Source organism: Zea mays, chromosome 2 (assembly GCF_902167145.1).
Source record: "Zea mays cultivar B73 chromosome 2, Zm-B73-REFERENCE-NAM-5.0, whole genome shotgun sequence".
In the NCBI taxonomy this organism is placed as follows: domain Eukaryota; kingdom Viridiplantae; phylum Streptophyta; class Magnoliopsida; order Poales; family Poaceae; genus Zea; species Zea mays.
The window spans coordinates 108,633,317-108,705,405 of NC_050097.1; the positions used below are offsets into that span (position 1 = coordinate 108,633,317).

Sequence of the window (72,089 nt, forward strand, 5' to 3'; positions counted from 1 at the left end):
TGAAGAGGAACCTTCGGCCATCTTATACAAACAGCTTCAGCCGAAAGCCGCTTCTTCCTAGAAGACCTTCGGCGACGAAGCATAGACCCAACAGTTTGAACAGAGAAATTCAGGATATACTTGATTATAAGGATTATTTTGATATAACCACATTGTTTGAATATGCTTGCAAAGCTGAACGTGAAGTGCAGGGACGACGATCAAAGACATATACTAACTTCTTTGCAGGTCGGGGTTTGACACACATCTCAACTCCTTCCAGCCCTGCACCTTCTACGCCTAGCACTACACCGCGCACAGGGACGACCAAGCCAGCGGCGTCCCTTGCCAAAGGTGTCGCTTCTTCCACAGGACGTACACGGGATATTCAGTGCCATCGTTGCAGAGGGTTTAGGCACATGATTCAGGACTGCCCAAACAAGCGTACCTTGCTTATACGTGACAATGGTGAGTACTCTTCAGCCAGTGATTCCGAGGAAACTAGTCATGCTATGATTGCCACTAACCATGCAGAAAATGAGGAAGTCCACGTTGATCCCATCGACGCCGATAGGTATGAGAGTCTTGTTGTGCAGCGTGTTCTCAGCACACAGGTTGCCCAGGCCGAAAAAAATCAGCGACACACTTTATTCCATACCAAGGGCGTTGTGCACGAACGGTCGATTCGCATCATCACCGATAGTGGCAGCTGCAACAATTTGGCAAGTACAGCGTTGGTAGAGAAATTATCCTTGCCCACTCGCACACACCCACATCCGTATCACATTCAATGGCTTAATGATGGTGGTAAAATAAAGGTAACACGTTCGGTATGTGTCCCCTTTTCGCTGGGTTCTTATTCTGATTATGCTGATTGCGATGTTATTCCTATGGAAGAATGCTCTTTGTTATTGGGTCGACCTTGGCAATATGACACTGATAGTTTACATCATGGTCGTTCAAATCATTATTCTTTCATGTTTAAAGGCCAGAAAATAATTATACATCCAATGACCCCTGACCAAATTTTGAAAGATGATCTTACTAGGGCTGCTAAAACTGCACAACAAGTCAAATCGACATCAGTCGCACCTATTAAATCCAAAATCAAGTTGCACTCTCCTATTTTACTTGCTACACGTGCTGATTTTGATGATCTCCATGAAGCTCATATGCACTTGTATGCTCGTGCATGCTTGTTCCGCTTGATGATGCACCGTCTTTGGATATACCCCTTGCTGTTGTTAACCTTTTGCAGGAGTATGCTGATGTTTTTCCTACGGACTTACCACCGGGTCTTCCTCCGCTCCGTGGCATTGAGCATCAGATCGATCTCATCCCCGGCGCTTCTCTTCCGAACCGCGCCCCGTACCGTACAAATCCAGATGAGACGTAGGAGATCCAGTGCCAGGTGTAGACGCTGCTTGATAAAGGTTACATTCGTGAGTCTCTTAGCCCTTGCTCGGTTCCTGTTTTACTCGTTCCAAAGAAAGATGGGTCATGGCGTATGTGCGTAGATTGTCTTGCTATTAATAACATCATAGTTCGTTATCGATATCCTATTCCACGCCTTGATGATATGTTAGATGAGCTTAGTGGTGTCGTTATTTTCTCTAAGGTTGATTTGCGTAGCGGTTACCATCAGATTAGAATGAAACTCGGTGATGAATGGAAAACGGCTTTTAAAATGAAATTTGGTTTATATGAATGGTTGGTTATGCCATTTGGATTGACTAATGCTCCTAGCACCTTTATGCGTTTAATGAACGAAGTTCTACGTGCCTTCATAGGTTTGTTTGTTGTTGTTTATTTCGATGATATCCTTATTTACAACAAGTCTATAGAGGAGCATTTAGAACATTTGCGTACTATTTTTGATGCTTTGCGTGCTGCTCGCTTGTTTGGTAACATGGAAAAGTGCACATTTTGCACGCAACATGTCTCGTTTCTTGGTTATGTGGTTACTCTGCATGGCATTGAGGTGGATAGCAGCAAGATTGCTGCCATTCGGGAGTGGCCTACACCGACGACGGTCACACAAATTTGGAGCTTTCTTGGACTTGCCGGTTTACACCGCAGATTTGTTCATGATTTTAGCTCCATTGCAGCGCCTCTACATGAGCTTACAAAGAAAGATGTGTTGTTTGCTTGGAGTGATTCGCAGGAGGTAGCGTTCAGCACTTTGAAAGATAAGTTAACCCAAGCTCACCTCTTGCAATTGTCTGATTTTAATAAAGTTTTTGAGCTTGAATGCGATGCTAGCGGTATTGGGCTAGGTGTTGTTTTGTTACAAGAAGGAAAACCAGTTGCTTATTTTAGTAAAAAATTAAGCGGTGCTAGTCTGAAATATTCTACTTATGATAAGGAGCTTTACGCTTTAGTGCGCACTTTGCATACATGGCAGCACTATCTTTGGCATCGTGAGTTCATAATTCATTCTGATCATGAGGCTTTAAAACATATTCGTACCCAAACAAATCTGAACCGTCGTCATGCTAAATGGGTCAAATTCATTGAGTCCTTTTCTTACATTATTAAACACAAGAACGGGAAGGACAATGTTATTGCTGATGCTTTGTCTCGTCGCTATACCATGCTGTCATAGTTAGATTTTAAAATCTTTGGTTTGCACACTGTGAAGGATCAATATGTTGACGATGCTGATTTTAAAGATGCTTTCGGCCATTGTATTAATGGGATACCATGGGGCAAATTTCACATACAGGATGGGTTCCTGTTTCGCGCTAACAAGCTGTGTGTTCCAGCTAGCTCGGTTCGTCTTTTGTAGTTACAGGAAGCGCATGGAGGCGGTCTCATGGGGCATTTTAGCGTCTACAAGACGCATGAGGTGTTGCCTGCCCACTTCTTTTGGCCTCGGATGTGCGCTGATGTTGAGCGCCTTGTTGCATGCTGCACTACTTGTCAGAAAGCTAAGTCACGGTTGAACAACCATGGTTTGTATATGCCTTTGTCTATCCCTTCTTCTCCTTGGCTTGATATTTCTATGGACTTTGTTTTGGGCTTACCTAGAACTAAGAAGGGGAGGGATAGTATTTTTGTGGTTGTTGATAGATTCTCTAAAATGGCTCACTTTATACCTTGTCATAAAACTGATGATGCTAGCATTGTTGCTGAATTGTTCTTTAGAGAAATTATTCGTTTACATGGTATTCCAAAAACAATAGTCTCTGATCACGATGCAAAGTTTCTAAGCCATTTTTGAAGATCTCTTTGGAATAAATTGGGAACTAAATTGTTGTTTAGCACTACTTGTCACCCTCAGACTGATGGACAAACTGAGGTAGTAAATAGAACTTTATCTACCATGCTTAGGGATGTTTTAGACAAGAATTTGAGACGTTGGGAGGATTGCTTGCCTCATATTGAATTTGCTTACAATCATGCCACACATTCTTCTACAAAGATGCGCCCTTTACAGATTGTTTATGGTCACATCCCTAGGGCACCTATTGATTTGATTTCACTTAATGCTGCGAACGCCCCACATGTAGATGCTGCTGCACATGTTGAACAAATGATTACCATACATGAACAAACGAAACAGAACATTGCCGCTACTAATGCAAAAAATCAGGTTGCTGGTAGTAAAGGAAGAAAACTTGTTACTTTTGAGCCAGGTGATATGGTTTGGTTGCACTTGAGAAAGGATCGGTTTCCTACTTTGCGCCGTTCTAAATTAATGCCTCGTGCTGCTGGTCCTTTTAAGGTGCTAACAAAGATTAATGATAATGCTTATAACCTTGACCTGTCTGCGGAATTTGGTGTTTCCACTAGTTTTAATGTTGCAGATTTGAAACCATATATGGCCGAGGATGAGGAGTTGCCGTCGAGGACGACTTCACTTCAAGAAGGGGAGGATGATGAGGACATCACTATGAGTACGACTACACCAGCAGCACCTCCACATCAAGCGCCACTTCCTTCATTAGCTGGGCCAATCACTCGGGCCCGTGCCAGAGATCTTAACTTCGTCATGCTACTGAAGAATGAGGGCCCAGAAGAATAGACGACCAGCCCAACTGTAGCCCATAGTGGACGACCTAGGGTTGGCCGCCCCTAGGGGCTGCGCCCCCTCTCTATTTATCCAGGAGTTGCGCCTCCTTTGTTCTTCGAGTTTTATTTTACGTTAGCTTTAGCTACTCTCGAACACGCGCAAATCAGCGCTGTCTTCATGTATTCAGAACTCCACCCTCGAGTAATAGATTAGATTGCTCACATCTTTTTCTTGTTCGTTCTTCGATTGCGCATAGGAAACGATCTTTGTGATCAGGCCGATCTCGCATCAGCAAGGTCGGTAACCATAGGGAGTTGGTTCAGCGATTGCATTGGCGCCTCGGGCTTGCTCGTCATAGTCGGATCGCAAGGGTCATCTTCCGCCAAATCGGAATTATCTCTACTCGTCGAAAGATCGGGCACCTAAGCTATATCAGTAAGGTAAACCTAAACACATGACATGTAGGGACACTCGTACCCAGACATGTCAATCGTCCCCATCAATCCCCAGTACATGGAACGGGCCCCACTCCCTTGGAATACAAAGCCCCGCTGCCCGAGACCCAGTCATGCAGTGACTGCTCTTGTACCCACCATTGCTAGCATGGGAAACCTCATTTCACACGAGTGGGTACAAAGTCCATGGGCATATTCAATCAGGTACTAGGCTTGCCGATTACCATATTTCTCAGCATGTGTTTAGTACATTTAAATGATTGATACAAAGTATGCACAAGTTAACCCTTATTCCAATTCCATTCCACAAATAGGGCATCCCTTGGGATCCATGTCCACAGACAATTCATAATCCCGTTCTCAAAATTAATACATTCAATTCCTGATCTCGCGCGAGTGCTAGAAAAGTCACTTGACTTCTACCACAGTTCTTAATTAATATTGCGACTACGGGACTTATCATACTAGTGATTCAACACCTAGGGGACTATTGTCATGCATCTAGGGTTTCAAGCAACTCCTATTACTTAAATGCACAGTACATCCTACAAATAGGGTTGCAATAAAATAATATAACAGTGTATGCATAAATTCGGGGCTTTCCTTCTGGAGTAGGGTCGGAGGAAGGATCTTCTGCAGTTGGCTCCTTAGTGAGAGTGTGGGCTTCGTCTTGTGGTCCCTCAGACTCTGGGATCAGAACGTACTCTCCGTCAACGAGGTTACAATCTATACGAGTGCATTCATGAGTCACTTGTTTATGTTATTTAAACATTTACACTAAGATGCAAAACCCTTAAAGTAAGTGCATGACCAAAGTGGCATGGATTGGTATTTTGGGCATAAGTGAGGATGTGCTTTATTTTGGGTTGTGCCTTTATCCTTGGTATTTCTTAGTTATACTTAGGGAAATTACTTATAAGGAAAAGTTTCTATTACTACCTTTTACCCATAGCAGGAAGAACTTTTACCCTTAATTGTTTTAAAGTTCTTTTAGGGTTAAGGGTTTTAGCCTAATTCTTACATTTCCCTTTCTTTTATCTCTTAGAGTTGAATTACAACTAGCAGCTAAAGATCTCCAAAATTTCTATAAAAATTAGAGGAGCTATCCCTCATCTACTAGGGCCTACCACATAAATATGAGTTTATTAGGACTTAAGGTTTTTGCTATGTAAAAATAATAATTAGTAGGACAGAATGGCACTTACAGCTACTTTGTATTATGAGATTTGTCAAACAACAGATTTGGCATTTTTTCTTCAAACTTCTTAGCACAAGAGCAATCTATAAGAAGTGTTGTAGGTAGATTCATCATCTTTATTTTCTATGATTTTCTAAAGAAAAAGGTCGATAAATCACCTACAGCTAACTTGCTCTTTGCAAATTGTCAAACAATAGATATCCAATTTTTCTTGTGTTCCCCTTAGCACAGGAGAAATCGTTCCAAACTTTGGGGTTTTATCCTACCAAGTTTCATTTTCTATTCATTTTCAAAGAAAACCTAAGTTTTAGTTTTTATTTTGTAACTCTCGATCCTCCTACTGGACCAGTGCCTAACTAAATTTTCTCATGTAGCCAATCCCTTAAGTTTATTGGCAAAAATAAATTTCACACCTTTCTGATTCATATTGTATTTATTTTGTTTTTCTAAAAGAATCAGCAGTTTTGGTATTCCACAACAACGGTAACAAATATATTTTTCATTAGTGAAAAAATAACCAAGGATTCTATACCAAACTTTCTAGACATTTCCTAGGTGTTCTCCTATTTTTTTTATTTCTAAAAAATGGGCAGTTTCCTATTTAAATACAACCCTATGTAAGAATGTTCCTAAATGAAGTTTATCATTTTTATCCTATAGATCGGCTACTAAGGGTTGCTACAAAATTTTTTTGGTTATTTTTGGACTAGTGGAGCCTTTTTTATTCATTAATAACTATTTCTGCCATTTTTGGAAAAGGAAAAATATCGGTTTACACTAGGACCCGTAAGTTATTTTCTAACTAACTCGTTTAAAACCCACCCCTCGAACACTATTCCTCTGTGTCTCATCCTTCAAGGAAAACCCCCTAGCTTTTCCCACATTTCAACCCACGGTCCCGTCTTCACAGAAACAGAGGAAGTGAGGGAAAGAAGTGGCAGCCCGGCTTACTAGTGGCGATTGGGGTCTTGGTGAGGGGTCGGGGAGGTACGGGGTAAACTAACGATCACGTCGAGGTGCTTGACACATGCGGAGGTGGCCGGAGTAGCTCTGGCCATGTGTGCAGGCGGAGGGAGTTCGCTGGAGTTGGTCGGTCGGGCGTCCTAGCATGGTACTGGTTCAAGGGAGTGGCACGAGAGCTTCACTGGGTCTTGGCGAAGATGGTGGCATGCTTAGATTGGGCGAAGAACGGTTGAATTGTCCTGTCCACGTGGACCGAGCACTGGTGACGATAGCGGCTCACGGCGAGCTCATCGGAGGGCGGTAGAGCTCTAGGGCTGGAGCGTGCTGGCTGCAATGAGGTGTGGCGAGGGTGATGGGGTGCTTGAATGCGGTGTAGAGCAGCCAAAGGTGCGTGTCCATGGAAAGGAACCTCGACAGCCATCGCGCTCACGGTGGCTTGGCTCGGGCACGGCTGGCCGACAGTGAGGGTGAACGGGAAGGGCAGTGTGAGGCAGGGTGGAGTGGATGCTAGCCTAGACATGCCGTAAATAGGCACGGGCACGACGCAGGCAAGCGGGCGAGGCCGACCGCGGCAAGGCAGGCGTGGGCATGCGGCCAATACACGTGGTCCAATAATAAAAGTATACTGTCTGATAAAAATAATGTTTTTAAGGTGTAAATAATTTTATTATGAAGCTAATGCAATTTGAACGGAGCAAAACGAGTTAAAACATAAAATATATGGTTTTTGCAAGTTTCTACATTTAATTTTACATTAGTAATCATTTTTCAGATTCATTCATAAACTTTTTGGCCTGCTGCTTCGGTTCCTAGGAAGGTCGAGGTCTATTTTATAAACTAGTGCATAACGCGCGCCTTGCGCGCGTCGTCTTCTTCCTACTATTCTTAGTAGGTGTTTTATTCTTATTAAATGGCAATGCCATAAAAGTAAACATGATGACATAATATGCAATTTAATTAAAAGAGATACGAGAGAGTTTTATAAAATATGAGAGAGTTTCATGGGGATTAAATTCTAGATTACACTACAGTACAAACATGATTTTTTGTTAGGAAATTAAGTGGCCCAAAATATAATAGATGGCATCAAATTTGCCATGTTAGGGTTATAGCATAAGTAGAGAAGGCATAACACAAATAGTGGCATTTTTTGACACTTTAATCAAAACACCGGAAACATATATCTGTACGAACTTGGAACATAATCAAATAACTTGAGGCAAATTGACTAAACACTATTTTTCCTCAAGGACGCTGAGATTGAGGTGCATGTGGATTGACAAATACTTTAACATTCAATCAAATTAACATTATTAAGACATTGAAGATGGCACACGGATCGGAGGAAAGCATTCGGTTTTCTTCATTCGTGATAATAGTTGTTGCTGGATCTCGTCATGTGCTCCTATGATCCACTCAAAACTCTAGGAAAATATAGGCCAAATAACGCATGAGCTTTAAGGTCCACAAGCCAATCATATTTTATGCAGAGGTGAGCAACAGTGATTGCTTGTTTGGTTGGGAAACTTCAGTAGTCTCATACTCTGTTCCGTTCATTCTGAATATGCTATCTATGGGTCTAAAAAAAAGATGCAATCTTAGGATGGATGGATGGATGTGTGGATATTGTTCCAAGTACCAGCCTTGGGCAAGCTTGTCGACCTCGACGATGAACACATCGACGGCCCTAGAGTGGCCTTTAACGTCGGTCATTTCCTCTAGCACGCCACGGATAGAGGAAGAAGAGGTCACGTCGTGCCTATTAACCGCATCTTCGCGTCACGTCGTATGGTTCAATGGGTGTGTGGGTACTGTGCCAAATACCAACCTTAGGGGCGAGCTTGTTGACCTAACGCGACGACGATACTAGATAGATCTTTGATGCCGACCATGTCCTCCAGCATGCCACGAAAAGAGGAGAAAGAGAATGTCACACCGCGTGCCAACCGCTCCTTTTGCATCGTGTCTCGAGGGTGTCTGGAATGCTCTCGACGTTGGAGGAGACCGCTTGATTGGCTTATCTAGAGAGACTGGTTGAGACACGTTTATGACCGTCAAAGGCACATCATGCGACTGAAGGAAAAATAATGACGTGGACGCACAGATGCGAAGCTTTGCCCCCGATTTAATATATAGGAATATAGCAACAATTATGTATCATATACATGATATATACTAAACAAATCTTAGTATATTTGTGGCAGTTGGATGAGGATCTTGCAACTGAACTCAAAGCGCTGACGCGCTGCTCGAAGTAGAGCACCTACACCGCCATCTGAGAGTCACTCGTTCTATGCCATGTGGCTGCATCGACTTGCACAACTGGTACCGCTCCACCCTCTGATGTTGGGATGCACCTTAAATGCACGCAGACAGATCGATTAGCAAGCACGTTAAGCTACCTTGCTTCTGTCTAGCCAAGCAAATTATAGAAATTTGTTTCTGTCTAATAGCTTGGCGGCCTTCACCAGAAGGCTCTACTACAGTGATCGTGGGCTCTCGTAGTTGAACCCATCATCCTCCTCGATCCTCGTTGTGATCGTCGTCTAGGTTGATTATGAAAAATTGATTTTAAGTATTGTCAGGCTATGTTTTTACTCTACAACTTATAACACGTTCTTCGTCTCGCTCCCCTATGGTAGAAATGAAGCACATAAATCTCTCTCATACATGGTCAACTATAGTATACAAATATATTCCACATAAAATCATATTAGATTAATTGATTTGCTAAATTGTGATTCTTATAACAGAATTCAATTCAAAGATCTAAACGGGCATTAGTGCATTCTTCATAGAGAGCTCCTTCCCTAAACCATGAACATCACAATAAGCATGAAAATATCATCCCAAGTCAAGTGCTCCCATTTGGGCACATGAAGACATAACAGTAGCAATCGTCCCATCATGAGCCTCCGTTCCAGTAATTTGCATGACCCTAAAAAGGTTGACAATATCTATAAACTTAACCTACTGTGTGTACCCAGAAATCATTGATGTCTAGCAAACAACATTTATCACATGCATTCCATCAAATACCTTGTGGGCGTCCTCAACCAATCCACAGTTCACGTACATACCTGCGCACGTCCCTGGCCATGAGCCCGTGCAGTGAGTTATGCGCGTAGTTGATGAGGATCCGGGTCACCGTCTCTTGCTTGAGCCCCTTGGCCTTGACCGCGGAGAGCAGCCACTGGAAGAAGTCGAGCCCGAGCGCGGCTGCGCGGCCACCGACTTGCCAACCAGCCGCTCGACGGGTCGAGGTCGGCAAACGCCGCTGCGGGCTTCAGCTGCGCGCGGTGGTGTAGATTGGACAACCTCAAGGTGAGGCGCGGCACGAGGCTGACGTCCTCGGCGACTGGGAACAGCGTGTCACAGGTTCACAAATGCAGAGCACAACGACGGAGTTGGTGATGCTGAGGAGCACTGCGTCGTGGAGGAAGGCCTTCGGGCGGAGCTAAAAGCTCTTTTTGGAGAAGTCATCGGTGGTCTACAGGTAGTATGCGGCGCAGCGCAACATGGCGATGTTGCCAATGTGGACGCGGTAGCGGCTTCGCGAACACTCGCGGCCTGTCTCGCTGAGAAACCAACCGCTGTGCAAGGGGAGGAAGATGATTTGTATCCATCGAAACGTGATCCTATGGTTGAGAAATAGAGAGATGACGTGGATGCTCCAGAGGCGAGATTTGCTCCCTCCTTTAATATATAGAAATAGCTGGGCCTCTATGTTATGATTTCTCTGAGAGGGAGGATGGCGGGTTTATTCGTGAAATGCATAAGGTCGTTTTTAAAACATTACCATGACTGAAAGGGTTTGCTTGAATCTCGGCCGTTGGATCAGAAGCCCATGGCCCGGATTAGATTGTATCCATCCTGAATCGGTATGCTACGCGGGCCCTTAGATCCATTTCCAATGCCCCTGTTTTAAATACCTACGCACCCGCCCCAGCCATTGATTAGTTGATCGATGGTTCAGCCCAAACCGTTCCTAGCTTCTAATCTTATCCGTTAGATATGAATCCATCGGCATAGACATCATCTCCTTCCCTCGACTACCCATCTCCCTATCGCGCGCGTACCGCAGCGGCGTGGCACTGGCAACCACCCATTTTGGCGCCCGGTGAACCATTCCTTATGCCCCCCTAGCGCAACACAACGTAGAGGTTCTTGTGAATAGGTTAGGGACAACTCACCGGTGTTTAATGTAACAAAGAATCCTGACCACGACAAAGGGCGATCCCACGGCGGTGCTTGTATGAAAGGGAAATAGGCTTACACCTTTTCCTAATTGATTTTGGTGGTTGAATTGCCCAACACAAATAATTGGACTAACTAGTTTGCTCTAGATTATGAGTTCTACAGGTGCCAAAGGTTCACAACAAACCAATAAAAAGACCGAGAAAGGATTCAAATATAGAGAACTAAAGTCAGCCGAAGTGTCCCCTGGTCTGGCGCACCGGACTGTCCGGTGTGCCACCGGACAGTGTCCGGTGCACCAGGGACTCCAACTCTAAACTGCTCACCTTCGGGAATTCTGGGAGCCGCTCCGCTATAATTCACCGGACTGTCCGGTGTGCCAGCGGAGCAACGGCTACTTCCGCGCCAACGGTCGCCTACAACAGCATTTAATGCGCTACAGTGCGTGCAGAAGTCAGGCACACGCCAGAAGGTGCACCGGACAGTCTACAGGACCTGTCCGGTGCACCACCAGACTGTCCGGTGGCCCAGAAGACAGAAGCTCTAACGGTCAGAATCCAACGGCTGGGTGACGTGGCAGGCACACCGGACAGTGTACGGTGACGCACCAGACTGTCCGGTGCGCCATGCGACAGCAGCCTTCACCAAACGGCTAGTTTGGTGGTTGGGGCTATAAATACCCCCAACCACCCACCATTCATGGCATCCAAGTTTTCAGACTTCCTACACCTTAAAAGAGCTATAGCATTCAATACAAGACACACCAAAGAGATCAAATCCTCTCCCAAGTCCAAAGATCATTCCCAATCAAATAGTGACTAGTGAGAGAGTGACTTGTGTTCATTTAAGCTCTTGCGCTTAGATTGCTTCTTTTTCTTCATTCTTTCTTGTGATCAACTCAATTGTAACCGAGGCAAGAGACACCAATTGTGCGTTGGTCCTTGCGGGGACTTAGTGTCCCGTTTGATTGAGAAGAGAAGCTCACTCGGTCTAAGTGACCGTTTGAGAGAGGAAAAGGGTTGAAAGAGACCCGGTCTTTGTGACCACCTCAACGGGGAGTAGGTTTTCAATAACCGAACCTCGGTAAAACAAATCCTTATGTCTCACTCTTTATTTGCTTGCGATTTGTTTCTCGCCCTCTCTCTCGGACTCGTTCATACTTCAAACGCTAACCCGGCTTGTAGTTGTGCTTAAGTTTGTAAATTTCATATTCGCCCTATTCACCCCCCCTCTAGGCGACTTTCAATTGGTATCAGAGGTCGGTGCTTCATTAGAGCCTAACCGCTCGAAGTGATGTCGGGAGCATCCGCCAAGAGGGAGCTCGGGACCGGCGACAAGTCCGCAATCTCGGGGAGAACGCAGTCAAGGGAGTCCGCCCACAAGCACAAGGAGGAATCCTCTTCCTCCATCAAGTCCCAACGAAAGGGTGACAAGAAGAAGAATATGAAGAAGGTGGTCTACTACGAGACCGACTCCTCGTCACCCTCCACCTCCGGCTCGGAATCGGCATCCGTCACTTCTAAGCGACATGAGCGCAAGAAGTATAGTAAGATGCCCCTTCGCTACCCTCGTATTTCAAAACGCACTCCATTACTTTCTGTTCCATTAGGCAAACCACCTATGCTAGAAGGTGAAGATTATTCTATGTGGAGTGATAAAATGAGACATCACCTAACCTCACTCCACAAAAGCATATGGGATACTGTTGAGTATGGAGCGCAGGTACCAAAGAAGGGAGACAAGGATTACGACTCGGAAGAGGTCGAACAAATCCAACACTTCAACTCCCAAGCCACAACTATACTCCTCGCCTCTCTAAGTCGAGAAGAGTATAATAAGGTGAAAGGGTTGAAGAGCGCAAAGGAAATTTGGGACGTGCTCAAGACCGCGCATGAAGGAGACGAGGTGACCAAGATCACCAAGCGAGAGACGATCGAGGGGGAGCTCGGTCGTTTCATGCTTCACCAAGGGGAGGAGCCACAAGCAATGTACAACCGGCTCAAGATCTTGGTGAACCAAGTGCGCAACCTCGGGAGCACAAAATGGGATGACCATGAAATGGTCAAGGTTATTCTAAGATCACTAGTATTTCTTAATCCTACGCAAGTACAATTAATTCGTGGAGATCCTAGATACACACTAATGTCTCCCGAGGAAGTAATAGGCAAATTTGTGAGCTTTGAACTAATGATCAAAGGCTCCAAGAAAATCATCGAGCAAGGCGCCTCCTCCACACCCGAAGCACAACCGGTCGCATTCAAAGCGACAGAGGAGAAGAAGGAAGAGTCTACATCAAGTAGACTACCCATCGATGCCTCCAAGCTCGACAATGAGGAGATGGCGCTCATCATCAAGAGCTTTCGCCAAATCCTCAAGCAAAGGAGGGGGAAGGACTACAAGTCTCGCTCCAAGAAGGTTTGCTATAAGTGTGGTAAGCCTGGTCACTTTATTGCAAAATGTCCATTATCAAGTGATAGTGACAGGGGCGACGACAAGAAGGGAAAGAGGAGAGAAAAGAAGAGGTACTACAAGAAGAAGGGCGGCGATGCTCATGTGTGCTGCGAGTGGAACTCCGACAAGAGCTCCACCGACTCCTCCTCCGACGAGGACGCCGCCAACATCGTCGTCACCAAAGGGCTCCTCTTCCCCAACGTCGGCCACAAGTGCCTCATGGCAAAGGACGACAAAAGGAAGAAGGTAAAATCAAAATCCTCCACTAAATATGCAACCTCTAGTGATGAGGATAATTCTAGTGATGAGGAGGATAATTTGCTCACCCTTTTTGCCAACCTAAACATGCAACAAAAAGAAAAGTTAAATGAATTAATTAGTGCTATTCAAGAGAAGGATGAACTCTTGGACACCTAAGAGGACTTCCTAATTAAGGAAAACAAGAAACATGTTAGGGTCAAAAATGCTTATACTCTAGAAGTGAAAAAATGTGAAAACTATCTAGTGAGCTAAGCACTTGCCATGATGTCATTGCCAACCTTAGAAATGATAATGCTAGATTAATTGCTAAGGTTGATTCAAATGTATGTGATGATTCAATTTCCAATCTTAGAGATGATAATGCTAGTTTACTTGCTAAGATTGAAAAATTGAATACTTCTCTTGCTAGCCTTAGGATTGAAAATGAAAAAATTGATTGCTAAGGCTAAAGACTTAGATGTTTGCAATGCTTCCATTTCCAATCTTAGAAGTGAAAATGACATTTTACATGCTAAGATTGTTGAAATAAAATCTTGCAAACCCTCTACATCTACCGTTGAGCATGTTACAATTTGCACTAGATATAGAGATGTTAACATTGATGCTATTCATGATCACATGGCCCTAATTAAACAACAAAATGATCATATAGCAAAATTAGATGCTAAAATTGCCGAGCATGAGCTAGATAATGAAAATTTAAATTTGCTCGTAGTATGCTTTATAGTGGGAGACGCCCTGGCATCAAGGATGGCATTGGCTTCCAAAAGGGAGACAATGTCAAACTTAATGCCCCTCCTAAAAGATTGTCTAACTTTGTTAAGGGCAAGGCTCCCATGCCTCAGGATAACGAGGGTTACATTTTGTACCCTGCCGGTTATCCCGAGCAAAAATTAGGAGAATTCACTCTAGGAAGTCTCACTCTGGCCCTAATCATGCTTTTATGTATAAGAGTGAGACATCTAGTTCTAGGCAATCCACTCATGCAAAATTGCCTAAGAAGAAAACTCCTATTGCATCAAATGATCATAACATTTCATTTAAAACTTTTGATGCATCTTATGTTTTGACTAACAAATCCGGCAAAGTAGTTGCCAAGTATGTTGGGGGCAAACACAAGGGGTCAAAGACTTGTGTTTGGGTACCCAAAGTTCTTGTATCTAATGTCAAAGGACCCAAAACCATTTGGGTACCTAAAATCAAGAACTAAATTTGTTTTGTAGGTTTATGCATCCGGGGGCTCAAGTTGGATCATTGATAGCGGGTGCACAAACCACATGACAGGGGAGAAGAAGATGTTCTCCTCCTATGAGAAAAACCAAGATCCCCAACGAGCTATCACATTCGGGGATGGAAATCAAGGGTTGGTCAAAGGCTTGTGTAAAATTGCTATATCACCTGACCACTCTATTTCCAATGTTTTTCTTGTAGATTCTTTAGATTATAACTTGCTTTCAGTTTCGCAATTATGTAAAATGGGTTACAACTGTCTTTTTACGGATATAGGTGTTACTGTCTTTAGAAGAAGTGATGATTCAGTAGCATTTAAGGGAGTGTTAGAGGGTCAGCTATACTTAGTAGATTTTGATAGAGCTGAACTCGACACTTGCTTAATTGCTAGGACTAACATGGGCTGGCTCTGGCATCGCCGACTAGCACATGTTGGAATGAAGAACCTTCACAAGCTTCTAAAGGGAGAACACATTTTGGGACTAACAAATGTTCATTTTGAGAAAGACAGGGTTTGTAGCACATGTCAGGCAGGGAAGCAAGTTGGTGTTCATCATCCACACAAGAACATCATGACGACTGACAGGCCACTTGAGCTACTACACATGGATCTATTCGGCCCGATAGCTTACATAAGCATCGGCAGAAGTAAGTACTGTCTAGTTATTGTGGATGATTATTCTCGCTTAACTTGGGTATTCTTTTTGCAGGAAAAATCTCACACCCAAGAAACTTTGAAAGGATTTTTGAGACGGGCTCAAAATGAGTTCGGCTTGAGGATCAAGAAGATAAGAAGCGACAACGGGACGGAGTTCAAGAACTCTCAAATTGAAGGCTTTCTTGAGGAGGAGGGCATCAAGCATGAGTTCTCTTCTCCCTACACGCCACAACAAAATGGTGTAGTGGAGAGGAAGAATCGAACTCTATTGGACATGGCAAGGACCATGCTTGATGAATATAAGACTTTAGATCGGTTTTGGGCCAAGGCGGTCAACACTGCCTGCTACGCCATCAACCTATTATATCTACACTGAATCCTCAAGAAGACATCATACGAACTCCTAACCAGTAAAAAGCCCAATGTTTCATATTTTAGAGTCTTTGGTAGCAAATGCTTTATTCTTGTTAAAAGAGGTAGAAAATCCAAATTTGCTCCTAAGGCTGAATAAGGTTTTTTACTAGGATATGATTCAAACACAAGGGCACATAGAGTCTTTAACAAGTCTTCTGGACTAGTTGAAGTTTCTTGTGACATTGTGTTTGATGAGACTAACGGCTCTCAAGTAGAGCAAGTTGATCTTGATGAGCTAGATGATGAAGAGGCTCCGTGCGTCGCGCTAAGGAACATGTCCATTGGGGATGTGTGTCCTAAGGAATCCGAAGAACCTCCACAAGCACAAGATCAACCATCTTCCTCCATACAAGCATCTCCACCAACTCAAGATGAGGATGAGGCTCAAGATGATGAAGGAGAAAATCATAAAGATAAGCCACCTCAAGAGGAGAGCAATGATCAAGGGGGAGATGCCCATGATCAAGATGAGGAAGATGAACAAGTTCCAAGACCACCACACCCAAGAGTCCACCAAGCAATCCAACGAGATCACCGCGTGAACACCATCCTCGGTGATATTCAAAAGGGGGTAACTACTCGATCTCGTGTTGCTCATTTTTGTGAACATTACTCTTTTGTTTCCTCTATTGAGCCACACAGGGTAGAGGAAGCACTTCAAGATTCGGATTGGGTGGTGGCGATGCAAGAGGAGCTCAACAATTTCACAAGGAATGAGGTATGGCATTTAGTTCCACGTCCTAATCAAAATGTTGTAGGAACCAAGTGGGTCTTCCGCAACAAGCAAGATGAGCATGGTGTGGTGACAAGGAACAAAGCCCGACTTGTGGCCAAGGGATATTCACAAGTCAAAGGTTTGGATTTCGGTGAAACCTATGCACCCGTAGCTAGGCTTGAGTCAATTCACATTTTACTTGCCTATGCTACTTACCATGGCTTTAAGCTTTACCAAATGGACATAAAAAGTGCGTTCCTCAATGAACCAATCAAGGAGGAGGTCTATGTTGAGCAACCTCCCGGCTTTGAAGATAGTGAGTACCCTAACTATGTATATAAACTCTCTAAGGCGCTTTATGGGCTCAAGCAAGCCCCAAGAGCATGGTGTGAATGCCTAAGAGATTTCCTTATCACTAAAGGCTTCAAAGTCAGAAAAGCCGATCCTACTTTATTTACTAAAACACTTGCAAATGATTTGTTTATATGCCAAATTTATGTTGATGATATTATATTTGGGTCTACTAATGAATCTACATGTGAGGAATTTAGTAGGATCATGACACAAAAATTCGAGATGTCTATGATGGGGGAGTTGAAGTACTTCTTAGGATTTCAAGTGAAGCAACTCCAAGAGGGCACCTTCTCTAGCCAAACGAAGTACATTCAAGATATACTCAACAAGTTTGGGATGAAGGATGCCAAGCCCATCAAGACACCCATGGGAACCAATGGACATCTCGACCTCGACACGAGAGGTAAATCCGTAGATCAAAAGGTATACCGGTCGATGATAGGTTCTTTACTCTATTTATGTGCTTCACAACCGGACATTATGCTTTCTGTATGCATGTGTGCAAGATTCCAAGCCGATCCTAAGGAAGCTCACCTTAGGGCCGTAAAACAAATCTTGAGATATTTAGTTTATACTCCTAAGTTTGGCCTTTGGTACCCTAGGGGATCCACATTTGATTTAATTGGTTATTCGGATGTCGATTGGGAGGGGTGTAAAATTAATAGAAAGAGCACATCGGGGACTTGCCAGTTCTTGGGAAGGTCTCTGGTGTCTTGGGCTTCAAAGAAGCAAAAATCTGTAGCTCTTTCTACCGTCGAAGCCGAGTATATTGCCGCAGGCCATTGTTGCGCGCAATTGCTTTGGATGAGGCAAACCCTTAGGGACTATGGTTACAAATTAACCAAAGTTCCTCTTCTATGTGATAATGAGAGTGCTATCCGCATGGCGGATAATCCCGTTGAGCATAGCCGCACTAAACACATAGCCATTCGGTATCATTTCTTAAGGGATCACCAACAAAAGGGGGATATCGAGATTGCATATATTAACACCAAAGAACAATTAGCCGATATCTTTACTAAGCCATTAGATGAACAAAGATTTACCAAACTTAGGCATGAGCTAAATATTCTTGATTCTAGGAATTTTTATTGATGTTTTGCACACATAGCTCATCAATATACCTTTGATCATATCTCTTTCATGTGCTATGACTAATGTGTTTTCAAGTGTATTCCATGCTAAGTCATAGATTGAAAGGGAATTGGAGTCTTCGGCGAAGACAAAGGCTTCCACTCCACTCCATCAAATCACTCATCCTTCGCCGTCGCTCCACACAACTCTCCAACTTTGGTATAATCTTCACTCATATGTTATTTACCATAGGGAGAGAAAGTGAAAGGGCTTATATTTCACTCAAGTATCCGTTTTTGGCGATTCATGCCAAAGGGGGATAAAGTATTAGCCCAAAGCAAAAGGACCGCACCACCACCAATTTCAAAATTTTGAGTTAAGAAAAGATTTTTCCATTCGGTATCTTATTTTTGATAGAATTTTAAATTGGTACAACACTTTCAAAACTAATATCTAAAACCTTCTTAACCACTAAGAGGAGAATTTTATTAAGGGGGAGTTTTATCTTAGTCAAAGGAAAAGCATTTGAAATAGGGGGAGAAAATTTCAAATCTTGAAAATGCTTCTCAAAATCTTATTTATTCACCTTTGACTATTTGCAAAAGGACTTTAAAAAGAATTTACAAAAGAATTTGCAAAATCAAAACATGTGGTGCAAGCGTGGTCCAAAATGTTAAAAATGAAGAAATCAATCCATGCATATCTTATGAGAATTTATTGGTTCAATTCTAAGTAACCTCTGCACTTAAATTATGCAAACTAGTTCAATTATGCACTTCTATATTTGCTTTGGTTTGTGTTGGCATCAATCACCAAAAAGGGGGAGATTGAAAGGGAAATAGGCTTACACCTTTTCCTAATTGATTTTGGTGGTTGAATTGCCCAACACAAATAATTGGACTAACTAGTTTGCTCTAGATTATGAGTTCTACAGGTGCCAAAGGTTCACAACAAACCAATAAAAAGACCGAGAAAGGATTCAAATATAGAGAGCTAAAGTCAGCCGAAGTGTCCCCTGGTCTGGCGCACCGGACTGTCCTGTGTGCCACCGGACAGTGTCCGGTGCACCAGGGACTCTAACTCCGAACTGCTCACCTTCGGGAATTCTGGGAGCCGCTCCGCTATAATTCACCGGACTGTCCGGTGTAGCACAGGACAGTGTTCGGTGGCGCACCGGACTGTCCGGTGTGCCAGCGGAGCAACGACTACTTCCACGCCAACGGTCGCCTGCAATAGTGCAGAAGTCAGGCACGCGCCAGAAGGCGCACCGGACAGTCTACAGGACCTGTACGGTGCACCACCGGACTGTCCGGTGGCCCAGAAGACAGAAGCTCCAACGATCAGAATCCAACGGCTGGGTGACGTGGCAGGCGCACCGGACAGTGTCCGGTGGCGCACCGGACTGTCCGGTGCGCCATGCGACAGCAGCCTTCACCAAACGGCTAGTTTGGTGGTTGGGGCTATAAATACCCCCAACCACCCACCATTCATGGCATCCAAGTTTTCAGACTTCCTACACCTTACAAGAGCTATAACATTCAATACAAGACACACCAAAGAGATCAAATCCTCTCCCAAGTCCAAAGATCATTCCCAATCAAATAGTGACTAGTGAGAGAGTGACTTGTGTTCATTTGAGCTTTTGCGCTTGGATTGCTTCTTTTTCTTCATTCTTTCTTGTGATCAACTCAATTGTAACCAAGGCAAGAGACACCAATTGTGTGGTGGTCCTTGCGGGGACTTAGTGTCCCGTTTGATTGAGAAGAGAAGCTCACTCGGTCTAAGTGACCGTTTGAGAGAGGGAAAGGGTTGAAAGAGACCCGGTCTTTGTGACCACCTCAATGGGGAGTAGGTTTGCAATAACTGAACCTCGGTAAAACAAATCCTTGTGTCTTACTCTTTATTTGCTTGCGATTTGTTTCTCGCTCTCTCTCTCGGACTCGTTCATACTTCTAACGCTAACCCGACTTGTAGTTGTGCTTAAGTTTGTAAATTTCAGATTCACCCTATTCACCCCCCCTCTAGGCGACTTTCATTGTACTCCAGCGAGAAATTCGTGTGGTCACAGAGGTTCCCCGCATCAATCACCACCATAGACGAGTTCGCCATGACCTGGCGACTTAACTCGGCCGATACACGACACCCGAGGGACAGGATGGCGACGACGCACCCCTTTCTACCTCTCCTGGACATGGGCTATGGCGGCGCGAGCACCCAAGGTGGCGGCGCCCAGTCAATCCCCTTTTCCCCCCGACACCGATGAGATGCACACGGGATGCGACTAGCACCCGCATATCGCTCGGTCTGGAACGGTGGCATACACGCCGGTCGACAGCAGCGGCGACCTCCCTCAGACTCTCGGTTGTCGTGGCGACGATGTGTCCCATCACCTCCCATGAACCGAGGGGCACGGCGATGCCGGGGTTTTATACACCGTTTAGAGATGTCTGCGCCCGAGGACTCCGGTTGATTCCCAACAACCCGATACAGTCCGCAACAAATTGCTCAGTTGGCGGCGGGTGACCATGGTGTGCGCCTGGTTTGTTACCAAGAAGGATGCGGCTCTGGATATAAGATAAGCCTGACCATTCGGGCCCACGGGTAAGTTACTTAGAGCGAGGGGGAGAGCGAGCTGACACGGGGTCCCCACGCGCTGGTGAAAACTAGGGCGTGCGTGTGAGGTGAAGTGGGCCGAGGTTGGTTGCACACGGGGCCCACACGCCATTGTCTCAGCTAGTGGAGGGAAAATAAGTAGAAATGGGTCGGTTGTGAGGTTCTGGAGGGTGGGTTGGCTGGGCCCAATGAGGCTTTTGGCCCGTGTATGGGTTTACTCTTTTCTTTTTTACATTTTCTGTTTTCCTTTTCACTTTTCCATTTCAATCTTCTATTTTGAATTTGAATCTGGTTTCATGATTCATATTCATATGCACAATCATAATAAAACTTCAACATGCAAATAAAATAAAATTTTATGTTGTTTTATTTCCCATCTCATTTAGTTATGCATATGCATAAAATATGTACTTTAAGAAGTATAGTTCTAGTTCATAAAATCCTGAACAGCCTGTTTGGATGCCTAGAAATGAAACCTTTTCCAAGAAATAAATTCCAAGAAATGAATTATATAGAATTCAATTGACTAGAAAGTGATTCAATTCCATTATTTTTGTTTGGTTGTACAAGCAATTGAATTCCTAGAATTAAATTGTAGATGTTGTTTGGATACTTTGCACACGGAATTTGAATTTGAATACAAACAAGGATCTCTTGACTTTGCAGCTGCTAAAAAATGAGCATGAACAATTTACAACTATCAGAAACTATTAAGCTCACAAATAACAGTTCCACAAAGGCAAGTCACACATAACAGTTTCACAAAGTCATCGAGTTCGCACATAAAAGTTCTACAAAGACATCAAATCTTCACATAGCAGTTTCATAAAGCCACCAAGTTCACACACAACAGTTTCACATAGCCATCAAGTTCGCACACAAAAGTTTCACAAAGACAAGTTCACACAATCAGTTCAACACAGAGATCTAAGTTCACATATAAGTTGTTTCACTTCCTTAGCTGCATCATAAGCCACCTCTTCCTCCTTTCCATTGGGAGTGCCATCATCGACTCAAACTTGCGTGCATTAGAGGTGAGGATGTCATAAAGCTCAAGTTCTGTGTCTTCATCAAGTCCCTCAACCTCTTGTAATGTGGCGAGAACTTCGGCGGAAGAGGGTAGCTTTGGACCATCATCTTTCAATGCAGATACATGTCAAACTTATCACACCATATAGAGTTAAATGAATCATCTGATCTTTGTCTTTTTAAACTACTCGAGGAAGATACAGAATATGGAGCATCCTTGCCTCCGATATCATTCTCTTTTCCCATTTCCTTTGAACTTTCAGCTGCTGTTTTAGCACCCTCTCCATTTGCTTGGTCTTTATTGTACACTAGGCTAATACAACAACTCTCTTTCGCTTCTTTCTCTTCCTTTTAATTTCCTCCTCGTTAGTATATTGAGTTGATATCTAGAACACGTAATTTATATGCAATTAGACATGCTAGTTGAAAGGAAAATGCTCTACTCAAGAATAAAAACACTACTAGTAGGAGCACAAGGTGGAATAGGAGAAGTACCGATGTAGCCATGGAGATTGAAGGGTTTGTTGGAGGTAGCTAGATGAAACTTGAGGCGGCAAATCCCAAAACAACGAGCTGTTTTAACACTCCTGCAAATGAATCTATGGCAAATGGATTATATAATCTAGGCAGATTATATAATTGGCTAGAGATCAACTGATTAAGGCGCTGCAAGGTTAAATAAATTCACCATAGCATAAAGGCGGTTCTTTAACCATCAGACAAAACATGGTAATACAATGACAAATAACACAAGAAAAAAATAAACAAGAGCTTCCTAGCTTGCAGAGCCCTATACCCCCGAGGCGTCGTTAGCCACCATTTCTTCCACCGCTCAGAATCCAAGTTTGGTGCGACGCCAGTGCCTGCGCTTGGCCCGTTGAAGGCTGTGCAACTCGCCAGGGCCAGGGGAGGTAAAATGACTAAAAGAAGTAGCAAAAACTAAAAGAAGCAACAAGAAAAAACAATGTGATGCGGCTAATCATGCGATGCGGCTAATCATGAAATATATAATAAATAGATAATGAAATAGATAATAATTATGAAGCAAGAAGCAGCAAGCAAGCTAGAAACAGAAGCTCATCAGCGCCCAAGCAAGATCTGGAGCCACCGTCGACCACAAATGAGACCGATGTCTTGAGCATGGCCTCCTGAGCGGTGGGCAAAGCAACCCAGACCCTCGAGGCAGTCCATTCTGCAAAGCCATTCCCAACAAAGACGCAAGGGGCCCAAGCCGCCTCTATTGAGCGGTGCACACACCTTGCTCAAGGGATGGGGCAATGGCTGCCCCGGAAGAAACGCACGGCGGCGACGAACCGGTGGGTGATCCTCAAGGAGTACGTGGAGGGATACCCTCGCGAGGAGCACATGGAGCTGCTCCGGGGCGCCGAGGTGTCCCTCCGCCTGACAGGCACCGAGCTGGCCGGGTCCGCAGCGGGCTACGAGCAGTCGTGGTGCTACGACCCCTACATCACGGGCTACGAGCGGTCGCAGAGGGAGACGAACCTCGTCGTCATCGATGCCGTCGTCGGCCAGAACAGTCCCGCTGCCGCCGCCGCCGTGGTGCTCGAGGCACGAGCAGTGAAACCTAGCTAACTTTCTAAACCTTTCCGACGGGTGAGGGTCTGAAACGTGCATAGGCTAAAATTTCAGGGATAGGAAATGGGCTGAAATGGTGAATTGAATTCTATGGACAGCCAAACGGGCCGAGAAATGGAAACTGATTCAATTCAGACCAATTCCTGTAAACCAAACGGGCTGTAAAAGAAAAGTCTAGAAATATATGTTTTGTCAAAGAAACAATTATTACTGAGATCCTTTCTTTATTAACTTTTTTATTTAAGGAAACATTGTTTTAGGATGAATAGTTTCAAAGGTAAGATAATTCCGATGAAAAATATATTTTAACCTAAAAATCTTGGGATAATTTTACTAGTCTTCCAAAATAAGACTTTGGGTGTTACACTAATGTCTTGCAACCTAATTCTAACAGCGTTGTTGGGAAGGCTAGCTAGCTACAATGATGGTAATGACCGGATGATCCACCTCCCTCACCCTTGGCATGTTTTCTACTCATTCGTCCTCTTTCTTTCTCTACAGACAGACTGATGTGGTATTCGGTTGAATCTGTGTGGTTGTCTGCCCACTAAGGGCTTCTTCGGTTAGAAGTGGATTGGAGAGGATTGAATCCATTGCTAGTCAAAATTAATAAAAAAGGATTTAGTTCCTCTCAACCCTCTTCGATCACTATGCAACAGAATAAGGACATCTATGACAGAATTTGTCGAAATCTGATGGTGAACAGTCTCTTCTTGATGATTAGTTTGGTTGTCGTGTTGGCCTTTACCTATATGCAAATATTAAATTGGTCAATCACAGTGGTGGCGATGAAAGGGAAATGGACCCAACATTTCCTATAATCGATTTTGGTGTTTGACGACCATCACAAACCATATGAACTAACTAGTTTGTCTAAGTGGATGTTTTTATCAGGTGCATAAAGTTCACATAAACATACAAAGAAAATGACCTTTGGGGATTCTACACGGTTGGAGCAAAATAGAATTGGTGCAGCCTGTGGCGCACCAGACACTATCCGGTGCCTAGGCTAGAGCCCTCCGTGAACTAGCAACTCTCAGGTTTTCTCAGCACTCGTCCACTAAAATTCAACGAACTGTCCGATGCACCACCGGACTGTCCAGTGAGACAATAGAGCAACAGTCAACTTCGCCCAACGGTGGACTGTGCTGACTGCGGCGTAGTCTATAGCGTAGAAGTTAGAAGTCAGTCTGCAACGATAGGATACACCGGACTGTCCGGTGCAGCAAGAGGACAAACGACTTCAACGGTTAATCGCTCCAAACCCCAACGGTCGGCTGACGTGGCACTCACCGGACAGTGAACAATGGAGTGTCCGGTGTGCCCATCGACAGCAACGGCTGGAATAGTGGTTGGGGCTATAAATACCCCTCCAAGCTCCAAAATCAAGTCAAGTGATCAAAGTGCTTAGTGACTTGAGAGAGGGCGATTTGTGTTTCTTTTGTTGCTCTTGTTGCTTGGTTGCTTTCTTCTTCTTATTCTAAACTTCTCAAGTGTTTTGTAAAGCAAGCGAGAGACACCTAATTGTGTGGTGATCCTTGCGGTGTCTTAGTGACCCGTGTGATTAAGAAGAAACACTTGACTGGTCTTAGTGGCCGATTGAGAGAGAGAAATGGTTGGAATAGACCCGGCCTTTGTGGCCTTCTCAACGGGGAGTAGGTTCTTTGGAACCGAACCTCGGGAAACAAATTGTGGTGTTCACTTGTGTTGATCTTCACATCTAATTTGTTTCTCCCCTCTCCCCTCTCTCTAAAGTTCTCTTGCTCACAACCTTTTGAGTTGGCTCCCAAAGTTATCCGTATTGATTGAGTAACTCATAGCAAAAGGAATTATCTTCCGCACTCCGAATTCACTATAATTTATTTGTAACTCTAACCCCCTCTAGGCGACTTTCAGGCGGCATGACTGGTCTATCTGTATCTTGCGGTTGTCCTTGTTATGTTATATTCGCTATTGGGCCTAAAATAGATGTGTGAAATATTGTTTCAACGTTGTATATAGATAGAGTTTGAAATAAAAATGTTAGAATAGGTCCTTTCGTGAGGATAGCTTTACAAGTGCAATCTAATGACCAATCACACATGACATGGCTAGCAATAGGCGCTCGAGGCCTCGGTGTATACCACGATGGTGGGATATGGGATGCTCCTTGTCATCTTCGAGCTTTGGTTTCTATGTCTGCAGGGTTTGGCGATGGCATGGTATTGGGCATGCTTGACTCTTTGGCAGTTTGGCCTTTGTTGTGGTGGGTTGGTGTGTGCTGGTGCAAACCATGTTGATCTTTGTGCCAGTCTCAACGGTGATTACGTTTTTATATAGATGCAAGGCGGGTTGCTCGTAAATATGTGCTTAATTTCATAGACGGGTAACCTATAAAATTAGCCTTATTTATTATTTTCCGGACAACCCATCTTGTGTCTCTCATCATTGTTCTTTACGGAGGTGACATCGTTGGATCCGATATTCCTATACCCCACCACCAGGTCTCCAGGTGAAAACTCTGCCTTGTTCTAGGCAAGTGGTTGTGTCCTTGTTAAAGGCATTGCTTTGGAGGACTATCGTGTGGTAGAGCTATTTATCTGGATACTGTAATTGTCAAATCTAGAGTCTTGGCTTTTGGTATCCAACATATTCTCACTAGCACTGCCTACTTAATGCTGGTTCGGTTAGAAGTGGATTGCAAGCGATTGGAGGGGATTAAAACTCTTCCTAGTCAAAATTAAATAGAAAGAGATTTAATATCCCTCAATGCACTCTGATCCCTATACAACCGAACAAGGCCTTAAGTGGAAACGAGGATGCTTATAGAGATGGTTGCCCTGTTTGGTGATTAGAAGAACTTCAAGAAATAGGCAGGACTGTTTCCTTTGTCCTATGATTGAAGTATACCTCACACGTTGCCTTCAGAATCACTGGTTATCTTAACACACACAAACACGAGTAGACTACTGATATGAATTTCTTGAATGTCGAGATAGAATTATAATACTCTATCCATTTTAAAATAGTAGACGTTTTAGCACTTGGTTTTAATATCTATATTCAAATCCATGATGATGAATCCAGACACATATTAAACACATGCATCGAAGTATTGTATGAATCTACTAATTAACTAAAACAAATTTTAATTTGGGAGAGATGGTGTAGAGTTTAGGATTATAAGATATATAGATATAGAGTTTAGAATAATAATAATTTGTCGGATGCAATTTGAAGATCTCAAATTTCTCTCTTATTTAGACATTTTAAAATCCAGTCACATTGTAAAACTATCCATATTCACGACCAGATAAAAGCTCTCGATTTCAAAGAGTGAAGCCTTAGTTCTCTGGAGACCATGAGACATCTTTAGCCTCTATGTTGTTCTAGTATTTCACTTCTGTACACATGCATCTGTCATTTCCATGTTCCTTTGTGCGGCATAACTCATCACTTTCTATAATACCTCCGAACAGTTATTTGTCCCGGCGGGGTTCCTTAGACATCGAGATATTGCCGTCACAGCAGCTTCGATTGAGGCGTCCTCTCCCTGATCCATGTTCAAGATAAGCAACGACACCATCAATAAATACTGACAAATTCCATCCATACATGTAAAAACTAGTACAAATAGAGAATAATTTTAAAAAACATTGTTTTGAGCAGCCCACCTTTTTAGGACTTTATACTCTCTCTATTTTAATTTATAGGTGTTAGAATAGCCGTTTAGGGTTTGGGATTTACCCCGTGTAATTACTCTCTCACCATGTGTAATGGGTCAGACCTAGCTAACTCAGTCTATTAATACAATACCCAACCCTTTGTTAGGGTTAGGTTTTCTCACATTGTATAGAGCTAGGTTACAATTCTAATTTCTCCCTCCCTCCCTCCCAGCCACCAGCCTGCTCTCCCCTACACGTTGCCGGCCTTCTTCCCCTCTATTCACCGCCGCCGGCACCTCATAGCCGGTCGCCGCCTCCGTCCGCTACCATCGCCGCCCTACAGGCTGCCGCGGACACGGCCATAGCCGCCGCCACGAGTGCAAGCGCGGACTTCCCCCTCACGCCAGGCGTCGTCGCGGCACGGCAGCGCGCCCACCACCTTCGCGTCCAATGTCGTTGTCACGGCTCGCGCCGCAGCTAAGACCCACGCGGAGCTCGACCTCGCTGCCCCACACCCAGCGCCTCCGCCCCTGTGATTGGCCCCCACACGCCCAACGCGACTGCCAACGCAGCGGTCGCCGCCACCGCGGCCAGCTCGCGTGCTGTCGGCCTCCTCCCTTCCGGGCTCAGTCTCCTGGGATACCCGACGTGCACGGGTGCTCCTGCCACCGCCGTGGGAGCGGGCCCTATCTCACCGGCACGATTCTCCCGGCACCCACCCCTAGCTTCCCCACCACGCGCTCGCTCGTCGCCGATGGCACCTAGGCTTCCCCGGCTCCCTCCACCGTCTCTGCGCTGGTCACCGCCATTGCCACCATCTAGACCGCCATGGCTGCCTCGCAGGAGCGCGAGCGCGTCGCGTCCCTCGTTCTGGAGCAAGAGCGTGCCATTGGCGCTGCCCTGACTGCCCAGATGACCACCGACAACGCCTCATCCTCGGCCATCCTCCGGTCGCCCTTGAGGTTCCTCAGGTCACTCCTGAGGCCGCCCCGCCCCTGGACTCGACGTCGACCACATCGCCGCTCTCCACGCTCAGGCCACCGGAATACACAACATATGGTCCCTCATGTCTGTTGTGTTGGACCCGACGTCCACCCACTACCCTCGTTGGAGGGGTTAGGTCCTTCTCACGCTTCGGTGGTACGCTCTCGCCGACCACGACCTCGTCGCCCTGTCGTCTCCAGTCTGGTACCTGATGGACAGTGTGGTCCTCTCGTGGCTCCACGGCACCATCACCATTGAGCTACAGGACATCATCCGCGACCAGGCGGACACTGCTCGACAGGTGTGGCTCGCTCTCAAGGACAATTCCTCGGGAACCAGGTGGCTCGAGCACTCCACCTCGACACCCAGTTTCACCAGTTCTCTCGGGGGGGCTCTCCGTGGGGAGTACTGCCGTCACATGAAGGGCATGGCAAACTCTCTTCGCGACCTCGGCGAGTCGGTCGCTGACCGTACCTTGGTGTTGAACCTACTGCGTGGCCTCAGCCCCCGCTACGCCACCTGAAGGCCTTCCACGCCTTACATGTCGTGCGAACGAGCTTCTCCTCGAGGAGCTCACTATAGCACCCTGAGTTTGGGGTATAAAATTTCTCTTCTAATATCTACCAAATTCAGGTGTTACCTCTTTTCTCCTCTCTATAGATTTCTTTTCTCTTCCTTTTAATAGAGTTTGTTTATTTATTTAGGAGAAGTATTTTTACTTTAGTAGATTAAACCCTAGGGGATACATGAATTGTTGCATCATGTTGAGCCTAGAATTTGGTCTTTGTTTGACACATATGGTTTAATTATTCAAATTTGAATTTGTGGTTTGCTTGGATTTGCATTCAAAAAAAGAGAAAATAAAAAGGAAAAAGAATTAGAATTTCAAAATAAAAGAAAAAGCAAAAGAAGCCCAAACCCCCTCCCATCCGATCCCTTTCAGCCCAGTCGGCATAGCTTCACGCGTTCGCGCGCCCGCCTCCTCTCTCCCTCTGGCCGGTGGGGACGGTCTGTCGATGCCACTACCTTCTCGCGCGCCCCTACTCTCTACGCCGCGGGCCCGCCCCGTCAGCATCGTTGCCTGCTCCCCCCTTTCCTCTAACCTCTCGCCCACACGCCCTGCCGTGGACGCGCCCACATCGCACGTCTCCTGGCCACCTCCCCACGCGCCTGACCCCCCCCTTTTGAAGTCGCGCCCCCACTCACTCCCCTCTCCTCCCTCACTCGCACACCCGCGGAGCTCCCGCCCTCGCCTCGCGCCATGCACACACCAGAGGAGACCATCGTCGTCTGTTGTGGTCTCACGCTCGTTCAGCGGTCGTCGTCGAGTCCTTGTTGTATCTGTTGCCTCAATGAGTTTTGCCTCAACAGACCTCCCTTCAATTCGCCCCCTCCCCCTCTATTTCTCTCTGTCCGCGCTCACCGAACCTCCCTCCGCGCAGCCGTAGCACCGCCGCCGTCGACCCGAGCCCTCGTCGTGCCTCTGCAGCCATTCAAGGGTCCCGGAGTCTTCCCTCGAGGTAACCAACCTCCCCCGCCCACTTGTTCCCCTTTCCCTGCTCTCTATTGTGCGTGATTGATCGCCGGAGTGAGGCAGCGCCACCGCTGAGCCACCTCGTTGTGGACCACCACCCTCTAGTGCCTATGCGCCGGTGTCGTGCCCTCCTCCGTGGTCGCCACTCTCCTCGACCTCCCTAAGCCCTTCCCGGTGCCCTGAGTCCTTCAACGCGCCTGCGCCATCGTCTCCGGCGGACCTCCACCGTGGGAACAAGTGGCGCCGCCGTTGGCAGCCAAAGACACCGGCCTGAGCTGGCCGTCAAATCCCAGGCGTCCGTCTCGAATCGGATGGCTATGATTTAAATAGATCGAGCCCAATCCCAATCGCCTGATCGCAATCCAACCGTCCCAATTTCCCCTATCCTCGTGCCCCTGCCGCTGGGCCCGGCTAGTCAGTCCCGCTAGCCCTAGGCCGCTGACTGCCCTGGCCCTCCTGTGAGTGCGCGCTCGCGCGCGCCCGCTCGCATATCTGATCTCGGCTATTGGTATGCGATCAGACGGCCGAGAATGCCCAATACCCCTTTGTCAAGGGCGTACGTGCCCAAGGACGCCAGACCTCGACTATGATGCCCGTAGTCCCAGCCTGTGATAGCTGGCGAGGTTATGCCCCTCGTCGTTCTTTGTTGGTTGGGGTGTACCACCCTGATCGGCGGCTTGAGAGAGAGAGAGGTAGGGACTAGATGGAGTTAATCTTTGCTTATCTTATTGTCTCGGTACAGATATAAATAGCCCACCGGCTAACCAATCACTCCTAAGATTAAGGAGATAATAAGGGAAGCTAATAACCAATCACTCCTACGATTAAGGGGATAACAAGGGAAGCTAATAAAAGGGAAACTAATCTTTATCCTTTCTAATTTAGCCACTATCTGTGGCTTGTTCCTGCATGCACCCAGCGCGCTCCGCGGCGCCACGGATGTCCCGAGCCCGTCGGCGCATGTTGTACGTGAGGCCATACATGACATCTCTCTCCGCCTCAAGAGGCAGCTCGTCCTCGAGCTGGAACACCGAAAACTTGGCCACGAAGGAGTCGACGTCTTCCCATGTAGTTGATGGTGGGGACTAGTCCTTCCACTGGATGAGCACTTGGCGTATGTCGCGGGCGACTCGGGTCTTGACGACGCGTTCAGGTTCTGGGGTGACCGTGCCATGCATGGTGCAGGGCCGACATAGGAGGTGTTGTCGCAGGTGGAGTGCCATGGAACTTCTTGAGAACGCCCACGTGGAAGACGTCGTGAATGCGAGCATGGGCGGGCAGCTCTAGGCGGACAGCGACGGTGTTGATGATCTCCGTCACCCGGTATGGCCCGTAGTACCGGGGCTTCAATTTGCCGATGATATCGGTGGCCAGCGACGATGGGGAACGGTGGCAAAGTCGGAGCAACACCCATTCACCCACCTGATAGATGATGTCGCGGTGCGCCTTATCATAGTGCTTCTTCTGTACCGCCTGGGCCTGCTCCAGGCGATGTCGAACGTCAGCCAGGAACTCCTCCCGCTCTTCCATCGTGCGTGCAACAGCTGCCACGCGTGTTTCCCCCGGCTCATAGGAGCGGATGGAAGGAGGGTCACGGTCGTAGATGACCCTAAATGGCATGTCGCGGAGGGAACTCTGGTAGGCGATGTTGAAGACGTACTCCGCCCACAGAAGCCACTGCAGCCACTGGCAGGGTGGATCATCGGTGAGGCACCTCAGGTACATGACGATGACGCGGCTGGCCGACTCGAGTTGACCATCAGACTGCGGGTGGAAGGCCGACGTCATGTGGAGTTTGGTGCCCATCAGCCGCATGAGCTCTCGCCAAAATTTGGAGGTGAACACGGCGTCACGGTCAGACACCATGGACTGCGGGACGCCATGCAAGCGAACGATCTCGACGAAGAAAGCCTAGGTCACTGACTCCGCCGAATAAGGATGCGCGAGCAGAATAAAGTGGTAGTACTTACTGAATCTGTCCACCACCGTCAAGATGACAGACTTGGCATGGACCTGAGGCAGGGCTTCAATGAAGTCGAGTGCTACATCCGTCCAGACACCCTGGGGCACCGGTAGAGGAAGGAGGCCCGCAGGATGAAGGTGCTCAGATTAATGACGCTGGCACGTCGCGCACGCCCGCACGTAGTCCTGAACGACCTGCTTCATATTAGGAAAATGAAAGTCACGACGAAGTCGGTGCATCGTGCGCTGGACACCCTTGTGCCCCTCCTCGTGGATGGTCGCCAACAGCTCCTGGAGCAGTGCCGAGGTTGGTGGCACATATAGGCGACCTACGTAGTGGATCATGTTGTCGATGACGGCCCACGGCGCCCGGCGGATACCAGCCAGGACCTTGTCCCGGATGGCAATGAGGGCGAGATCGGTGAGTTGTGCCTGACAGAGGCGATCAAGGACGTCGAAACGCGGTGCGGAGAGAACCAGAATGGTCCCGTCTTCCGGGGAGTCGCGACAGGACAGCGCGTCCGCCACCACATTGGACGACCCGGACTTGTATTCGACGGTGAAATCAAAGCCCAAGAGCTTGCCCACCCAGTGGTGCTATGGGATCGTCGCAAGCCTTTGGTCCAGCAGGTACTTGAGGCTGTAGTGGTCCGTTTTGACGACGAACCGACGGCCCCATAGGTACGACCTCCAGTGTCGGACCGCGTGGACGAGGTCGATGAGCTCCCGCTCGTATGTCGCTAGTGCCCGATGTCGCGGGGCGAAAGCCCAGCTGAAGAAGGCAATGGGGTGGCTCTCTTGATCAACACTGCACCGAAGCCATGGGAGGAGGCGTCGCACTCCACCACGAAGAGCTTGGAGAAGTCTGGCATGGATAGGACAGGGGCCGAAGTGACTGCCTCCTTGAGCGTCGCAAATGTCGTAGTAGCGGCCTCATTCCAGGAGAACTCGTCCTTCTTTAACAAGGCGGTCAGTGGGGCAGCCACGACGTCGTAGTTGTGGACGAACTTCCTGTAGTAGCCTGCTAGGCCAAGAAAGCCCCGCACCGCGCGGGCCGAGCGAGGAGCTGGCCACCGCGGATGGCTTGGATCTTGGCGGGATCCATGGCGACACCTGCCGCTGAACTGACGTGGCCGAGGTAGGCGACCGAGGCCGCGCCAGGAACAGCTGGTGACAACGGAGCTCCTCCAGGACGGCGCGGATGCGGCGAAGGTGATCGGCCCAGCTTGGACTGTAGATCAAAATATCATCCAAGAACACAAGTACAAAACGACAGAGGTATGGGCGAAGCACATCATCATCAATGCATGGAACGTTGCCGGAGCGTTGCATAGCCCAAATGGCATAACCAGGAACTCGTACAGCCTGTCGTGTGTACGAAACGTCGTCTTGTGTACGTCTTGTGGCCGCATCCGGACCTGATGGTAGCCCGAGCGCGGGTCCAACTTGGTGAACAACTTGGCGCCGTGCAGTTCGTCGAGGAGCTCGTCCACCACCGGAACGGGGAACGCGTCCTTGACGGTGAGGGCGTTCAGCGCCCAGTAGTCGACGCAGAATCACCAAGACCCATCCGGTTTCTTGACGAGGAGGATGGGTGAGGAGAACGTCGAGTCGCTGCGACGTACGATGCCCTGGTCCATCGTGGACAAGCACTGTTGTTCGAGTTCGTCCTTGTGCGTCGTCGAGTACCGGTACGAGCGAATAGCCACCGGCAACGAGCCGGGCTTGAGAACAATGCGATGGTCGCGGGCGCGCTAAGGAGGCAGCCCACCTGGCTCGGCGAAGGCATCCTCAAAGGTACTGAGCAGGGCGTCAAGGAGTGGCTCCTTGGTCGGCTGGATGGTAAGGACCGGTGCAGGGAGCCCCGTGGACACGCACAGCCCTAGGCCCGCAGTGTCGCTGGCCCCTGTCCAGCAGATGGTCCGACCGTCGCGCTGGAACTGCATGGTGCGCGCGAAGGCGTCCCAAACGATGGGCCCCAGCGTGCCGAGCCACTGGGCCCCAAGGACGAGGTCAAAGCCCGCCAGCGGCATGACGAAGAGGTCGACATGGAACGTCGTGCCGTGGATGGTGACCGGTGCGTCGCGGATGACCCCCGGACAGGTGATCTTTTCGCTGTTGGCCACTGTCGCGGTGAGCCGTGGACAGGGCTGGATGGGCAGCCCAGAGCGGTGGGTTGGGCGCTCGCCGATGAAATTGTGTGTCGATCCCGTGTTGAGAAGGGCGACCACCGTTGTCGTGCCTAGGGACGCACGAACCTACATGGTGTCGTAGAGTGGCACCCCTGCCACGGCATGCAGGGAGAAAATTGGGGCCTCCAAGTTCGGCGCAGCGTCCCTGACGGTGTCGACGTCGATCTCCACGCCGTCGATGAAGAATAACCGACGGCAGTCGCAGTTGTGGCCGCGGGAGTATGGCTCGTTGTAATTGTAGCAGAGGCCGAGCCGCAGTCGTTCTGCTTACTCCTCAAGCGACAGGCACCTTATCGGGTTGCCCGTGATGCGGATCGGCGATGCAGGAAGCGCGGGCCGGGGCGCTGGTAGGACGGTTGCTGCTGGTGAAGGTGGTGCGAGCGGCGCTGGTGCCGGGACCGACAGTAGCGCCCGAGGCGCGGTTTTGGCCGGCGCCTATTGCAGTCGATCAAGCTCCATCAATTCGACTTGGCGGGCCAAGCTCATGGTCGCCGCCAGCGTCTCAGGATTATGAATCCGTACGGCGTGGCTCAGCGGCAGAAGGAGGCCACCAGTGAAGAGTTGAACCCGCTGAGCTTCATCGAGATGGCCAGCGCGCGCGATTAGGGCTTGGAAACGGTTGGAGTAATCCTCCAGCGAACCCGTGCGACGGCATTCCGCCAATTCGAATAAGGGCGCTAATCGAAGGGGTGGACCAAATCATAAATTGAGGAGTTTCTTGAAGCGCCCCCATGGAGGTGTGCCCTCATCTTCCATAAGTTGTATGTACCAAAGTTGGGCGACGTCTTCCAGGTTGTAAGACGCCATCCAAACGCGCTCCTCGGCCATGGTGCGCTGCTGCCGGAAGTACGGCTCACATTTGTTGATGAACAACATTGGATCGGTCTTGCCGTCATATCGAGGAAAGTCGAGCTTCTAGAACTTGGGGGGCCCATCAGAAAGCTGCAAAAATGGCGCACAGTTGCTTCGCCTATGAACCAGTGCCATGACTTGTCAAGGTATAGGAAAGAATTGACTTCCTAGTTCATTTTCATTGATTACACACTTCCTGCATGGTGACTCCCTCGCTATTGTCACAACCTGATGATGTATATTTTGCTTCAACGTATCTATAAGTCTCCTATTGGAAATTTTTAGTAGAGTTTACTGCAATGATACACAAGGTATAAATGGTCCCCATGACAAATTCAAGACTTCGTAAACTATGCTAGGATTCCAAGGCTAGTTTAGCATTTAAAACATATTTTGCATGAATTGGGAGTACAAAAGTGATGCAAGGAACAGAAACTGCAATACAATATGAATATATTATGATAACTAAGAGCATCTTCGGGAGTTCCCAAAACTAACTCCCAATCCAGAATTCTTGGCAAGATTGAAAAAACATACCTCCAACAACTTTCAACCCCAGTTCCTAATCCTTTGGCACTTGGGAAAACAAATCCTTCGGTGCGGAAAAATTTGTGCACTCCTGCAACGTATCCTCCTCGCGCCAGGTTTCCTTGGGTCTTTCTTCTCCCTCACATACACGCTCCAGTCGGGTGCCTTCGTCGACACGTTGTCGGCCCTTCTCGGCTACTCTGTCCTGCTCTACTTCCTCACCCAAGAATCGTCGTGGCGGCTGCTGATGTGCGGCAGGAAGCAGGATGCCATGGAGACACTACAGCAGATTGCCTCGCCCAATGGCAACAGCATCACGTCTAGCTTCTCCATGTTGCAGGAGGACGATGGGGCAAGGTCGCCAGGGACGTGTTCTCCACGATGCAGGCGATGTGGGAGCGGCCATGGGCTCTACGGAGGTTGGCGACGATCATGATGACCGGCTTCGGCGTCAGCATGGTTGTCGCGCTCACCATGCCAGCTAGTGCCTTCAGCCCCACGTGTGTCGTCATCCCAGAGGGCTCAGCGGCGCGAATGGGAGCTGAGTTCCTCTCCCTTCTCGACCACCATGCCCTTCTCAGCCTGAAGTTGAGCCCTCTGAAACGTTGGTGCTTCAGGCTAACTCGAGTGGGTACTAGGCGCATGACTCAAGGTGCTCTAACCATGTGTGCACAATAGTTGGAACAGCTCCTATACGTGGTTGTTCTTAGGAAAAAAGATGATGGTATTTATAAAAATATCACTGGTCGCTTGAAAAGTTTCATGTGGGTCTATTTCTTTGATATTCAGGAGTTACTCTTTGGAAATTGTTGGAGAAACCCTTTTTTATTGTTCCCAATTGTTTCTGGCAACTTGGAAAACTCAATGATTTGGACTAAATTTGGAAACTCTTGAAGATGTTCTAATAGGTCAAACAATAAAATGTTACCTTTTCTTTCCAGTAGAACATGTTCCCATACTTCCCTGAAACCTGACTCCAAAAGCTCCGAGGGACGTCTAAATCAACTAATGGACCAATGTTAAAATTTATTATGTTACCTACAAAATATTCACAAATTTAGTACATATGACCCACCAACAAATATCACATCGAATAATGTTATAGTATTTTTATAGTACACATAAGAATGGCATGATATTGGGTGCTAAAATACTATTTGGTGGCATAGTCAAATAGATGCACGCAGCTATAAATTCCTATTAATAACATCATTTGTAATTTTGAATGGATCGATAACATTGCTATGAAGCTGGAATATACACTGACAAAGCTTGACACAAATGGATCACTAACAGCAATAGGTCAATATGTTTCAAACTTACGTGGATCAGTTGCAAGGAATGGAATTATAGCTTTTCACTTCTTCAATTATGTCAAGAAAAAAATGTAAAATTGTGGCATGCTTCAGCTTACAAATTTGTCAAAATATTACGCATTCTGCGTACCTACAGCATTTCTTTTCACCAGTTCAATACAGAAAACTCTCCGTAATTGGATTCAGCAAACAGACCTTCTAATTAGTTTGTTCCATCAATTAAATTATTCAAATTCCATGTGTTTTTCCTTTTGGCTGATTAAAAGTGATATTCAAAACAAACAGTTGCAACATTTAGAAAAAAAAAAACTTTGCCATTATGCTGCAAGTATCTTACCAAAGGTTGGATCAGCAACAAAAACAATAGTACGCTCATCAACCTGCCAAAAATCTTTGATAGCCAATCCTGGAACAATATAGCCCAAATAGCAATGAAACAAATCCCAACAATAGGACATCGCATGCAGAGTCATGACAAGATAGGGATTTGCATCCTGCTAGTATTTAGTTCAGTCATGGACTAATGCTACAATCAAATGATTTCCCTTAGATGAAGGAAGGGCCGTATGAATTATTATAAAAAAGTACAAGAGAGATGTGTGGAAATTTAATTGAAATGATGTAGCATACTATATAGGAGAAAAGGCCATATCATAAACTAAACTGCAGGCCTGAAGGGAGTACAGCAATGCAGGATAGAGGATACTGTTAGAATACCCGTTTAGGGTTTGGGGTAATTACTGTCTTGCCCCTCTGTAATGGGCCTGGCCCAGTTTACTCAACTCTATTAATACACCACCCAACCCCTGTTAGGGTTATGGGTTCACTATTCTACATGGTATCAGATTAGGTTTAGGTCTTCCTTCCACTACAGCCGCCGGCCACTGCCCCCAGCCGCCGGCTACCCTCTCCAGCCGCCGGCCCCCTCAGCCGCCGGCCTTCCTCCTCTCCCCACCAGCCGCGGCTCCCTGCTCTGGCGCCGGTGCCGGGCGCGCCACCCGCCGAGCCGGCCGCCCTGCGCCCCTGCCTTGCCGCGCCGCCCGTGCGCCCAGGAGTCCGAGCAGCAGAGCTGCGCCCCTCTCCACGCGCGTCCCGTCTCCGACCGCCGCAGCAGTGCTGCGCCCCACCCCGCCCTTCTGGACGCCACCCCGACGCGTCCCCGCCCGGTCGCTGCCGCCTGGCCGACCGCCCCCCCCCCCCTCCGCTTCGCGCGCCCCTGCACGCGTGCTGCAACCGCGCCAGGAGGCTGCGCTGGCCGAGGGCCGCGCCAGCCTACCCGACCCGGCATCGCCGCACCTGGGTACCAGCCCCGCGCCGAGGCCATCCCGCGCCCGCGCCGTGCACCAGGGCGTGCCGTGCCGGGTGCGCCCTCGCCGTGCATCAGGGCGTGCCAAGCAGTGCCCGCACCTGGAGACGCCAGAAGCCGCGCGCCCCTGCGCCCGACGCCCCAGCCGACCGTGCTGCGCAGTCGACACTCCCAGCCACACCGCCCGACTTGTTCCTCGTGGCTGCGCGCGCCCTTCTGGACGGCCCTCCGCGCTCCTCGCGTCGTTGCGCTTCTCCTACCAGCGGTGTCCCCACCCACATCGATTCCATGGCGTCACCCCCGCCCGTCGCTCTCGTGACTGTGCGTGTCCTCCTCCACGACGGCCAGCTCATCCGGGGCATGTTCGTATCCTTCGATCCAGTCTGGAACCCTATTCTTCGGGACTGCGTCGAGGTCCACCCTCAGGCAGGCCGTCACGTGCCTAGACCGTTTGTCTTCCCACGTGCTGCGATCGCCTCCCTTGCGGTTGAGCCCGTGTCATCCCCCTCCCTTCCTACTGCCTTTGTCGGGGCACCCTCCTCTTTGGCCCTCTCCGCTCACACCGTACCTTCGCCACTTCCACCTCCCCGAACCACCACCGATTGGGTGGTTGACTCCGGAGCCTCCTTCCACACTACCCCCACCACCAATTCATTACTCCACTCCCATCCACCCCACCCCTCACATCCTACCTCCATCGTCGTCGGCAACGGTTCCACCCTCCCGGTCACCTCAGTAGGTACATCGGTTCTTCCAGGACCATTCTGTCTTAACGACATCCTTGTTGCTCCCGGACTGACTCATCCCCTCCTCTCGGTTCGTCGCTTCACTAGTGACAACCAGTGCTCTATGGAGTTCGACCCCTGGGGCCTCACCATACGCCACCTTCCCACACATGCTGTGCTCGCTCGCTGTGACAGCTCCGGCCCCCTCTATTCTCTTCACTTGCCCTCCACTCCCCACACCAGAGTAGCCTCATCTCCTACACTTACTACTACCACCACATCACATGCTCTTGCTACTACCACCATCACCTCTGCCATTTGGCACCGTCGCCTCGGGCACCCTGGACCTGACGTCATGTCCCAGCTTTCCGGCCACTCCGACATATCATATACTCGGGGCTCTTCTGAGCGCCTCTGTCATGCTTGTCAGCTCGGCCGTCACTCTCGTCTTCCTTTTTCCACTTCCACGTCCAGGGCTGCTCAGGCCTTTGATCTTGTCCACTGTGATCTCTGGACTTCTCCTGTCCTTAGCCTCTCCGGCTACAAATACTACCTGGTCATTCTGGATGACCACTCCCATTTCCTTTGGACTTTCCCCCTTCGGCTGAAGTCCGACACGTTTACCACCCTCACTCACTTCTTTGCCTGGGTTTCCACCCAGTTCCGGCGCCCGGTCCGTGCCCTGCAGTGCGACAATGGCCGCGAGTTCGACAACAACGCCTCCCGCTCTTTCTTCCTCACTCACGGCGTCCAGTTGCGTCTCTCGTGTCCCTACACCTCTGCTCAGAACGGCCGGGCCGAGCGTATGATTCGCACCACCACCAATATGATCTGCTGCCTTCTCTTTCAGGCGTCTCTCCCTGCCACCTACTGGGCAGAGGCCCTTCATACCGCCACGCATCTCCTCAACCGTCTTCCCTCGAAGGCGGTGAGCCACCCTACACCTCACTTCGCCCTGTACGGCACAGCCCCTTCCTACGACCACCTGCGCGTGTTCGGTTGTGCCTGCTATCCTAACATTTCTGCTACCGCCCCTAACAAACTTTCTCCTCGCTCCACTCGCTGCCTCTTCCTTGGCTACTCCCCTGACCACAAGGGGTATCGGTGCCTGGACCTCACCTCCCACCGCATCATCATCTCTCGTCACGTCGTCTTCGACGAAGATGTGTTTCCCCTTGCAGGCTCCACCCCACCCACCGATCTTGACTCCCTCCTCGAGTCCGACCCGGTCCCCCCCCCACCCCCGGCGCCCCGTCTTGCGCCGTTACCTGCTCCTCGTGCAGCCACGACGCCACAGCTCGCGCCCATTTCCGCGCCACGCGCGGCCCCGTCGACCCCGCCTGCGCCACGCGCGGACATGACGATCATGCCTGCGCCACGCGCGGCCCCGTCGACCCCGCCTGCGCCACGCGCGGCCCCGTCGACCCCGGCTCGCTTCGCCAACCCCGCGCTCGTCTACCACCGTCGCGGCCACGCCACTACCTCGGCGCCCCCTGACTCGGGCCCGTCGACGAGCGCGACCCGCTTCGCCGACCCCGCCGTCGCCTATCACCGCCGCGAGCCGGCCACGTCCGCCGCTCTCGACGTTCCAGCGGTCCGCTCCGAGCCGTCCGTATACCACCCGGTCGCCATCCACCGCGACCCCGGACACGTCCACCCGATGGTGACTCGACGCGCCGCTGGCGTCCTTCGCCCCGTCGACCGGCTGATCCTGGCAGCCGATACTTCTAGCACTCCACCCGACGCTTCCCTGGTGCCCTCCTCCGTTCGCACTGCCCTCGCCGACCCACATTGGCGTCGTGCTATGGAGGAGGAGTACGCGGCCCTCCTGGCCAACCACACCTGGGACCTGGTGCCGTGTCCACCAGGCACCAACGTGGTCATCGGCAAGTGGCTATTTCGCCACAAGCTGACCTCGGATGGCTCCCTCGACCGCTACAAGGCCCGTTGGGTCCTTCGGGGCTTCACACAGCGCCCCGGAGTGGACTACGACGAGACCTTCAGCCCCGTCGTCAAGTTCGCCACTGTTCGCGCGGTCCTCTCCCTCGCCCTCTCCCGCGACTGGGCGATTCATCAGCTCGATGTCAAGAATGCCTTCCTCCATGGCACTCTGACGGAGACTGTCTACTGCAGCCAGCCCACCGGCTTCGTCGACGCTGATCGTCCGGATCTGGTCTGCCGGCTGAACCGGTCCCTGTACGGCCTCAAGCAGGCGCCACGGGCTTGGTACAGTCGCTTCGCCTCCTACCTGGCCTCCATCGGCTTCGTTGAGGCCAAGTCGGACACGTCCCTGTTCATCTACCGGCGCGGCGACGACACTGTCTACCTCCTGCTCTACGTCGACGACATTGTGCTCACGGCATCCACCACCGACCTTCTACACCGCACGATCGTCGCCCTTCAACGGGAGTTCGCGATGAAGGACCTGGGGCCCCTACACCACTTCCTCGGCATCACCGCCGAGCGCCGGCCTCAGGGTCTCTTCCTCCACCAGCGCCAGTACGCCATCGACATCCTGGAGCGGGCTGGCATGTCTGACTGCAAGCCCTGCTCCACGCCTGTCGACACTCAGGCGAAGCTCTCTGAGGACGACGGGCCTCCGGTCGCCAACGCGACGTCCTACCGGAGCCTGACCGGCGCGCTCCAGTACCTCACCTTCTCCAGGCCCGGCATCGCATATGCCGTCCAGCAGGTGTGCCTGCATATGCACACTCCGCGGGAGCCCCATCTCACCGCGCTCAAGCGGATTCTGCGCTACCTCCGCTGCTCCCTCGACTACGGCCTCCTTCTCCGACCATCCCCGACGTCGGAGCTCGTGGTCTACACCGACGCAGACTGGGCTGGCTGTCCCGACACGCGCCGGTCCACCTCCGGTTACGCCGTGTTCCTGGGCGCCAACCTCGTCTCTTGGGCGGCCAAGCGTCAGCCCGTCGTCTCTCGCTCCAGCGCTGAGGCCGAGTACCGTGTCGTGGCCAACGGCGTGGCAGAGGCCTCCTGGCTGCGCCAGCTCCTCCACGAGCTCCACAGTCCCCTCCAGCGCGCCACCCTCGTCTACTGCGACAACATCAGCGCGGTCTACCTCTCCACCAACCCCGTGCAACATCAGCGCACGAAGCATGTGGAGATCGACCTGTACTTCGTCCGCGAGCGTGTCGCTGCCGGTGACGTTCGGGTTCTCAGCGTCCCCACCACACTGCAGTTCGCCGACATCTTCACCAAGGGATTACCGTCGAGTGTATTTTTAGACTTTCGATCCAGTCTCAACATCTGTACAGGATAGAGTTGTGACTGCGGGGGGGTGTTAGAATACCCGTTATAGGTTCACTATTCTACAGATACCAACTTAGTAGATGTGATAAACCAAACTTGGAACTGTAAACTAAAGAGAGAGAAAATATAAAGGCCAAAGAAACAATCATGAATGGCATTATGTTGTAATCACTGGGACTTGAAAATGGTATTTGCAGAATGTTCTAGTGGAACTTGGTTTAGGAACACCAACCATCTACAAGCCTAGTAGCCTACCAATATCAAGTTTTTCAAAAAAAAAATATGTTATAGTTTTAACATTCTGTTGTAGTGTGATAACTACAAAACCATACTTCATGGTTAATCAAGACACCGTAAGAAGAGATTGACTATCCAAGTTAGAAAACTGTAACCAAGCATACCAAGATTTTAAGTAGCTTTTAATGAAAATAGTGATGAAACAATGGAAAGCAAGCCAAGGGCATACCATATATAGAGTAAAAAAAACTCACCAGGTGTATCAGGATAATTTTGTGCAAGAACTCGCAGTTTGTACCCTGTATCTTTCTCCAGGTCTTCTATCTCTTGGCGCAAACGGTTTTCCTAAGAACAAATAACCTCCTCTATGATTGATGTGTTGCTAACAAGAGACAGTGCATCTCAGGTAGAACAAAAAAAGCAATCAACGAAAGTATTCCTCTCCATACAAAATATAAGACCTAACATGAGAAATAAGACATTTCAGGAAAAATATATATCTGGCATGATGAACGGATCATAAATAGTGCCTCAATCAGAAAATTCATATCCTATATAAACCCCCCTTCTTCCTGGGAAAAACATGCAGGACAATAAGGATATTTAATCCTATAAGAATAAATAGTATTAGGATCTTCATCATTTATTGATTTTGATCAATAACACTTTCATGTTAAGTTTTCCATCAACTAGTTATCAATGTGGTTCATCTGGGCACAAAACTTCCCAAGTGCCTGCGAAGAAACAAGATACTGAGTGTAATGTAGCAGGCTGGACCTACCTGGCCTGACGAGAGAAAACCAGCAACATCGATGACGGTAGTAAATTCTTTAGGAAGCAATTCTGGTTTGTTTACCCCAGTTCTGGCATTGGCCAAACCAACAACTGCAAGTACCAGATGACAGATGTTAACTGACACTTAATGGAGAACACAAGGCAAGTTTACCCCAAAAAAATTATGGTTCGTTTTTAGTAGACACGCCAGTAAGAAAAGAGAAAAACAACAGATTAATGGGTTCATAAAAAATGGCACCAACAGTACAACACTGCGCCGGCAGCATATGGAGTCAAATATAAAGCTGGAACTCCATCAAGGCAGCTATTTCAACTTGAAGTTTAATCTCACAAATATTTAGGTACTCCATTACTCTCCTTCACCATCCACTTGCTACCATACAGCTATGCAATGCCCCAGTAAATATAATTAAAACTCAGCTCTTTCATGTTTCTGCATTTTATTTCAAGAGCCCCTTCTCTCTATTCCTATCCCAAACTTTTCCACAGTTTCATATTCCTAAACTAGGAGGCATAGGAAGGTAGAACGAAAGTATATATGGGTGAAGAAGCGACGGCATGTTCTCGACACAAATAACATTATCTACAGCCATTCGGAACCAATGCCCTTCCGCCTCCTTCATAAAGGAATGTTCCTCGAAAGTCGAAACATTGTAAATCTAAGTGCCGAAGTAAAGACCGAGCAAGCTTACGGCAGGTGAAGGAGACGGCGAGGGCGACCACGCCGGAGACCGCGGCCTTCCATGGCACAGCGCCGGCGAGCTTCCCAGCCCAAAAGGCAGCAGCCTCCCTAGCAGCGGTGAGGGGGTCCGGGGTCCGGCCGGCGCGGCAGTGGACGCGAGGGAGGGGAAGGGCTCTTGGCCGTGGGCGGCGAACGGATAATGGCGACGAGGTTGGTGGTGGCCTTCTGGAGAGACTTTGTGGAAGAAGACGAACGGATGGGAGAAGAGCTATCGCCATGCTTTTCCCCCCACTTTACTTTGTTTTGATTTCCTTTTTCTTGCGATGGGAGATGGGAAGGCAGGGGTGGGACAGGTTTATTCTTTTTGCTTTACTAGTTAAATGCCCGTTGCCACGGTTTCCATTTATACTCATCTTGTTGTCTAGGTGGTGCAAATATAGATTTGGAACCAATAATAATGTTTGAATCCTTCGTTTGTGCATAATTTATTTTTTACTATTTAAATGTGGGGAGCTGGTTGATGCACGACGCCCGTGAAAACGGTGGAAACTGGATGTCTCTTGTACATGAATCACCAACAAGCTACGGAATGCGGACACACAACAAAATTTTGATCATGCAAAGTCATCATAAAGATAATGCAGACAAGCATCAATATTTCTAAAACAAATCAATTTTGCCATTAGATAGAAGGATTGAGATGCAAGAACCATCAAATTCTAGAGTTTTTTGTTCACTTGCAAATGCAATCCATGGTGTCTCACATATACGATGACTTTAGAATGCTCATAGCTAACCAGGCCACGTACGTTGTTTGTATCTTCCCTACTCGTGCCACCTGATGTTTTTGGGCAGCCAAATTAGTCGTGGGTTGCTGCTATTGCTGAATATGGCTGACAACATCCTGAACAATGTTGATTGAGGTTTGGCACCACTGGATCTAGAAGTTGGGCCACAGGCTTCTTTGCAGTTCACACCATCGTCATCCCACCATGAATTTGTTAATAGTTGACAGATGGTGTTGTTGTGTTAGACCTTAGTGTGCCAATAAAATTTTTAAAATAAACAGTAGTGCCAGGGATCTAGGAATACCAGAAGAGCCTTCTTACAAATTTGGTAGGCATGACAGAACCTCCTCACACATCGTTGATGTTTGCTTGCAGCGGCATAGAAGCGATCAGTGTTACCCACAGCAATCTACGACCACATAAACAATAAGGACTAAATACCATGAACGCCTTGCTTGACACCCCCTTGATGGCATTAGACCATTGCTGGTTGTTGCAGTCACCAAAACTGCCAGTAGCCTACATTGCTGAAAAACATAAAATTTCAATAGATACAAATAAATCATATCAATAAGTGTATTAGTACTATGGTAAGAAAAAAGTCAACTTCTCCTTTAGTAGTTGTAATCAATAATATACCTCATGCACATTCAAATTTTCTCCTCTTAGTTAATTCCAGCCTGCAAGGTTGGAGTATAGCCAATCATTCACTATGATGTCAAACACAATGTTTAGCTTATGAAACATTAGCAATCACACATCTGAAGAATATGGTGATGTAAACAAAAAGAAAGAGATATTCCATTTTATGCTATTCTCAACATTAGGACACGTATCACGGGCAGAAACAAAAACTCACAATTTAACTCATGAAATAGACTGGATAAGTTCAGCAAATAGTTTTTTAAGGACAAGTATTCGTTTTAGTTCAAAATTCAACGAACACAAGACACCACTTCTCTCAGGTGTGTAGCTCTGCTAAACATTATAGTCAGTAACCAAGTATCTCCTTAGCTATTTATTTAATAATAAATCTGGCTTAAAGAATATCAGGTGATGAGTAGATATTACAACAAATCGATCAATGCCTCATGTACCTTATATATGCATTCTTTTTTTATAATATATCTTTCTTAAACCTCCTATGAAGAGATTGGCTGACATACTAACTTTATACAAAGGCTGCAACAGCCTTAGAGAAGGCCATCAGCTAGGATCATCGTCAAGTTATTAGGTAAGCAAGTGAGCCTCAGCAAAGAGGGTTTCTTAGGCGAGCTTGGCTTGCTGCTGGGACCAGTAGACCTAGGTCGCCAGGACCTAGTCGAGCAGCTCCTAAAGCACCGGCTCGCCAAATCGTTGTTGTAGCGAGATGCTCGCTCTGTGTACCGGATCGGGTTAGTTAATGTGCAAGAATGTGTCTCCTTTGTTTTTGGTGAACCATTCTAGTACTAAAACCCACAAGTGCCAAACTATTGGTTAAATTGGCCAAGTAATCTGACCCCACTAAAGATTTTGCATAAATCATAAGTATACAATCCAATGCAAAAAACTCCTTCCACAACAATTAAAAAGGTTCGGCAAAAGAAGGAAATCAAGAGGATCAATCAATAAGACAACAAGGAAACTAATTATCAGCTTTAACGAGTACATGCAAAGACATATATTTTTTGCTTTAGTGAGAATACAAAAGCCAAGGAATTCTGTTAGGTCGAATGGGGGGATAAGAAACTATACCTTCTTGTTCCATGCTTTTCGATTGTGAGCACATGTGCTTCGACTTCAGCAACATAGAATGGGCGTCAGATCCTGTGTTGCCCGTGCTCTGGTGACCATTTAGACTTATTTGCTAGAACTACAGGTTCTGCTTTGGGGTCTGCAGCTGGAACCGGAAAAAGGCTCATGAGTTTGTGGATACTTTATTAGGCGATGATACACCAAAGTAGTGTACAAAATCATGATCACTGCCCTGATAGTTCATTGCTAATGTGATATGTCAACTTCACCATGCTTAGAAGACGAGTCAACAGCAATCCTATATCCATTGATTCTACTTCATCGATTTTTTTCTTTATTAGTCAGGACTGTCTTCCTGTAAGGAAAAGGTTTGTTTGGTCAATGAAATAACCAACATGCAAATTAACTGGAACCTTGAAACTGTTAAAGTTTTCCAACTATTATTACAGGCTATAACAAAAGAAAATAATAGAACAGGAAGCAAGACATCTATTAGTCAAACAACATGTCATATCTAGAAAACCAAGAGTACATTACTTTGCTTTTATAATGCATTTGAGCATTTCTACATAAAAACAAAAAGTGATGGTCATTCTGTCTAACAAACTTATCACTACACCTCAGTTAGCAAGAACATGCATTAATATATTGCAATATATCATATACATCTTAGCATTGGGGACCTGATTCTAAATAAGAAAACACGGAGCATACCAGGAAATCTCAAGAATCGTGGTTTTAAATCCAAAATCATGGATATAAGTTATGTGCGAAAGCCATGTCCCTGTGTGTATGCAGAGAAGCATTTTTGTTAAATACTCAGGTTAACCCTTGCACGACAAGCACTGAGTAAACTAAACAGAAGAATCAACATATAATGTTGGATGTAGGTAGTAAGTGATTAAATATGGTTGGGACTACTGTTTATCACCCTTGTGAAATTGTGACCTATATACAAGTAGTTCTACATTCTTCTTTCCTTCTAGGGCTTCATAAAAAACATACCTTCTGTTGAATTGTTATGATGTTGCCACAACTGCAAAAGAGTGGGCCTATTTCCTTTTTAGTGACTTGCCCAATCACTTGTCGATTTCAAGAAATAAATGTTGTTCTGGGCGAGCAGCTTTCAACTGAGGATGAAGAAGCTGTCATGGCCGAGTTTGAAAATTTGGAAGCTCAGGGTTGGCCAACAAAGCATCTAGAGTTCTTATCTGTTGAGAAGTACTTTTCACTCTTGGTCATCAATAGGGATGGCAATGGGTCGGGTTCGGATCGGGTATGGTAAATATCCGCCCGCGACAATACCCGCGGGTATTACTCATACCCGCCCGTGACTATACCCGCGGGTAGGATTTTGTACCCGTGCCCGTACCCATCGGGTATCGGGCGGGTATCGGATACCCGCGGGTATAATTACACTCCACACAAATAAAACACATGGTTGACAAATGACAAGATAGAAAAAAGGCATAATAAATCTGATTACTGTTACAGAAGCAAGCAATATATGAGTACATAGCGTTTACACTTGAACCAAACTTCAAAGTTCAATTCAACAAAACAACGAAGGTCTCTTAGAGTCTTGGACATGATTACATGAACTTGAACTGTTGGACAGCAAAGAAAAAATAGCACTCGCCTGGGCTGCAGGGGCACTGCCGCACTGAGCAGGGAGCCAGGGACGCAGGGCGGGCTGGGCGAGCCAGGGGCGCTCGGTTTCTGCCTTTCTGGCGGCTGGTGGTGGCTTGGATGAGAGGCTGAGAGAGAGAGATGGTGAGAGACGGTGAGAGACCGTGACCGGTGACTTGGACGTGGGCGTTCAGCGACGGCGGCGGCGGCGCGCTGCAGTACTCTCCCGGCCGCTACAACGAGAACACCTTCCAGGTCATCATACTCTTCATTTCCCTTGTGCCGATGACTCGTATTCTTGAGATGTTCTTGCTATTTATCTGCGTTGTTTCTTTCTTGGTGAGCTGACGCGTTGCCGGTTTATTTTTCCATCTACTGCTGTTCGTTCAGGGGCTGGATTTCGTGCTGTCTGAGGCTAGGAAGCATGAGATTAAGATGATTCTGAGCCTCGTGAACAATTACGACAGCTTTGGAGGGAGGAAGCAGTACGTGCAGTGGGCGAGGGAGCGGGGGCAGACCATTGACCGGTGACTTGGTGAGTGGTGACTCCGTGCGTGACTGCGTGAGGTGAGAGGACTAGGGTTCTGGATTATTGAATAAAGATGGACATTGGGCCGGCCGGTTTCTAGTGGGCTGAAAAGTGAAAACTGAAAATAATTTCGGATATCCGCTAAGACCCGCGGGTAAAAGATAAAACCCGTACCCGACCCGATTTTATCATGGGTCGGGTATGGGTGAGACCCGCGGGTTAAATTTCGTACCCGAACCCGAAACCGACGGGTCGGATATCCGTGGATATCCGAACCCGCGGGTAAAATTGCCATCCCTAGTCATCAATCCTCCTCTTGTGTATAAATATTGTCCCTGATCAGGCCGAACCAGAAAGAAGGCCCACAAATTATGTCTAACAACCTGATTCCCTGTGAATGCTAACATCACAGTAGGCATTACAGGGCTTAACCTCTGATTAATCTCTCTCCCATGATCCTCAGTTATTCTGATTCATTTTATTTATTCACATAAGCACTTGAAATGCTCCAGAAATGTTTTTATCTGGCCTCTTTTTAGTGGCATGAACATGACAATGTCAATGATTTTGAGCAATCACACTTAAAAGCTCCAGAATTTGAAGTGAGACGTAGACAGTTCTGTTTATGTCTTGCTAGTTTAAAGTCTACCTTAGTTCTCACATCGCCTTCCTTTGCAGCTTGCCGTTGAGTCTTTGCCATACGCTCATGTTATCGAAGTAAGGCTTGAAGAGAAAACGAAAGCTCCGGCTGACACAGAAGCTGCTCCTGAGGACATCAATGACATTATCGAGCTTCCTAATGTGCCTACGAAAGTGCCAGAGAGGCCTAAAGCTCCAGAAAAAAACAAAGGTTTCGATCTCGTGTTATTATCCCATTCTATATTTTTATCAGGTACCCTTTTTTTGGTTTATATGGTGCATTGATGATATATTTTCTGCGGACAGTTTTGGAGGAGCCGCTACCTGCATAAGTGGATGGAGCTAAGATGAATACGATTCACAATACATAACAATGTTTTAAAAACAAAATACAAGGAAAAAAACCTAGGAGGAACAAGGTACCTTGCTCAAAATATTTCATTTTCAAGTAAGAAACACTTATTATTTATGATGCTAGTTGGCCAATGTCATAAAAACATACCTCATTAGCCAGTCCAAATAATACATGGTATGCTGCTCTATCTTTAAGCAACTTGACCCTCTCCTCTTTCGTCTTCTTCGCAATATCAATTACCTTCCGGTTAAATAAAGATCCTTAACATATTTCTTTTCCTATGCTTGTATTTATTTTATTACACTTGGTAATCCTGCAATCAATGTTCTATTTATGACATGTATTCTAGATCTTCTATTATACTGTGAATTTTCATATTACATAATATGTATTGTGAATCGAGCGCGGCGCGGGGAGGAGGACAATGCCATGGAATACACAATCTGTTTATGACATGTATTCTGTACTGGTCAGCCATAAATCAAGACCATGATAATCTACTACCAAACAATAGCCTTTGAAATAAAACATAAACGTTAAGAGTTTTTGGTGATGATACTTCACAGTAGACAATTGTGCTAGTGCATCATGCAACAGAGCTTAAAAACAAAAAACTACTTTGATATTTCAATGTAAAAAAGGTATACCTCTTTCGCTTGCTTTGAATTGAGATTTGCTTCATTATGATAATCCATCAGGACACTTCGTAATTCTCCAGGCTGCAGTGAGAAATAATGGAGGCCTCGTCAAGGAGGCCAAGGCCATCATCCGTTTGTTCCCGATATGGGTGGCATGCCTGCTCTACGCGGTGGCGTACTCGTAGTCCTCGACGTTCTTCACGAAACAGGCGGCAACCCTGGACCGGCGGATCGAGCGACACTTCCAGGTGCCACCTGCTGCGCTGCATAGCTTCATCAGCATCACAATCGTGGTCATCATCCCTATCTACGACCGCGTCCTCGTGCCGGTGTCGCGCCGGTACTCCGGCAAACCATCATGGATCACCATGCTGCAGCGCATCGGCACGGGGATGTTCCTCTCGCTCTTGTCCATGGTGATCGCGGCGCTTGTCGAGAATCGGAGTTGCGATCTGGAGGCCGCCACATGGAGGCTCTACCCTTCCTACGGGAGAGCCATTCGATGCTACCTCGTAGACCTACGATCTATCTAGGCACGGAAATGGCGTTAGTGCAGGTGTGTGTGTGTGCGGTGTGGTGCAAGGGGGGAGGGGAGGTGGACTGCTTTGGAGGGGAGGTGCATCGCGCATTGTCTCTGCCGGTGGGGTGGGGCGGTGGGATGGGATTTCCGGTAGGGGTGGGCAGCGGGCGGTACAGACGACCTTCCATTGCGCGGATCCACGACGCGGTACAAGAATTCCATGGATGGCGGGCAGAGGAGTAGATGACGCACCTTCCATGGATGGCGGACCTCCCAGTAATGGGGAGAGGAGATCCGCGGCAGATGGACCCGCAGCACTCCACGCCGCCACGCCCAAGCCGGACTACGCACTGTGGCGACTATCTCCCTGCTCGGCGATTTCATAGCAACCGCGGGCGCTGCTCGTCCCTTCCACCTTGGTGTCGCTACCCTCCTTGTCCTCCTCGGGCTTGGCATGGGCGGGGTTCGCGGGGTGCGAGGGCGACACAGAGGTGGATTGGAACCGCGAAGGCCATCGTCACACGGGCCTCGTCGACGTCCTCGTCGTCGGGCTTAGCACGAGTGGGAAGCGGGGGGCGGCGAAGGCAGATCGGAGCCGCGAAGGGTCGGGGACTGCGGGGGAGGTTAGCACGAGTGGGAAGCGGGGGGCGGCGAAGGCGGATCGGAGCCGCGGAGGGTCGGGGACTGCGGGGGAGGTTAGGGATTGGGTACAACTGTGAGGGTGGGTCGCGGGATCGGACGACTGGTGGGATCGGACGGCTGAAAATCATAATGATAAAATAGATGGTTGAGATTACATAACGGCAGAACGGCAGGCTACCCTTGTAGCCTTAATAAGTAGTAAAGATAATCTGCAATGGCTATCTGATAGAACAATTTGACTCTGCAAGACAAGGTTGATCTGTTTAGACAGGTGCCATGCACATACACAGTACATGAATAAGAGATGCCTGTCTCGGACAAAAAAGAGCTCCGCGGGTAAGGAGTGAATGCAACTTTGGCATCTCATGAGATGGCAAGAAATAAATACCTCATGAAAACCCATGCTTAAAAAAATCACAACCCTGGGAACAGCTTTCCCGAGGCATTATTATGATTAATAAGAAGCCTCAGCCACAAGGGCAGAGAAAAACCCTGAACCCCTGCTTATACCATCTGCAAGTATATATATTTGAGTTACTTATTCTGTTATTCATTTATCAACTGTATATATCAGTATGCCAACAAGACTGGAGGCATTTCTTCTTGGCAGGGGCATAGGAGCACTTAGCTCATAACCTGGCTGGTTTCAGGCAGGAGGCTGAGGCATTTGTTTACTTTAAAGTAGTAGTATTATTGTAAATAAATACAATTCATATTATTAGCATGGATTCCAATATGTAACCTGGACCAATAGCTTCCGTGGTAGACTGTCAGCTAAACTGACATGATCTAAATACTTCAGTGCATTGTGCATACTAATGGCAACCGGTTTAAAATGTTTGATTACAAGTACTCTGTTTTACCATCTATTTGTAAACAGGAAAACCATCTATTTGGAAATAAGAAAAACGATCTATTTGGAAACAGGAAAAATAGTTTGTAAAGTTCTCATTTCTCAGACATGATTATAGCCACCTTGAATCCTTATAAAAAGGTCTGACAGAGAAAAATCATAGACACCGGTTCGATGTGAACTACCAAATTTAAGTAGTTAAGCTGTTCGCTCTTGAAAACCAAACAGATCTAACACGGTAACACCCCCATAACACTGATCAGGAGCAAGAGGTTCAGTTAACACCCAAATGGTTCGGCACGTTGATTGACATATGGCGTTGACTAATGTCGATCTAGGTGCACTGAAGAAGAACCAAATCGTACCATGCTACACGGGTGGATAGATTGAATCAATGGGAACACCGCGGCAGCACATAAATCCACGATTAACTCAATTGGGGAGGAAGAAAGATTTGGGTTTGATTGCGAACAAACCAACTATTGAAGATGGAATTCCGTTCAAGCAAAGCTAGGATTACTTACCAGCAGAAGAAGAGACCAATCCATGCCAGCCCGGCAGAGAGGTGGAAGACGAGTCGCGGAGAAGGATTCCTCCGGCGTGTTCGGAAGAGAGGAGTCAACGAGCGGGGTTGGGGCGGAGGCGCCGCAGGATTTGGGAATTCGGGGGTGCAGGCGTGGAGCGCTGATGTCAATGGACAAGAAATGGTGTGAGCACTCCCTACTTTGCCCAATCACAACGCTGGGTCGGACGGTTGGTGGCAGCGAAATCGAGGCCGGGGCGGCGTTGGCGGCGGGCGAAATCGGGGACAGGACTGTAGGAGATCCACCTGTGCCCACGACGATGAAGCCCAGCATGGACCCTCGTTGTCGCTGCTTCTTCATCTTCCCGGAGCAGTCCACCACGGGCGCCTTGGTCAGCAGCTCCATTGCGACGCGACGAGGGCGAGGTTCACAGCCCCCTGCCTCTGGCCTTCCTTGGCTCTTGGTGCTAGAGACGCAGAGCGCGGAGGTGAGGTGAGGCCGTCGGGGGACGAGCAAGTAGGGCAAGCCGGAGGTGACGGCTGGTGGGAGACGAGGGATCGTGGGCGGGTGGGCGTCGGGGGAGAGAGCGCGCTAATCGGACGGAGGAGGGCTTCACGCGACATTGGACGGTTGAGATTGATGGAAGGCAGAACACAAAAAGGCAGGCTACTATTGCTAACTTAATAAGTAGTAAAGATTAGAACCTTTTTATGACTAAAAATCATTAGAAGTGTGTTGCCTATATTATTAAAAAATATGTCATTAGAACAGTTAAGTGATGTCATTAGAGCATCTTCGGGAGGGGGTTTAAACATAGTTGTATTTTTAAATATAGGATTTGAAACCATAAAACGGCCTCCAACAGTGATCCTATTTCATTAAAATTCTTCAAACGATTAAGTTCTTATCTCTTAGGTCCTAAATATAGTAACTCATATATTCGAGTCATATCCTCGTTTCTTCTTAATATACAACTATTTATTTTCTAATAACATACTATATCTATTCTCGAATATTTGCCGCCCGCTAATTCATTTTTGAACTAAAACGTGACAAATAAAAAAATCACCAAATAGTAAACAATGCACTGTGTTGGGGACTTGTTCTCAAATGCTATGAATTAAGAACAAGGCAACATAGAATGTTAAATATCAAAGCCCTTCGTCCTTCGAAGCATTATTTCCCTTTGGATATAATGGATTTTGGACGAAGGTTATGAAGGTCACACCTTCATAAGCATAATAAAAGATAAGAGAAATTTATACACAAAAACACGAAAAATAACATGATTACTTTGAACATTATTATTAATTTATTTCTATTTATTTTACTTATATAAACAACAACAAATTACAAATGTACCTTCGGCTTGAAGGAAAATAAGGGTACAAGCGTGATGCTAATGTCAAGTCAGCGTGAACAGTACGGGAGTACTGTTCACTTATTTATAGGCACGGGACGCAGCCCGTGTAAAATTACATTAATGCCCTTTACTTTTATCAATAACTCTATAGTAATTCTTCGAGGTCTAATTTGGCTTTTCATCTTTAAGTCGGTTTCCCCTTTCTGCTGTCATGCCGAAGCTCTTCTGCACATAGCTTCGTGATCGTTTCATCCTTCGTCATGATCGTCTTCCATTTCAGTCAAGCTTCGTCCTGACCATGCTCTTGTATACCCGCAACCTGATTCCGAAGATACCTGCTCGCATACTTGGAAAACATTGTCAAATCATGTTTTTGAATACCTTCGGAAGCCGAAGGCCCCCAACAGTAGCCCCTCGCAATATTAATTTGCTGGAATGATAAATTCATATTGCGACATGGACGAAGGCCTTAAGCCGAAGGTCCGAAAAAACACCTTTCCTTTGCTAGAATAGCAACAGTCTTTGACAAGCGGGACCCCCAGTTTTCAACGCACTAGGTGTATAAATAAGAGCTCATCACGAGTTTATTTGGCACGCTCTCTTGCCAACTGCTTTTACTCACCCAACTTTTAGCCTGCGCGCAACAACACTTGCTTGGCTTTTAGATTTTTAAGCTTCGGGTTCGAGAGCACTTTCTCAGCGTTTGCAAGGATGTCTGAAGATAAAAAAGTTGTTGGTGATTCGAAGCTAAGTCTTTCTGAGGAGATGCATTTGGGCTTTCTTCAATCAATGTCGAAGACTAATACAGAGAAGATTACTAAAGAAATTTTAGAGGGTTTATCTGAAGATACCAGCGACAGTGACAGTTATGATGTGGATAGTGGTGGTGAAGACTCCGAAGATCGACCTTGGCGACCAAGCCATGCGGTTTTTGGTAAATCAAGTATTAAAGAAAATCATCTTGTCAATATGAGGGGCAGATATTTTTGGGACTTGTCCGTTGTGAGGGCTGATGAAGGAGAGAAGACTTGTCCGACTCCTGAGGAGAATGAAGTCGTGGTATTCCGAAGCTTCTTGAAAGCTGGATTACGATTTCCCTTAAGCAGTTTTGTTGTAGAGGTACTGAAGATATTTGAAATCTACCTTCACCAACTTACCCCCGAAGCAATCATAAGGATGAATATCTTCGTGTGGGCCGTGAGAAGCCAAGGCTTGGAACCTAATGCGAAAAGTTTCTACAACATACATGAATTATTGTACGAGACAAAACCCTGGGGTAAGGAACAGTATCACAACAATTTTGGCTACTACAACTTCGGTTCCCGGTCTAGGTCAAGCTGCCCCGTGCCGACCTTTCGAAAGAGATGGCCTAGCGACTGGATGACGGAATGGTTTTACGTGAAGAATGACTTGAAATCACGGGAAGATATAAAAAGGATCATTATGCGTCCCATCTGGCAACGCTTTGGCCTGCGGAGGCCGAAGGTGGAAATGAATGAAGCAGCCGAAGAATGCCAGAGAGCCTTCGGTGTTGTTTGCTCTTTTATTGGGACAATAGATTTGGTCCAAGAACACATTGCCTTCAGAGTATGGCCACTTGTGGAAAAATGGGAAATGCCGAAGGAAACCATTAAAGAAACTGACGAAAGTGGACTAGTCAGGCTGAAGTACATATTTAAATATGGAGATAAATTCGTTGAGCCCGATGATGACTGGTTGAAAAGTATTGAGGCCATCAGTGATGAATTGCTTGGTGTATACTCGAAGGCCGAAGATACTGCATTATCAGCGGCCTTCGGAGGCCGAAAGAGGAAGAGGCTCAATCGAGTATTCGATGCAATTGGGTTTGTCTACCCCGACTACCGCTATCCAGCACAGGGTGAAAAAAGAAAGAATACATCTTCTGCGAAGGAAACTGTTTCAGCCGCTCCTAGCGAGCCGGCGCCGAAGAGGAGAAGGGTAAAAGTTCTCACACACCGGCCATGTTATATTGAACCGGCCACAGTGCCTGCATTTGTCGGTGGGACTCCTTCGGCCACTGAAGCTAAAGAGACAGCTCCCCTGCCAAATATTGAAGTGCTGGCCGAAGTGCCAGTGACTGAAAAAATAGAAGAAACAAGGGCTGAAGAAGTAAAGACATCAGAAGTCTTGAGTCCTTCGGCAAAAACTGAGGCAACAAAAAGCCAAAAGGGTCCAGCAGTGACCCCTAAAAGAAAAAGGATGGTTAATGTGCTAGATGTTTTAGAGACAATTAAATCTTCAAGCACAACTCCAAAGAAAATTGCTAAAACTTCCGAAGTGCACACTGAAACCTTTGACACCGAAGCTTCAAAGCCACAGTCTGAAACTAAAGCCGGGCCTTCAGAGCCCGCCAAGGTGAAATCCTTGGAAGCCGAAAAAACAGGAATAGCAGAACAAATTTTGAGTGAAGAAACTGACACTGCTGCCCCCGAAGCATCTTCCAAAATACATGATTATATTGTACGACATGCTTCGGGGAAGAAATTATCTGAAGAAGAAATTTTTGAAGCTAATCACTATGCCCGAGAACTAAAGTATCCGAAAGGGGCCTTAGTATTCAACGGCACAGATGAAGATGACTTCTTATACTGCCTCCCAGACAACAAAAAATTATCTGTCTGCCAGGAGATGGCTAGAAGTATGGGGTTCCCGAAGCTTGAAGCTGGGCTCTGCGCTATGACGAAGGATGATCTTGCGGATAGCCTTGCATATAATAGTCTGAAGGTATGAGAATTGTATATTTGGATATTTGCAATTTTTGAATCATTCTTTTATTCTTATACTAATTCTTTTTTCATATAGGGTTTAATACTGAGCAACGCTTTGAGAGCGCAAAAGAATGCCGAAGACGAGAGCTATAATATTGCTTTCAACAACCTACGAACAGAGGTTATTAAGCTGAGGAACGAAGCTTTGGAAAAAGATAAAATTCTGCTTACACTGGTGGATAAAATAAAGGAAGACGAAGCTACCTCTAAGGCTCAAGCTGAAGCCCAAAAACGCGAAATTCAGGATCTTCGGAAATAGCTGGCTAGAGCTAAAGAAGAACACATACTTGAAGAAACAAAACGAGAACTTAGTGATCAATGGGCAAATCATTTGGAAATAAATGTTGAAGAGCTTCGTGCTTCCAAGAAAAGGTGCTATGATAAATCCATAGATTGTGTTAAGAAGATAAAATCCAGCTTCGCCAGCGTTGGCGCATTCTCTAGCGAAGAAAATTTCACAAGGGGGAATCCAGAAGGCCCGATTGAATGGATCAGTCACGAAGCTGAGGCCTTCGAGGAAATCTTGAATAGCCGCGGAGACATATGTGCTTTTTCAGGCGCCAGGGGGATTGCTACTGTTTTGGAAAGAAAAGGCTGTGATCATGTGAAATCTTTAGCGCAATCTGAAACTGTCATCTCTTCCGAAGATATAAAGGACCCCTCGGCCGAAGCAAGCCTGGTTGGTGGAAAATTTTTCACCGACATCTGGGACAATGGCGACCGAGAAATGGCTCTAGAAATCATTCAAAAAAGCGAAAAGGCATCCATGATGCTAGGAAGGTAGCAGAGGCTGCTGAGAAAAGCGCAGAGCCCGAAGGGCAAATATGTATTAACTAGTGGTTTTTATTCTATTGTAATTTTTGATTTCAAACTTTGTTCGCGGTTTGTAATAGTAATATAACCGTATCTTCTCCTCCCTCAGAACCTGCTGAGGCATCTCCGGGCCCCCACCCGAAGGGGGACGACGAAATTAGAAAAATGGCCGAAGCCATCATGGACAAAGTTGTCGATCAGCTACTGAACGAAGCTGCAGAAGTAGTTCTTAGGGAAGATTAAATGCTATTGTAAAAACATTTGGAATGTAACATGTGTAATACTTTGTAATTTTGAATGTAATATATAATCTATTTATGGTTCAATTTCTTTACGATGCATGAAATTTTGCATACATACCGTTTTTTGAGCCTTCGGCGAAAAAACACCTTCCCTTCTTTTCATGCTTCGTGAAGAAAATCTTTTATATATCACAAGAATTTCCATACTTCTCTGATGAAGAATATCCAAGCTTCGTGAAAACATTCTCCGAAGCTATAAAAAAGTTTTATGTTGTCTCTCTAATGAAGCTACACTTCTTCTCAATTTATCTTGTGCCTTAGCACGATTTTCTCTTTTTCAAAACATTCTCCGAAGATCAATACTGTATCCCCTTATTGTTCCACATGCAATATGCTGTATGATGCTTATGTTATGCAAAATGATGTGATGATGTTATGTTATGCAAAATGATATTTGTGCCGAAGATACACACATCCCTGCAATAGAGCACACAATCTTTTTATATCAACTCTGACTTTTCGCTGTAAGCCTCCCTTAGGAGCTTCTTCGCCTTTTACTTCAGCGGAATCAGCGTTTATTTTTCGTTGTAAGCCTCCCTTAGGAGCTTCTTCGCCTTTTACTTTCAGCGGAATCAGCGTTTATTTTTCGCTGTAAGCCTCCCTTAGGAGCTTCTTCGCCTTTTACTTTCAACGGAATCAGCGCTTATTTTTCGCTGTAGGCTTAGAAAACTTACACTGCGCTCCCTTAGGAACGACTTTTTACTGCTTCGAATAAATTGCACTGTGTCCCTTAGAACAAATTTTGATAATTCAAAGGTCCCTCGTGCCACCATAAATTCTTATGCTTCGTCAACTCAAGCCTATGGAGAAGATATATTTGCATTATGGCAAAAGGCGAAACTGTTACAAGAAATTGAAGAATGATAAAAGACACTTAGACTTCCCATAATTGTTCCTTATTAACAAAAAAGTAATACTGAATGTGAAAATGCGAAAAAACTGCTGTCGAGGTAGGATATCTGTCAGTAAATGTGCTTCGACTCTGGCACAGTGCTATTGACTGTGCGAGCTTCGGACTCCTCTCTGAAGTCCCTCTGAAGGTGAGTGTGCTGACTCCCTTCTGGCTGCTGACCTCGCTGCGTTGGTGGTGGCGGTGGAGGCTGTTGCCAAGATGCTTGGGGTTGACTTGCCGAAGCAACAGAAGCTGCAGAGTGATTGCCTACATATTCTGGAATGTAAGGCGAATGGTACGAAGCAGTGTGCATGACCTGCTTCGGCTGACTCTGTTGTGCTGCAACTTCTGCTATCTTCTTTTGCTTCTGGATGGTGACATGGCACATCCTGGTGGTATGGCCCTTGTCTTCACCACAAAATAGGCAGTAAATTCTTCTTGGCTGATCCCCAAATCTTCCCCCGAAGCCCCTGGCGCCTCTGCCCCTTGGCGCTGGCGGCCGAACAGAGCTTTGCTGTTGCCCCGAAGCTTGCGAAGAGTATTGTGGCCTTTGCTGTTGGCTCCCTCTATCATCACTTTGAGTGGAGTTATGAATTGACCTGACGTGCCTCGGATGAAATCTTCCTCCGAAGCCCCTGGTCATTTCAGAGAATCTGAATGCCTCCTCCCTTCTTTGGCGGAAGTCATTGTCAGGTCAGATATACTCGTCCATCTTCTGGAGCAGCTTCTCCAAAGTTTGTGGTGGCTTCCTGGCAAAGTATTGCGCTGAAGGTCTCGGCCGAAGTCCCTTAATCATGGCCTCAATGACAATTTCATTGGGCACTGTTGGCGCCTGTGCCCTCAGACGCAGAAACCTTCGGACATACGCCTGAAGGTATTCTTCGTGGTCCTGGGTACACTGGAATAAAGCTTGAGCAGTAACTGGCTTCGTCTGAAACCCTTGGAAGTTGGTTATCAACATATCCTTCAGCTTCTGCCATGAGGTGATTGTCCCTGGCCGAAGAGAGGAGTACCAGGTTTGAGCGACACTCTTGACGGCCATGACAAAAGACTTTGCCATGACTGCTGTATTGCCACCATACAAAGATATGGTTGCTTCATAGCTCATCAAGAATTGTTTCGGGTCTGTATGACCGTCGTACATGGGGAGCTGGGGTGGCTTGTAAGACTGGGGCCATGGTGTAGCCTGTAATTCTGTTGATAGAGGAGAAGCATCATCAAAAGCAAAATTTCCATGATGGAAATCTTCATACCAGTCGTCCTCATTGTAGAAGCCCTCCTGATGAAGCTCTCTGCGCGGAGACCTTCGGTTCTGGTCATCCTGAGCAAGATGACGAACCTCTTCCGAAGCTTCATCTATCTGCCTCTGGAGGTCAGCTAGACGAGCCATCTTCTCCTTCTTTCGTTTCACCTGTTGATGGAGCATCTCCAGGTTTTGGATTTCCTGGTCCAAGTCGTCCTCCGGAGGCGTTGGACTGGTGGCCTTCCTCTTCTGGCTTCGGGCCTCCCTAAGAGAAAGGACGTCCTGATTGGGGTCCAGCGGCTGCAGAGTGGCAGCCCCTGTCGCTGAAGCTTTTTTCGGCGGCATGACGAAGGTGATGCTTGCCGAAGATGTTCAAAGATCAAGAAATGGAAGTGAGTTCACCGGATGTGGGCGCCAATGTTGGGGACTTGTTCTCAAATGCTATGAATTAAGAACAAGGCAACATAGAATGTTAAATATCAAAGCCCTTCGTCCTTCGAAGCATTATTTCCCTTTGGATATAATGGATTTTGGATGAAGGTTATGAAGGTCACACCTTCATAATCATAATAAAAGATAAGAGAAATTTATACACAAAAACACGAAAAATAACATGATTACTTTGAACATTATTATTAATTTATTTCTATTTATTTTACTTATATAAACAACAACAAATTACAAATGTACCTTCGGCTTGAAGGAAAATAAGGGTACACGCGTGATGCTAATGTCAAGTCAGCGTGAACAGTACGGGAGTACTGTTCACTTATTTATAGGCACGGGACGCAGCCCGTGTAAAATTACATTAATGCCCTTTACTTTTATCAATAACTCTATAGTAATTCTTCGAGGTCTAATTTGGCTTTTCATCTTTAAGTCAGTTTCCCCTTTCTGCTGTCATGCCGAAGCTCTTCTGCACATAGCTTCGTGATCGTTTCATCCTTCGTCATGATCGTCTTCCATTTCAGTCAAGCTTCGTCCTGACCATGCTCTTGTATACCCGCAACCTGATTCCGAAGATACCTGCTCGCATACTTGGAAAACATTGTCAAATCATGTTTTTGAGGACCTTCGGAAGCCGAAGGCCCCCAACACACTGTCTGGTGCTCCGGACATCGGCTACAACGACTCCCTCCCTGCACGCCAACAGCTAGCTGGCGTGATGGTTGTCCAGTGTGCACAGTAGTGCCTTGTGTCATGCCAGGAAAAGGAAACCAACCAATTAGATCGCTAGCCGACCATTGTTGTAGGACTGTTCAATGGAGCACCGGACTGTCCGATGCATCCGCAGACATGGCAATTTTTAGGCTTCCTTGTGGGGAAGCCAACGACTTCTAGGTCCTTTGGGGCTATAAAAAGACGCCTAGACGCCTACTACCTGTACCCAAGCATCTCAATTACACACTATAACTCCGAGGCGCGACCACGCCTTATAGTGATTTGAGAGAGATTTGAGCGTTGTTTCTAGGGATGGCAAAGGGTTTGAAACCAGAGGGTAGAGGGTTTTCAAACCAGCATTCGAGGGTTTAATATTAAACCCGCACCCATACCCAATACCCGCGACGGGTACAATATGCTACCCATACCCGCGACCCGCGGGTGCCACAAACCCGCGGGTATACAGGCGGGCACATAATTATACACATATATTTATATATATCATCTATTGTTGGGTATCATAATTAGTGGTACCTGGATTATGTCCCCAAACATACCTAACACCCGAGAAACAGGGAATCATAAGGCAAAAAGCGCGCTTTCCGGGGTCATGCAGGGTCGAATCATGATTCACCCGAGACCCCGCTTGCCGGCTGCTCGAAACTACGCCTCGCCCGAGCCCACCCTCGGGCGAAGGCTACTCCCGCATGGATCCTCGACTCGCCCGAAGGCCCAGCCTCAAGCCTAGCCTCGACCAAAGTTCTCACAAACTGCAAGGCATGCACATTAAATGCAACCGGTACGAACACATGCTCCACCGATGACACCGTAGTCAATAAAGGATGATGGGACCGCAGTCAGATCTACTTTCACCGCCCACGATGACGCACGCCCGCGAATACCAGGCACTGTTCCCTCGCTCCAGTCACAATTTTCAACAACTCCGGACAGGACATACGACGATTGGACACGGACTCAGCCTCGGGAGGAAACTCTGCCTCACCCAAGCTCAGTCTCGGCCAACTGCCCTAGCAGTGGCGCATTAAAAGCCACCAAATCTCCCACGAATCCCGCAGGAGACCACTCCGACTAATGTTCCAACCACTCCCAGCATGAATGTGTACCCATGCGCAGACCCGACCTCGGCCTTAGGAGAAGTCTCCGCCTCACCCAAGCATGGCCTTGGCTAACAACATCAACAGAAGAACACCCAACGTCGTCAACCGTCTCGTAAAAACCGTTGACGACAAGATGGCTACAGAAACCACAAGGCTAGCGTCAAATTTGGTTTACGCCATCCCGGATGACGTAAGGACTGAATTACCATGCACTTTTTACCATGTTGAGCGCTATTTCAACCACTACGGCCCAAATGTCTCATCCCCAGGATGGGCCTAGGTACGCATCCAAGCCTCAGACTTGGCCTTGGCTCTCTGCTTAGTCAAAACACGGACACAGGAACCAAACATCCTCCTCCTAATCAAAAGCAACAACCAGGACAACGGCCATCCCGATGGCCATACGCTATAGGGGCTTGGATTTACCCCCTCTCAACATTATGATGACCTTTGTACCCCTAGGCCCCCCTTGTGGCTATAAAAGGAGGAGTCCATGGTCCCTAGAGGACAGAGGACAACACTTCATTGTTTGCCCTCCACTTTTGATATTGGCAGTAGCCTCAATCACTCATAGAGACTTCGGATCCACTCCCTCTCTTGACTATCTTGTACCCCCTACTACGAGCACCTAGGTGCAAGATAATATAATTCTCATCCCCCTCACTAGAAGTAGGGCCTTCTATTGCCCGAACCAGGATAAATCTTGTGTCTTCTTTCATCAACCATCTGGACCAGGATACGTAGCACATATTCACACAAATACTCAAAGAAAAAACCAAGTTTTGGATATCTCATAACGACTTACTAGGACCGGGGCAGACCTAGCCTCCTGGGCCCCAAACTCCTTGGCCCCCTAATCCCCACGGTCGGCATTGGAAGTGGGTCGGCAGGCTGCTCTGCCGTCGCCTCCTCCTCCTTGACCGCGGAGATAGCCCCCCGCTTGGCGGACGTCTGCGTCTCAAGCAAAGGTGTAGACACCTCGAGCTCGAGCACCGGCGCGTCTGGGCAAATGAATGGGCCTGCTAAGGACGGCTCGAACCAGAGCCTAATCTCGGGGCGGAAGCCAAGCTAGGCCTCCATCCCTTCATCATCGTCATCATCATTGTCGTCGTCGTAGATCGCACCTAGGGACACCTCCAGTGGCAACCCCTCCCTCTCTTACGCTCGGCAGCGCTTCTCGAGCGAGTCGCGAGCCACCCTTTTCTCGGGGGCCCTCTTCTTCTCCTCATCCTTCTTCCTCTTCTTCTGGTCTACAGCCAGCCTATGCGCCGCCCGACCGGCCGTGTCCTTTGGGACCAGGGGCAAGGCGGTTCAGTAATCCCGCAACCCCTATGGATGAACGGGAGGCCAGGTTGAGACGAAGAAACAAGGACAAAAACAAAAGTAGGTTCTACCACTTACCAGGGACATGTTGCTACGCTCGGGGCACACCGGGACAGGGGCGATGTAATCGACCTTCCCCATAGTGCCCTTGGCCCACTTGAGGAGGTGGTAAGTAGTGAGGGTGGGTGACGACATTCGAGAGCTCTCCACCGAGGCCTCGGACGTCATATTGTCCAGACATAGGCATCGCTCCACCAGCGGCAGCACCCTTCTACGGTGAAAGGCGGCGACAACCTCGGCCACGTAAGCCCCCGGCCGCGGAGCTTCTGAAGGGCGTCCAGGAGGGGCTGCAGCTGAGGCTGATGCTCCCGTGGTGCGCCCCACCGCCAGTTTTCCCCGCAGCGGTGTCACACCCGGATTTAAGGGCAAACTCGGGCGTGAATCAAATGTGTGCTAGGATCAAGTCTCACACGTATGATGACTCATAGTACATAAATGAATGTCACATCTCTACTATATAATAGGAGTTCTGTACAAAATAACTAAATAATTACATCATACGAAGACGACGATCTAGCAACCATAGTTGACTCGGAGACGATGGCCTAGACCTCTCACGAACTCATCGCGGTATCCTTCATACACCTTATATTGATGTACCTATTCTTGATCTGGGGGATGTGAGTACAACTAGGGATGAAAACAGTTTCGGAATTTTTTGGTATTTCGGAAACCGATTTCGAAATTTTTCGATCGGATTCATCGGTAACGGTATTTTTCGAAAACAGAATCGGTTTTCTGAATTTTCTATCGGAACCGGTATCAGAATCGGTGTGGTGTTTTACCGGCCATTTCCTTCGGTTACCGTTTTTTGTCGGAAATTACCGGATTTGTGTCTCGGAATTTTTCGGAATTGTGTCTCGGAATTTTTCAGAATTTTCCAGCATGTGATTTTTCGCATCGCCTGTACGTCTCTAGATAAGGATTACTTATTTTTGTATTTTTTGGACGCCTTAAGATTTTTTTGCGATAGATGGTGTTGGAAGGCATTTGAGATCTTGTGATCTTTATGAACTTGTTATATTGTGAACTTGTTATATTGTGAACTTGTGATCTTTGTAAACTTTTTATTTTATAAATTTGTGATCCTTATGAACTTGTTATATTGTGAACTTGTTATATCATGAATTGTGAACTTGTGGTCTTTGTGATCTTTTGTCAACTTTGTTGTATTATGAAGTTTGATATGTTTACCGATCGTATTTTAGATTTCGACCGTTACCGATGTATTTTCCGCACCAAACTTTCGTTTCCGATGTTTCTGAAATACCGATATCGTTTCCGTTTCCGGAGTTACCGTTTTCGATTTTGTTTCCGATAAAAAACATGAAAACGGTAATGGTTTTAGTGTTTACCGACCGTTTCCGACCGTTTTCATCCCTAAGTACAACAAGGGTGAGCTCACATACGTTCATCGCTCAACAAGTTATGGGAGAATAATGTGCATGAGATCACTTACAGTGGGGGCTCATGTGAAGTGTAAGGTGTTGGGGCGAAGGCATGAAAGTCGCCTAGAGGGGGGTGAATAGGGCGAATCTGAAATTTATAAATTTAAGCACAACTACAAGCCGGGTTAGCGTTAGAAATATAAACGAGTCCGATAGAGAGGGCGAAAAACAAATCGCAAGCAAATAAGGAGTGAGACACAAGGATTTGTTTTACCGAGGTTCGGTTCTTGCAAACCTACTCCCCGTTGAGGTGGTCACAAAGACTGGGTCTCTTTCAACCCTTTCCCTCTCTCAAACGGTCACTTAGACCGAGTGAGCTTCTCTTCTCAATCAAACGGGACAGAAAAGTCCCCGCAAGGACCACCACACAATTGGTGTCTCTTGCCTCGGTTACAATTGAGTTGATCACAAGAAGAATGAGAAAGAGAAGCAATCCAAGCGCAAGAGCTCAAACGAACACAAGTCACTCTCTCTCTAGTCACTATTTGATTTGGAATGAACTAAGGACTTGGGAGAGGATTTGATCTCTTTGGTGTGTCTTGTATTGAATGCTATAGCTCTTGTAAGGTGTATGAAGTTGGAAAACTTGGATGCAATGAATGGTGGGGTGGTTGGGGTATTTATAGCCCCAACCACCAAAAGTGGCCGTTGGGAGGTTGTCTGTCGCATGGCGCACCGGACAGTCCGGTGCGCCAGCCACGCCAGCCGGCCGTTGGGTTCTGACCGTTGGAGCTCTGACTGGTGGGGCCTCTGGGCTGTCCGGTGCACCTTCTGCGCGTGCCCTGACTTCTGGCGCGCACTGTAGCGCATTTAATGCGGTTGCAGTCGACCGTTGGCGCGAAGTAGCCGTTGCTCCGCTGGCACACCGGACAGTCCGGTGTGACACCGGACAGTCCGGTGAATTATAGCAGAGCGGCCTCCCATTTTCCCGAAGGTAGCGAGTTCAGCGTCAAGTTCCCTGGTGCACCGGACACTGTCCGGTGGTGCACCGGACAGTCCGGTGCGCCAGACCAGGGTGCCTTTGGGATGTCTTTAGCTCTCTTTATTTGAAGCCATCTTTGGTCTTTTTATTGGCTTGTTGTGAACCTTTGGCACCTGTAAAACTTATAGACTAGAGCAAACTAGTTAGTCCAATTATTTGTGTTGGGCAATTCAACCACCAAAATCAATTAGGAAAAAGGTGTAAGCCTAATTCCCTTTCAATCTCCCCCTTTTTGGTGATTGATGCCAACACAAACCAAAGCAAGCATAGAAGTGCATAATTGAACTAGTTTGCAAAATGTAAGTGCAAAGGTTACTTAGAATTGAACCAATAAATATTCTCTTAAGATATGCATGGATTGTTTCTTTATTTTTAACATTTTGGACCACGCTTGCACCACATGTTTTGTTTTTGCAAATTCCTTTGTAAATTCTTTTCAAAGACCTTTTGCAAATGGTCAAAGGATAAATGAGTAAGATTTTGAGAAGCATTTTCAAGATTTGAAATTTTCTCCCCCTGTTTCAAATGCTCTTCCTTTGACTAAACAAAACTCCCCCTCAATAAAATCCTCCTCTTATTGTTCAAGAGGGTTTTAGATATTAGTTTTGAAGATGGTGTTCCAATTTGAAATTCTATCAAAAATAAGATACCAATTGGAAACACATCATGGGAAATCACCATTTAAAAAAAACTTTTCTTAACTCAAATTTTTATAAAATTAGTGGTGGTGCGGTCCTTTTGCTTTGGGCTAATACTTTCTCCCCCTTTGGCATGAATCGCCAAAAACGGATACTTGAGTGAAATATAAGCCCTTATAACTAATTTCTCCCCCTTTGGCGAACAAAATATGAGTGAAGATTATACCAAAGACGGAGAGCGATGCGGAGCGACAGCGAAGGATGAGTAATTTGATGGAGTGGAGTGGAAGCCTTTGTCTTCGCTGAAGACTCCAATTCCCTTTCAATCTATGACTTGGTTTGAAATACACTTGAAAACACATTAGTCATAGCATATAAAAGAGATATGATCAAAGGTATATTAATGAGCTATGTATGCAAGACATCAAAAGAAATTCCGAGAATCAAGAATATTTAGCTCATGCCTAAGTTTGTTAAATGTTTGTTCATCTAGTGGATTGGTAAAGATATCGGCTAATTGTTCTTTGGTGTTAATATATGCAATCTCAATATCCCCCTTTTGTTGGTGATCCCTTAGAAAATGATACCGAATGACTATGTATTTAGTGCGGCTATGTTCGATGGGATTATCCGCCATGCGGATTGCACTCTCATTATCACATAGAAGAGGAACTTTGGTTAACTTGTAACCATAGTCCCTAAGGGTTTGCCTCATCCAAAGCAATTGCACGCAACAATGGCCTGCGGCAATATACTCGGCTTCGGCGGTAGAAAGAGCTACAGAATTTTGCTTCTTTGAAGCCCAAGACACCAGAGACCTTCCCAAGAACTGGCAAGTCCCCGATGTGCTCTTTCTATTAATTTTACACCCCGCCCAATCGGCATCCGAATAACCAATTAAATCAAATGTGGATCCCCGAGGATACCAAAGCCCAAACTTAGGAGTATAAACTAAATATCTCAAGATTCGTTTTACGGCCGTAAGGTGAGCTTCCTTAGGGTCGGCTTGGAATCTTGCACACATGCATACGGAAAGCATTATATCCGGTCGTGAAGCACATAAATAGAGTAAAGAACCTATCATCGACCGGTATACCTTTTGATCTACGGATTTACCTCCCGTGTCGAGGTCGAGATGCCCATTGGTTCCCATGGGTGTTTTGATGGGCTTGGCATCCTTCATCCCAAACTTATTTAGAATGTCTTGAATATACTTTGTTTGGCTAATGAAGGTGCCCTCTTGGAGTTGCTTCACTTGAAATCCCAAGAAGTACTTCAACTCCCCCATCATAGACATCTCGAATTTCTGTGTCATGATCCTACTGAATTCCTCACATGTAGATTCGTTAGTAGACCCAAATATAATATCATCAACATAGATTTGGCATACAAACAAATCATTTGCAAGTGTTTTAGTAAATAGAGTAGGATCGACCTTTCCGACTTTAAAGCCATTAGTGATAAGAAAATCTCTAAGGCATTCATACCATGCTCTTGGGGCTTGCTTGAGCCCATAAAGCGCCTTAGAGAGTTTATATACATAGTTAGGGTACTCACTATCTTCAAAGCCGGGAGGTTGCTCAACATAGACCTCTTCCTTGATTGGTCCATTGAGGAAGGCACTTTTCACGTCCATTTGATAAAGCTTGAATCCATGGTAAGTAGCATAGGCAAGTAAAATGCGAATTGATTCTAGCCTAGCTACGGGTGCATAGGTTTCACCGAAATCCAAACCTTCAACTTGTGAATATCCCTTGGCCACAAGTCGGGCTTTGTTCCTTGTCACCACACCATGCTCATCTTGCTTGTTGCGGAAAACCCACTTGGTTCCTACAACATTTTGGTTAGGACATGGAACTAAATGCCATACCTCATTCCTAGTGAAGTTGTTGAGCTCCTCTTGCATCACCACCACCCAATCCGAATCTTGAAGTGCTTCCTCTACCCTGTGTGGCTCAATAGAGGAAACAAAAGAGTAATGTTCACAAAAATGAGCAACACGAGATCGAATAGTTACCCCCTTTTGAATGTCGCCGAGGATGGTGTTCACGGGGTGATCTTGTTGGATTGCTTGGTGGACTCTTGGGTGTGGTGGTCTTGGAACTTGTTCATCTTCCTCATATTGATCATGGGTATCTCCCCCTTGATCATTGCTCTCCTCTTGAGGTGGCTCTACTTCTTGATCTTCTCCTTCATCATTTTGAGTCTCATCCTCATCTTGAGTTGGTGGAGATGCTTGCATGGAGGAAGATGGTTGATCTTGTGCTTGTGGTGGCTCTTTGGATTCCTTAGGACACACATCCCTAATGGTCATGTTCCTTAGCGCGATGCACAGAGCCTCTTCATTATCTAGCTCATCAAGAACAACTTGCTCTACTTGAGAGCCGTTAGTCTCATCAAACACAATGTCACAAGAAACTTTAACTAGTCCAGAGGACTTGTTAAAGACTCTATATGCCCTTGTGTTTGAATCATATCCTAGTAAAAGCCTTCTACAACCTTAGGAGCAAATTTGGATTTTCTACCTCTTTTAACAAGAATAAAGCATTTGCTACCAAAGACTCTAAAATATGAAACATTGGGCTTTTTACCGGTTAGGAGTTCGTATGATGTCTTCTTGAGGATTCGGTGTAGATACAACAGGTTGATGGCGTAACAGGTGGTGTTGACCGCCTCGGCCCAAAATCGATCCGAAGTCTTGTACCCATCAAGCATGGTTCTTGCCATGTCCAATAGAGTTCGATTCTTCCTCTCCACTACACCATTTTGTTGTGGCGTGTAGGGAGAAGAGAACTCATGCTTGATGCCCTCCTCCTCAAGGAAGCCTTCAATTTGAGAGTTCTTGAACTTCGTCCCGTTGTCGCTTCTAATCTTTTTGATCCTTAAGCCGAACTCATTTTGAGCCCGTCTCAAGAATCCCTTTAAGGTCTCTTAGGTATGACATTTTTCCTGCAAGAAGAACACCCAAGTGAAGCGAGAATAATCATCCACAATAACTAGACAGTCCTTACTCCCGCCGATGCATATGTAAGCTATCGGGCCGAATAGGTCCATGTGTAGGAGCTCGAGTGGCCTGTCAGTCGTCATGATGTTCTTGTGTGGATGATGAACACCAACTTGCTTCCCTGCCTGACATGCTCTACAAACCATGTCTTTCTCAAAATGAACATTTGTTAGTCCCAAAATGTGTTCTCCCTTTAGAAGCTTGTGTAGATTCTTCATTCCAACATGTGCTAGTCGGTGATGCTAGAGCCAGCCCATGTTAGTCTTAGCAATTAAGCAAGTGTCGAGTTCAGCTCTACCAAAATCTACTAAGTATAGCTGACCCTCTAATACTCCCTTAAATGCTACTGAATCATCACTTCTTCTAAAGACAGTAACACCTATATCCGTAAAAAGACAGTTGTAACCCATTTTACATAATTGCGAAACTGAAAGCAAGTTATAATCTAAAGAATCTACAAGAAAAAAATTGGAAATAGAGTGGTCAGGTGATATAGCAATTTTACCCAAGCCTTTGACCAACCCTTGATTTCCATCCTCGAATGTAATAGCTCATTGAGGATCTTGGTTTTTCTCGTAGGAGGAGAACATCTTTTTCTCCCCTGTCATATGGTTTGTGCACCCGCTATCGATGATCCAACTTGAGCCCCCGGATGCATAAACCTACAAAACAAATTTAGTTCTTGATTTTAGGTACCCAAACGGATTTAGGTCCTTTGACATTAGAAACAAGAACTTTGGGTACCCAAACACAAGTCTTTGACCCCTTGTGTTTGCCCCCAACATATTTGGCAACTACCTTGCCGGATTTGTTAGTTAAAACATAAGATGCATCAAAAGTCTTAAATGAAATGCTAGGTTCATTTGATGCACTAGGAGTTTTCTTCTTAGGCAATTTAGCACGGGTTGATTGCCTAGAACTAGATGTCTCACTCTTATACATAAAAGCATGGTTAGAGCCAGAGTGAGACTTCCTAGAGTGAATTCTCCTAATCTTGTGCTCGGGATAACCGGCAGGGTACAAAATGTAACCCTCGTTATCCTGAGCCATGGGAGCCTTTCCCTTAACAAAGTTAGACAATCTTTTAGGAGAGGCATTAAGTTTGACATTGTCCCCCTTTTGGAAGCCAATGCCATCCTTGATGCTAGGGCGTCTCCCACTATAGAGCATGCTTCTAGCAAATTTAAAATTTTCATTTTCTAAGTCATGCTCATTAATTTTGGCATGAAGTTGAGTTATGTGATCATTTTGTTTCTTAATTAAAGCTAGGTGATCATGAATAGCATCAATATTAATGTCTCTACATTTAGTGCAAAGAGAAACATGATCGGGCTTACCACACTTGTAGCAAACTTTCTTGGAGCGGGGCTTGTAGTCCTTCCCCCTCCTTTGCTTGAGGATTTAGCGAAAGCTCTTGATGATGAGCGCCATTTCCTTGTTGTCGAGCTTGGGAGCGTCGATAGGGAGTCTACTTGATGTAGACTCTTCCTTCTTCTCCTCCGTCGCCTTGAATGCGACCGGTTGTGCTTCGGGCGTGGAGGAGGCATCTTGCTCGATGATTTTCTTTGAGCCTTTGATCATCAATTCAAAGCTCACAAATTTTCCTATTACTTCTGAAAGAGAATTAGGCTTACACCTAGTCCCTAATTAATTTTGGTGGTTGAATTGCCCAACACAAATTTATTGGACTAACTAGTTTGCCCAAGTGTATAGATTATACATGTATAAAAGGTTCACTCTCAGCCAATTAAAAGACCAAGTTTTGGATTCAACAAAGGAGCAAAGTGGCAACCGAAGGCCCTCTGGTCTGGGAGCACCGGACTGTCCGGTGTACACCGGACAGTGTCCGGTGCACCAGAGGACTCCAACGCAAACTTGCCACCTTCGGGAATTTCCAGAGGCAACTCCGTTATAATTCACCGGACTGTCCGGTGTACACCGGACAGTGTCCGGTGCGCCAAGGAAGGTCAGCCTCAGGAACTCGCCAGCTTCGGGAAAACTCCAACGGCTAGTCCGCTAAAATTCACCGGACTGTCCGGTGTGCACCGGACTGTCCGGTGCGACTCCAGAGCAACGGCTATCTCCGCGCCAACGGCTCTCTGCCGCGCATTTAATGCGCGCTCTGCGCGCGCAGATGTCAGGCGCGCCCATTCCGGCACACCGGACAAGGAACAGTAGATGTCCGGTGTGCACCGGACACCCAGGCGGGCCCACAAGACAGAAGCTCCAACGGTCAGAATGCAACGGCAGTGATGACGTGGCAGGGGCACCGGACTGTCCGGTGTGCACCGGACTGTCCGGTGCGCACCGGACTGTCCGGTGCGCCATCGAACAGACAGCCTCCCAACGGCCACATTTGGTGGTTGGGGCTATAAATACTCCAACCACCCCACCATTCATTGCATCCAAGTTTTCCACTTCTCAACTACTACAAGAGCTCTAGCATTTAATTCTAGACACACCAAAGAGATCAAATCCTCTCCAAATTCCACACAACGCCATAGTGACTAGAGAGAGTGATTTGCTTGTGTTCTTTCGAGCTCTTGCGCTTGGATTGCTTCTTTTCTTTCTCGCTTGTTCTTGAGATCATAACTCACTTGTAATTGAGGCAAGAGACACCAATCTTGTGGTGGTCCTTGTTGGAACTTTGTGTTCCAAGTGATTGAGAAGAGAAAGCTCACTCGATCCGTGGATCGTTTGAGAGAGGGAAGGGTTGAAAGAGACCCGGCCTTTGTGGCCTCCTCAACGGGGAGTAGGTTTGCAAGAACCGAACCTCGGTAAAACAAATCTCCGTGTCTCACTTGCTTATTCGCTTGGGATTTGTTTTGCGCCCTCTCTCGCGGACTCGTTTCTTTATTACTAACACTAACCCC

At 47.0% G+C, this 72,089-nt stretch overlaps 1 protein-coding gene and 1 pseudogene across 2 annotated transcripts; both read right to left on the reverse strand.

Annotated features, from left to right (window-relative positions):
- Positions 1–21,386: 21,386 nt before the first annotated feature.
- LOC100274619 (uncharacterized) lies at positions 21,387–23,225 on the reverse strand (annotated as a pseudogene). Its single transcript, NR_156478.1, has 3 exons — positions 23,110–23,225; positions 22,102–22,193; positions 21,387–21,992 (listed from the first exon to the last, which is right to left on the reverse strand). The product of NR_156478.1 is annotated as an uncharacterized protein (transcript).
- Positions 23,226–26,358: 3,133 nt separating this feature from the next.
- LOC100283545 (uncharacterized) lies at positions 26,359–43,572 on the reverse strand. The gene is made up of 6 exons (NM_001156445.2): positions 43,240–43,572; positions 42,534–42,637; positions 42,007–42,097; positions 36,552–36,620; positions 35,827–35,936; positions 26,359–26,734 (listed from the first exon to the last, which is right to left on the reverse strand). The coding sequence occupies exons 1-6, from the start codon at positions 43,505–43,507 to the stop codon at positions 26,642–26,644; spliced, it is 735 nt and encodes a 244-aa protein (NP_001149917.2). The 5' UTR covers positions 43,508–43,572; the 3' UTR covers positions 26,359–26,641.
- Positions 43,573–72,089: the final 28,517 nt, after the last annotated feature.

Coding starts and splice junctions, on each gene's coding strand:
- LOC100283545 (NM_001156445.2), bottom strand. CDS start 43,507: ATGGCGATAGCTCTTCTCCCATCCGTTCGTCTTCTTCCACAAAGTCTC. Junction 42,638..43,239: donor CGCCGTCTCCTTCACCTGCC/GTAAGCTTGCTC, acceptor TGGTACTTGCAG/TTGTTGGTTTGGCCAATGCC. Junction 35,937..36,551: donor TGTTGCTGATCCAACCTTTG/GTAAGATACTTG, acceptor AATATTTTGTAG/GTAACATAATAAATTTTAAC.